The 72,089-nt window shown below is 32.5% G+C and overlaps 4 protein-coding genes across 5 annotated transcripts; 2 read left to right on the forward strand and 2 right to left on the reverse strand.

Moving 5' to 3' along the window:
• Positions 1–8,457: 8,457 nt before the first annotated feature.
• On the forward strand, positions 8,458–9,369 carry LOC11442937 (uncharacterized). The gene has a single exon (XM_024770781.1). The coding sequence runs from the start codon at positions 8,458–8,460 to the stop codon at positions 9,367–9,369; it is 912 nt and encodes a 303-aa protein (XP_024626549.1).
• Positions 9,370–15,481: 6,112 nt separating this feature from the next.
• Positions 15,482–20,384, reverse strand: LOC11445875 (disease resistance protein RUN1). 2 transcript variants are annotated; one of them, XM_003621892.4, is made up of 5 exons: positions 19,706–20,381; positions 18,504–19,605; positions 17,896–18,171; positions 16,994–17,785; positions 15,482–16,222 (listed from the first exon to the last, which is right to left on the reverse strand). In XM_003621892.4, exons 1-5 carry the CDS (start codon positions 20,206–20,208, stop codon positions 15,614–15,616), a joined length of 3,282 nt encoding a protein of 1,093 aa, XP_003621940.1. In that variant the 5' UTR covers positions 20,209–20,381; the 3' UTR covers positions 15,482–15,613. The 2 variants fall into 2 exon arrangements, with proteins under 2 accessions (XP_003621940.1, XP_013447889.1); XM_013592435.3 differs by having other exon boundaries at positions 16,091–16,222; positions 17,467–17,785; positions 19,706–20,384.
• Positions 20,385–27,977: 7,593 nt separating this feature from the next.
• LOC11438322 (heat shock 70 kDa protein 4) lies at positions 27,978–29,797 on the forward strand. Its single transcript, XM_024770782.2, has 2 exons — positions 27,978–28,041; positions 28,128–29,797. Exon 2 carries the CDS (start codon positions 28,289–28,291, stop codon positions 29,795–29,797), a length of 1,509 nt encoding a protein of 502 aa, XP_024626550.1. The 5' UTR covers positions 27,978–28,041; positions 28,128–28,288.
• A 37,934-nt stretch (positions 29,798–67,731) lies between these two features.
• LOC120576951 (uncharacterized) lies at positions 67,732–69,341 on the reverse strand. Its single transcript, XM_039827818.1, has 3 exons — positions 69,273–69,341; positions 68,459–68,590; positions 67,732–67,948 (listed from the first exon to the last, which is right to left on the reverse strand). The coding sequence occupies exons 1-3, from the start codon at positions 69,339–69,341 to the stop codon at positions 67,733–67,735; spliced, it is 417 nt and encodes a 138-aa protein (XP_039683752.1). The 3' UTR covers position 67,732.
• Between the last annotated feature and the right edge of the window lie 2,748 nt (positions 69,342–72,089).

Here is a 72,089-nt window from a genome sequence, read left to right on the forward strand (position 1 = left end):
AAAGAGATCAAGAAAATAGATGTTCTCTAGTTTAAAATGGTAATGATTATGATAACGAAAGATATGAATATCACATGTTGAATGAAGGATATGTAGAAGTTTAATGTTCTTGAGATGAAACTGACAACTTGTTGTCATAAAATGAGTTTTTTCTTTGATAACTTGTTAAATGAGTTTAAAAAGTATTATTTTAAAAGAAAATGGATAACAAAGAGGATTGGGATTTGGGGGGACAACTGCCAAAAACGAATCAAGCAATAAAAACAAAAAGAGATGGAAACCACAGCCCCATGTTGAGAATGAGAGTTGATAAAGAACTTATTCTTAGAGGAGAAGCAAGATTATGATTCAACAAAGGTTCTTCTATGATAACAAGTTCTAACAAACTTCTGAGGAAACCAATAAGCTGACCCTGGACAGACACTTCGAGTTCTATCTCAAAAGACTTGCAAATTCTGTCTTTAACCACAAGATGGACAAGAATTTATCACTGTTAAAGTAACCTTCCTCTAAAAGCCAATTCCATTCCAAAAACCAGCAATTTTCTTTCTCTATGCGGAGCTATAAGCTCACAAATCAAATATTAAAAACTATAGCTTAGTTAAGAGAATGTGTAGTAAGCAATAATAAGTAAAAACCAGCCAAAACTAGCAAAACTATTGAGTAGCCAAGAAATAGATAGATACTTTTCCCTTGTAATTGTGAATTCCTCGGAAATTGAGAAGTGGATGTAAACTCTCCTTCCTTGTCATGGAAGAGTTCGGAAGAAAGGTGGCGATTGAGGAATTTCACATCATTCCCAATTGTCTTCTTGAGAGTAGGAAAATGGAAAGATACAGTAAATGGTTCAACTTCAACAAACAACTCAACCACAAATTTGCCATAAGCACTACATATTCCAAGACAAAGCCTTATCCTAGGAGAATGAACACGAAGATATGTCCATGGTGTGGCAGATGGAGATGCATTCAGCGTCTCCAATCGATGTCTACCTGGAGCTGGAAAGAATAACTTATCCAATTATTATGTTCTAAAATTTGAGGGTTTCGATTAACTTATTCAATTTATGTGATTTCCAATATGTTTCCAATGTTGGATTAGATTCTAAGATGACAAAGACAGTGAAACATTCCCAGCCTGTGGGTTTGTAACACCGCAGGATTGATCTTTCTCTTCAAATGTGTGGGACGGTTGTTCCAGATCGCCACCACTAGTCTGGAAAGATAGTGAGTTTGTTATGAACAACTTTTGGGATGTTCCTAAATAGAAGAGAAATTATACTAAGAGAATAAAAACTACACTAAAAGTGTGTTTGGATAGAGAATTTTAATCGGGGAATTATACTATGAATTGGTAATCGCCTTTGTTTTGGCATATATGAAGAAATTCAAGACATTGATTCAACGATTTTTATTTAGTTATTCCAGCTCATAAAACCATAATATATATAATAGGGGAAAACAACTTTTTTGAATTTGAAAGTAACTAATAGGGTGACGGAACGAAAAAAATCCCATGTAGGCAGGCAAGCGGGAAATGCTGATGTGGAGAAGTGATCTATTTCAGTTTAGTTGATCTACCATCTTATAAATTCTACAAAAATAATATAATCCATTTATCAAAAGTTGCACAGAAAATCAGAAGACAATTTAGTTCTGGTTGATGCTAAACTAATTCAGCAATGATAATTAAAATGAGGCAAGAATAATATATTTTTCTTTACACATTAACAATACACAAAGTGCATTCAGATGTTCAACAGTGGAAAAAATGTGACCTTGTTTAATCTCAAATTTATCATCATCACCCTATATAAGTTCTCAACCCCCAACATAGAAGAAAACAGTATACTAGTGAACAAGGCTGGAGGAACCGTACAATCAACTTGTTAGGACTTAAGCCCATGAGGAGAGCCCAACCCAAAAAACTAGTCCTATAGGTGGGAGAACCTCAAGGCTTAAGTACCACATCAAGCACTTTGATATACTCGATGTGGGACTCCTAACACAACTCAACAGCTATAAGTAATGTAACAATGAATGATGTTATACGTTGGTTTTATAACAAAACTCACTCACTATATTTCACAAAGTTCCTATGTGGGACTTGTTTTTTGTTTTCAAATTGTCACTATGCTATTAGCTACCTGCAAGTATGGAATAATATATCCTTCCATGTAACAACAAACAAATTATATGAACAAAAAAACACAAGTTAGGTGACAAAACCCAAACACGTAGTAAGACTAAGCCACTGAAAATGCTAAAAATGCTTCATGCGATTAAAAGATGAGAAAGAAGATGGTAATCATAAACATCTGAAATAATGCAAAGCACAAATTCTTTCAGCTTCACAAGGCTGCAACATAAATGCTAAAAATGATTCATGCGATTAAGTAACATATCATTTCCTTGTAGAAATAAGAACAAATGCTTCAATCTTTTTCTAATCATGTTCCGATCTAAAATTCATCATGAGAAATACTAAAGGAGATGCGAAAAAATAAACCACGACATCAGAAACTACAGTTACTGCTACATGCATTCATTCTCTAAAAATATAGTTTGATTCAGATACTGACAACTTTAGTGGTTTTGGTCTCGTTTAAAAATCTAGTCATCAAATTATTATGTTCTAAAAGGTATAACTCAATTCCTGTAATTTCTAGTATTTTTACAATGTTGAATTAGATTCTAGGACGACGAAGGCAGTATAAACATTTTCGACCAGTGTTTTGTGACATAATAGTTATGGAGTGTTTTATTTTGATTAACAAAGTAAATTATAACAACGATAATTTAAATAAGCATAAGTTCAGATCATACATAGGTGCTATAAACATGAACATAATAAAACTTTGCAACAGAACAATCAAAGAGGCCCTTTTGTTGGTAACCACTGCTTAACTAGGCTAAGTTTAACCAAATCCAAGAAGCTATGAGTACACCAGAGGGAGTTAAAAATAATGTCATGAAAATTAACAAAGAGCAAACCACAATTATAGTCCCTAAAGTGTAACTTGATTTCACATTGGAATGTTTCCTGAAATGAATATATTGAAACTGCAAAAATATCCACAAATCTCTCTAATATTAGTCATTTTGGTCCTCCGATATATTTTTGGTCCTCAAATATGTTTTTAATTAGTAATAGTCGTCAAATGTGATTTTAGTTAATCAAATTAGTCCATAAAATAAATCTACTAACAAAAAAAGTCATGTTTGCAATTTACATTTAAAACTCTCCAAACCTCGCTACTCCTTTCACGCAAATTGTCCAACTATTTTTGAGCCTATAAATGTTTGAAGGACTTTCGCAAACAATTTTTTTCTTGTTTGGCCTAAAGTGCTTTCTCAAAAGGTCAAAAGTTTCAAAATTAACATTTCAATCCATAAGGTCTGTGTAAAAAGACCAAAAATAACTCTTAACTCCGGGAAATGGAGTAGAGAAGACATGAGGCGGCGTTCAAGAATTTATAAGTAGAGACTCCATGACAAATTTAAAACAAAGTGGTATTCCCTTCTTTCTATACTCTCAAATTTGTCGAATGAAACTCAACTCATAAGTTCTCAACCCACAACTGATGATGGAAAAGTAGTAAACTGGAGTACATAAATTTATCAACTCAACAGCGAAGCAATGAATGTCTGAAAAGAAGTCATACATTGGTTTTATAGCTCACTCAATCTCTACATTTCACAAAGTTTCCAATGTGGGACTTCTTTCTTTTCTTTCAAATTGAAATTGTCACTAGCTATTATCTTGCCTACAAGTATAAAGGTACCCATCATATCATGTAGGACGTTTTGTATGTTTCTATTAATTAATAAATAGATGTACAAGTTAATAACTTATTATACCTCCTCCCTGAAGAAAAAAAACTCAATATATCTCCTAAACAAGGTTAATAACTTATAGAAAAACAAATATGTTATAGGTTTAGGAGGGTACTTTTATCATCTAAATATGATTGTTGTGATTCTTTCAATGAGATAACTTTTTAAATTGACTGATTAAGTGATTATATAAATTAGGGGTGGTTTGATAGGATCCGATTTATGTACAAAAAGGAGAACTAAAGTCTAGAGAAAAACTCAAACGTATACTAAAGAAAGAAAATGATATAACATATATATTTTTTATTTAAGTGAGGGTGGATATTAGATTTAATTTTTTGTTAGAGGCCCGTAGCATTTGGAGGCCCGGCCTGGATGAGCACCTTGCACACCCTCAAAGCCGGATCTGCATATTAATAACACAAATACTCTGAATTGGGATCATATATTTTTGTATCATAATCAATCATTCCGTATAAGATATTCAAACATAAAGACACAAACATAAATCAAGAAAAATGGGATTAATTAGCAGGTAAACAAAAAATGAGAGATGATTGTCTTACCATCATCTTTGTTGGGATCACACATTAGTGAGTAAGTAATTTTTGTTTTTAATCAAAGGCCTTGCAGAAGTTATAAACATAAAATCTAGAGTAATAATGTAGCAGTTTAGGATGCCATGCGCTGCTTTTATAGCCAACTTACTCTTTATATTGTAGAAATTTTCGATGTGGGACTTTAAACTTAGTGAATTCTTTCAACGTAATTTCATGTTCGGACTCCTTATTTTTTTCTAATTGTTAGTTTTAATGAATTTTCAACCGATCAACAACAAACCAGTAATCTTGTCAAAAAATAAACCAACAATACAATAAAAACTTTTCTAAAAAGTTTCAAATTTATATAAGCTTGTAATAATTGTGACAGTAGGATATGATCATGTTGTGAATTCGGTCTCAAATTCCAAACCTCACACCAATGAAATTTAGATTCGTGGAGCAAGTATCAATGGCAACCAACAATCAAAAGTAAATCACAAGCAACAACAACAATCTAGATCTAATCTAGAAAACAAGTGCATAGCAAAACCACAATCTAACCAAAGGATAAACAAGATAATGAGAGTAGAGAAAAGATAACAACACCAAGAAATGTTCACCCAGTTCGGTCCAACAATGACCTACTCTGGAGGAGAGATTGATCTCTCCAATCCACTATCAATGAGTTCTTACAAAGAGATACAAAATGGGTTACAAGAAATTAGTTTAAACAAGCTCACAAAGAAAAACCCTAATTTCTACCCATTTTCCCAATCTCCCCAATGAACAAGACACTCATGATTTTCACTCTCTCAAGGTGTTTACAATTGTTTTCCAACTCAAGAATCTAAACCCCCAAAAAATAACCAACTCTTAGCCTTTGATTTCACTAAGGATTTTCTCTTTTGGTTTCACAAGACTCATCCAAGTTGCTCACAAAAGACTCTCCACTCATGTGTTTCCCAACCCCATGAATCTTCCCCAAAAGGCACCAACCCTTTCCCAATCCCATACATTGGTTTTATAGCTCACTCAATCTCTACATTTCACAAAGTTTCCAAGGGACTTCTTTGTTTCCTTTCAAATTGAAATTGTCACTAGCTATTATCTAGCCTTCATGTATAAAAGGTACCCATCATGTAGAACGTTTTGTATGTTTCTATTAATTAATAATTGATATATACAAGTTAATAACTTAATATACCTCCTCCCTGAAGAAAAAAAAAGTTAATATATCTCCTCAAAAAAAGTTATATAACTTATAGAAAAACGAATATGTTATTGTTTTAGGAGGGTACTTGCATCATCTAAATATTATATATATCTTTTTTGACAAAAAAGTATGATATATATCTTATCATTTGATTATCAGGCATGTAACAAAAGATATAATAGAATAAAATAATGTTACTTCCTGAGATAAACATCAGCCTAATAAATTTATAATTCTTGGTGTTGTGTTACCTTCATAACTAGGAGAAGAACTTGTTGAATCCTGGAGATTTTGCACATTTTGATGCGAATAAATTTTAAGGACAATCTTCATGACGATTCAGGTAAATACTAATGTGTTTAGTTTTGCAGATTCACTTTCTAAGTGGTCTTGCAAAATTTGGTTTGTTGTTCTTTGCAGTTGCAGTCACTGTTTGCGTTCAAACCATTATTATTGATGCATCAGGTATAACAGGGAGTGAGTGATATCAACATTCAGGCGTTCTATAAATATTTTTTTTTTTTATCATAGGCGTTACAAAAGTTATATACGAAAAATCTATGGTAAATTTAAAACATAGGTATTTCCACAAATTTCAAATTTCAAATTTCAAATCTACCATAATAACTTGTATTTTAGGCTTTTTTTTTTTTAAAAAAACTTCGTATTTTAGACAACTTGTACGAGGACAAAAAGTTGTGATGTGGTTTAGTGTGAGACAAGAATTTTATTTTTTGTCATGTCCTTTATCTTCACTTTTTCATATGCTTGAAACCGTTTTACAATTTAAACATTGTACAACTGAAGTTGTCATATCATAACTTTTACTTTTTAGTAGATCAAACACACCAATTTCATATTTTTTATCCAAGGATGTAATTTATATGTTAAAATTTGTTTTCCAATCATGTTTGATTGATGAGCTATTAAATGCCAAAGGCTATTCAATCAATTTGACAAGAAGATTTAATTATCCAATCATGTTTTTTTATTTTTAATTTGAAACAGTAGTTTTCACAATCTCTACATTTCACAAGTAATCCAACGCTGCCACAACTTTAGCTTACATGGTAAAACACATGATTATTGAACAAGTGTTGACGAAAACATCACAATAATATACTGCAATCATAACTTGGACTCGTCACTTGGCATGATATTGTCTCTGTAATAGCTTGTTCAAAAACTTCAACTTAGAACATATTCAATTAAAGCTTCTGGTTTGTGTGGACTGTGACGAATGCAAAGGCTAATTGTTAGCCACAGCAGGCCAAAACGACATTTTTCTAATTTAGCAAAATTTAAACATTTACAATCTTATTTAATGCTTGATTGTGTAATAAATGGACTAGTAGTTACTGCTAAATAAATAAGCGAACCTTAAATACTAGTGACTAAGATTGAACAAGTATAAATTGATCAATTATAAATAATTGAACCTTACAAAGCTTATAAGTGTGAATCTTACTAAGATAGGACAAGTTTATTACAGATAAATATGGAAAGTTGCACATATAAGGACAAGACATAGAAAGGAAACCTACATCTAAAAGCCAACTCCATACCAAAACCAGCAATTTTCTTTCCACACCATTCCCAATTGACTTGTTGAGAGTAGGACAATGGAAAGATGAGGTTCAAAAAAAACAACCCAAGCACAAGGTTGCGATCAGCATTATATATATACTCCTAGACTAAGCCTTATCCCTAGCTATGAAATGACAATAAAATCAGTGATTGTTTTAGCCATAATGAAAATTGAATCAAAATAGGTTCAGAGCAGATATATTATGCCAAAAATTCAAACAGGAAAAAAAATGATTATTCAATTCACATTTCTCTCTCTCTCTAAGACATTGTTTCAAAAAAACACCTGGTGAGCAATTTCCACCCATATCTGCAATGCATATCAACCAAACAAGTGTTGCACATCAAATTACATTTTCAAAACAATGTCATACGCTTCAACCTGCGCTTAAGAAAGAATCAATCATTACATTCGATGAGACTTGCACTTTCTATCACACATTTCCTGAAACAGTCAATGAGTTTACAGGTGGTTAAAGATCTTTCTTATAGAAGTTATAAATCTTTCAACTGAGTTTTTAGGAGTGAATCATCAGAGTCACTCCCTCAATTGAGATAAAAAAAAAATTGAGATGTGTGAGAAGTTATAAAAAGAGAATTCCTGCAAATTTGAAATTTAATCCCAACTTTGCAAAAACCCTATTCCTAATAAGTTCTCAAACCCAAAACCTCATAAAACCGTGGAACAGGTAATGAAAATAACCGAAGGACAGACGCTGATTTTATAGCTAAGCTTACTCACTATATTTCAAAAAGTTCCGATGTGGGACTAGTTTTTTGTTTTCAAATTCTTCTGACTTTGCTATAAGCTGGATATTGGGAATTACCCTTACTTTGTATCGTTCTATTTGGGACACTGTATTATAATAAATAATAATAATAATTGTAGTGGGATTGTGTTGTTTTATATTATGCATTACATATAGTTAAATTGAAATTGAAATCGGTTGAATTGATAAATTTGTTTCTTTGCAGCAGAAAAGTTAAGATGAAGTATCAAAGAATCGTTTCTATTTTCAAGAGGAAGGCCATTGATATTCAAAGAGATGAAGTTATAATTTCTTCATCCGAACCTGAACAAGTTCATGAGAATCCAATAATTGAAGAAAATGAGTCTCGTCCTTTAAAGGTTAATAGAGTTAATCCGGATGACATTGAGAATTCTTTAGAAAGGGATCCAGGTATTCCAATTTGGCAATATCCACCAAATCAAAAGGATGCAATACGAAGAGCGTATCAAAAATGGGGTCCTTATCAATAAAAATTAGAAAACTATCCCATGTCCGGTATCGGGAAAAGAGCTGGAGATACTCGTTGGAGTTCAAATTTCAACTCTATTTGTAGCTTGATAAGTATGTATGAAGTAACTTGTACAATTTTGAAAATCATTGCAAAAGATGCAAAGAAATTTTCCCAACGTGCGGATGCCGATAGTTCTTACGATTACTTAAAGTCTTTCGATTTTATATTTATCTTGCGTTTGATGAAAGAAATTATGGGGACAACATATTTGCTTTGTCAAGCAGTGCAAAAACAATCTCAGGATGTTGTTAATGCTATGCTTTTGGTTCGTTCAACAAAAGCTCTTATTCAAGATTTGAGAGAAAATGGTTGGGATAAGTTGTTTGCCAATGTGGTGTCTTTTTGTGAAAAGCATGATATTGAGATTCCCGACCTCAATGATTGTCATTCAACAACAAGATTTGGGCGTTCTTGCCTTGAAGAGAATCAGGTAACAATAGAGCATTATTTTAGAGTAGAATTTTTTTTTACTACCATTGACAAACAATTACAAGAGTTGAGTAGTAGATTTAGTGAGCAAGCAATGGATTTGTTGACTCTAAGTTGTGCTTTGTCTCCTGAGGATGGATATAAAGCTTTTGACATTGATACTATATGTACTCTTGTTGAAAAATATTATCCCATGGATTTTAGTGATAAAGAGAAAATTAATTTGCCATTTCATCTTCGACATTTCCTTTTTGAGGCTCGCCAATCATCAACTTTGAAAAATTTATCAACTATCCAAGAATTATGCTCATGTTTGGCTGCCATCATTCCTGTCAATGGACAACCCAAAAAATACTTGTTGCTTGATTGGTTGTTGCGTCTTATTATGACACTTCCGGATTCTACAGCCACAACTGAAAGATCTTTTTCGGCAATGAAAATTATCAAGTCTAAGTTGTGAAACAATATGAGACCTGAGTATCTAGCAGATAGTATGTCAGTTTATATTGAAAGGGAAATTAGCGCATGTATTAGTTCTGAATCAATTATTGATGATTTCAAGTCACTCGGAAAGCGTAAAGTGCATCTTTAGGTATGTAATGAACGACTTTATTATATTATGTAGTTTAAATTTTGAATGATCGATTTTTGGTTTATAACGACTTAAATGTGTTGTGTTTAATATGATTTATATATTTTAGTTTATTTTGATGGCGAGATGGCGGCCACCCCAAACTTTTTTGTCTGGCTCCGCCACTGATATCAGTCATTCTTCTAATCTCATTTTTACTTAATAATTCATCGTGAAATGCTTAAATTTGGAGCAAAGATCAAACAAGTTGAAAATTGAAATTGTTAGCTATAGAAGAGGAATATATTGATGGTGAAATAAGTAAATTTTACCTTTCGGTTTGCTAGTTTTTCTAACATGAATGGTTATTTTGTATGTCTACGTACATGATAGTCTTGTCAACAATTCAAGATTCAGTTTGAACTTGTAATATGATCCTTAATAATTTTTCATCTTCACATAGATTATACCAAGCTTTGTGCCTAAAAGGTGGCAAATTGCGTTCACTTTCCAATAGTTCAGCCAAGTTATTCCCAAAGTCGCTTTTAACTTACAGAATGCTCCATAACAAAATAAACATGATAAGTTGAAGTTCCAGTTTTTGAAAGTTTATTCTTAACCTCTATCAAGTGTATTCTTTCAACTGTCGAATTGTAGAGTGCCGAACATGCTAAATTTCAAAATCTCAAGACCAACTCATAAGTTTGAAAGAATACACTTAGGGAGTGGAGTGATAAGGAAATTATAAGTTTGATCTCCAACCTCACAACTAGTTGGAGATATAATTACATTAGGACCATTATACAAATGTGTAAAACAATTAGTGACATCATTGATGGATATAGAGATTTCTATTGTACAAAGTCAGATTATTGTATTGTATCATCGGCTTTCTAATCATATTATAGGAAGATCTATGTATGCGCTTAACTCTAAACCTTATGCTTATAGCTAAGAAAAAATTGAAATATAAGAAAGTAAGCTACAAACTACTAATATGAATTAATTCAGATTAGTACTTTGTTAGTAACCAAGCTTTATTTGTCAATTTGTCAAAAGTAGGTAATCATAAACATTTTAAATGATGCAAGCACAAATTTTTTCAACATCACAAGGCTGCACTGGAATGCTAAAAATGATTCATGCCATTAAGTAAAGTACATTTCCTTGCAGGAATAAGCACCTTGCAGGAATAAGCAAACATTTCACGGTCAAAATGAGTCTAAAGATAGCAGTTTATGAGAATGGCCTGAATCTCAATATAATAGGTATTCGAACCAACAAATGCTTCAATCTTCTTCTAATCATGATCCAATCTAAAATCCGTCATGAGAAATACCGAAGGAGATGAGAAAAAATAAACAACAACATCAGAAACCATACTGCTACATGCATTCATTCTCTAAATGCTTTATATTGTTTAATATGATTTGATTATTGTTTCATTTGGATATTGACACCTTTAATTATCAACGATGAAGGCAGTATTTTTAGTTCTAAAAATGTATAACTGATCAATTCCTTCAAATTCTAGTATTTTTACAATGTTGGATTAACTTCTAGGACAACGAAAGCAGTATAAAGATTTTCAGCCAGTGTTTTGTGACATAATAGTTATGGAGTGTGTTATTTTGATCAGCCAAAGTAAATTATAACAACAATTATTTCAATAAGCATAAGTTTGGATCATATATAGGTGCTATAAACATCAACATAATAAAACTTACCAAAGAACAATCAAAGAGGCCCTTTTGTTGGTATCCACAGGTAATGCATCAAACAGGTACCTCGATTAAAATCTCATAGAAACAGTTCAACAGAACAAACCAGGTATGAGGTAACCGCTGCTTAACTAGGCTGAGTTTAACCAATTCCAAGAAGCTACGAGTACACCAGGTGGAGTTAAAAATAATGTCGTAAAAATTAAGAAAGAGCAAACCACGATTATAGTCCCGAAAGTGTAACTTGATTTCACATTGGAATGGTCCCTGAAATGAATATATCGTAACTACAAAAATATCCACAAATTTCTCTAATATTAGTCATTTTGGTCCTCGAATATATTTTTAGTCAGTATAGTCATCAAATGCGATTTTCGTTGGTCAAATTAGTCTATAAAATAAATCTACTAACAAAAATGTCATGTTTGCAATTTACATTTTAAACTTTCCAAACCTCGCTACTCCTTTCACGCAAATTGGCCAACTATTTCTTAGCCTATAGATGTTTGAAAGACTTTCTCAAACACTTTTTTTTTTCTTTTTCCTACGGAGCTTTCTCAAACACTCAAAAGTTTCAAAAATAACATTTCAATCCATAGGGTCTGTGAAAAAAGGCCAAAAATGACTCTAACTCCGGGACATGGAGAAGAGAAAACATGACGCGGTGTTCAAGAATTTATAAGTAGAGACTCCATGACAAATTTAGAACAATGTGGTATTCCCTTTTTCTATACTCTCAAATTTGTCAATGAATTCTCAAGATATAACTTCTCAATCAAAATGAAGAAGCTCAAACTTAGAAGTAGCATGAGATAAACTGATATAATTAAAAGGCAATTTTCTCTGTTTGGCAAAATGACAAATGTCACATATTGATTTATTATCACATGAAATAGAAGGGTACAAGCTTGTCATATGATACAATCTATTATTTGACAAGTGACCTAATCTAAAATGCCATAAGGCTGACATAGGAATGTAGGTTTCATATGCTACATTATTACAAGAATTTGAGAAAATGCTAGAAGATGAAACTGAATTAACGAAGAAAGGAGCTGGATCTTGTACTTTTAGTCTGTAAAGTCCATTCACCAACTCACCCAAACCAATCATCTGAGGACATTTCATGGCCTGAATCATACAAGTAGAATTAGAGAACTTAACATAACAGGAAAGGGATTCACATAGTTTTGAGACAGATATGACATTGATTTGAAACATTGGTGAATATAGAACATGAGAAATGTATAAAGTGGGAGAAAATGTGACATTACCAGCATATTCAACCATAACAATATGACCATTAGGTAAGCTAACTCTGGTGGGTTTGATCTTATAAAATGAACTAAAATAATGCATAGAAGAACAAATATGGTCATTTGCTCCAGAATCAATGATCCACACATTAGACAAAGATGGTAAAAGAGAAGCCACAAAATATATACCTGAAACAGTGTTAATGGTAGTAGAAGTTTCTGCAGTAGGCTGAAGAGAAGTTGAGGTGTTTGGTGAAGATGCAGAAGGAAGTAAATTTGACTGTTGAAGCAAGGAAACAAGCTGAGATAACTGCTCTTGATTCAAACCAGAAGGAGGCACCACTGCATTTCCACCATGAGCAGCCTTAGAACTCTCACCAAGAGAAGCATTTACAGATGAACTTTGCTTATTAAAACTTGGATTCCCATGCTTTTGATAACAGAACTCAACAGTGTGATTTGTTCTATTACAAAAGGTGCATAATCTGGAAGAATTCTTGTTGGAATAAGAATTCTTGCCACGGCCAAAGGATTTGCGTGATTCAGAAGCATTAATGAGTACATTAGAATCATCCTGAACAGGTAAAGTAGAGTTGTTGCTTTCTTCTTGCACAACCAAATAATATACATAGTTCAAAGGAGGAAGAGGATCCATAAGAAGCACTTGGCTCTTAACAACAGAGAAAGAATCATTTAAACCTTGAAGGAATTGAATAACCTGGTCCTCAACACGTTGATTCCTAGCAGCATGCATAGCTTCACATCTACACTGAGGAATGCAAGAACACATAGGAATAGGTTGGTGGGAGTTCAATTCTTCTCAAAGAGATTTCAATTCAGTGAAATACTCATAACACCTTTAGAACCTTGTTTGAGTGAATGAATTGAGGAACAAATTGCTGGAATTCTAATACGATCTGCCATAGAGAATCGTTCCTTCAAGTCCTCCCATACATCAAAAACGTACTCATGAAAAACCAAAGTTTGAGCAATTGGTTCAGAAACAGAGTTGATAATCCAAGAATGGATAAGGTGGTTGCATCATTCCCATGAGCTTCGATTTAAATCAAGCAGATCCGGAACTGGTAAAGATCCATCAATGAAGGGAAGTTTGTTCTTCGCACCCAAAGCACACCTCATAGAGCGACTCCATGCAAGATAATTGGTGCCGTTGAGCGGTGGAGTGACGAGAACCAAATTTGGACCTTCACTTGGATGAACAAAGTATACTGAATTTTTATTAGCTTGTTGAATCTGAACAACCGGAGCAGCACGAGGAGTCATTGCGATGTATAAAAAGGTGAAAGTTCACGCAAAGAAGAAGAAGATATATGAAGAGCTGAAAGAATCAGAGAAAAGAGTGAAGAAAAGGATGAAAAATGAAGAAGAAATGAAGAAAAATCGAAGCTTGAAACTCAAGCATCAATGGCGGAAAATGTGTAACTGAACCGTAACTAACTCTCTCTCTCTAAGAGAGAGAAAAAGGAAACTGATACCATATTATGAGAAGTGAAATGGAATAGAAATTATGATTCTCATTGATTGAATTAGCTTGTACAACCGTTATTTATAGGTTGTTATAACCTCATGCCTACTAACATGTACCTAGAAGCATAGGATAATAACTCTGTAACTAACTATAAACTATTCTAAGCTAGTTACTAGCCAGACAAGCTATTACACTTTAGGATTTTCATCTTTCTGTTTTTCTTCGTGATGCAATAAGGAGAAATAGTTATCATTTGTAAGTACGTTACTCAGACATCTTCTCCCTTCTAAAATGAATCCAATTATCAAACACAGTGTTGTCAATTGTGGATCACGCAAAATAGCAATTTGTTCAAATTCCGTTAATGAGCAGTGTTATAGCTGCTATTTTACATCTTTTTGTACTAATTAACGTATTGCAGAACAACAATTATTTTTTCAAATTCTGTAATGTTATAGCACCTCTGTTATTTTTTTGGTTACATAGAACCTCTGTTTAACAACATTGATTAAAAAAATTACAAATAACAATTGTAGGCACAACAACAAAAGGCCAAAAGATAGCAAAGTTCTGGTCAATGCTAAAATAATTCAACAATTGTATACATAATAATTGAAATATGGCAAGAACAATGTATTTCTTTGCACATTGACAAAGCACAAAGTAAATGTAGATGTTTAAGACTGAAAGTTGTGATATCATAACGATAGTTTCAGCTTCTGAATTGTAAAACCATAGCCTTCTTTTGCAGCAGCACTTGTTTCCAAGTTGCAACAAACTCTCTTCAATTGCAGCTTCTGGTTTGTGTGGTCTGTAACCAATGCATAGGTCATTTGTTAGCCATAGCAGAGGAATGTTGTAGATTAACTGAGTAAATTTACCTTCAGTTAAGTGACTTCGTTTGGAGCTATTAATGTGACTTCCATTTTTAACGCACATTATTCCATCCAAGGAATGATCATCTATCTTAAATTTTTTTAACTGAATTATATTTCTCATATGCATTTCAATTGTTTTTGTTTTTTTATTTTGTTAATCCTCCTGTTCTTATTGGAAAATGGTCCTGTAATCTAGAGTTCAGCTAAAAGGTAAGTAAAGTATGACCAATAATTGTTTCACCTAGATATGCATGTCAAGTGTTTGATCATTGAAAAACAAACTCTATAAGCTAAAAATTAAACGACTGAATGAACTCACTTGGGTTGGCATGGTAATGTTAGCTTGATATTTTATAGTGTGCTCCTCTCAAGGTGTCTGGTTTGATTCTCCACGGTGTCAACTTCAGTTGGCTAGTTTAGTTTTAAATAGTTGATAAATATTTCAAACAAAGTTCAATTGCAGAATTTATGATAAACTTCACATAATCTACACATTGAAATTTTGATCAAAGCATGTTTGATGAGCTATTAAATGTCAATGCCACATATGTTCAATCAATTTCTCAAGTAGAATTGATTATTCATGCTAAGCGATGGCGCATTTGTTTAAGATTTTTTTAGGATTTTATTTTTTTTATTATAAAGCAAAAAACAATCAAGACTCTTAACAAAACTTTCATAATTACACAAAGCATAAGCATTTTCCTTGCTTCCTCATAGAAAAATATTACAGATACATACAAGGGAATCCCATGTACGAAGGTATGCCAAATAAAAGATGGTGACACCTCAATTTTGGTTCAAGCATAAACATTTTCCTACTCCCTTTGCAAATCTTATAAAGATATTTTGATTTGGCTTTGGTAATGGCTCCATTTTCAGATCAGGTGGTGATGGTTGTTCTTCGACTTCTGGTGATGGCTCGGCCTTCACATCAGTTGATGATTGTGCTTCCACTTCTGGTGTTGGCTCAGCCTCCACTTCAAGTATTGACTCAATTTCCCTTGTAGACGACTGACTATATATTAGATACACAGCTGTCTCCTTAACTGTCAATCCATGTCTAAAAGTAACAAAAATCTCCACATTGTCACCAACTCCTAAATTTGATACTACACCTTGCCAATCTTCATCATTAAACGACATTACTGTGTCTCGCTTGCAAATATGGATTGTGAATTTGGTGTGATTAATGATCAAGACACTAGTGAGACATTCAGTTCCTATGTTTTCAAGTGTTGATGAATAAACAACACATAAAGTTATTCCGTTCAATCCACAAACACCACCGTTAGGCACTTCAAAATATACTGAAGGTCCTACACATCTATAGGTCAACCAAGAAGGATAATTGTCTCCTGGAAGGAAATAATCGACAGAATCATTTGTTCTCAATTCCTGCATCAAGAACATATGCTTAGTTATATATATATATATATATATATATATATATATATATATATGTAAATATGCTATTCAGATGGGCATTTTTTGTATCATTTATAGTGTCATTACAAATTCCCAAATAAGGATGTACTATAATTTAATATAATAACAGCTTGGTGAGCACAAAATTATATACAAGGAAATTGGAATAGTTTGTCTCGAGGACATTATGAATGTTACTGTTATAAATAATGTGGAATAGTTTGTTTCGTTGTTGCACACAATCAATTTTCGCAAGTAAATCACTTCATGACTATTAAAGGGGTGGAAGTCAACTCAGCAACAATTTCTTAAAGCTTGCCATTCTGGATTCCTATTGATATGTCGAGGAAAGGAACAACATATACTTACACTTTAAAATTTAGTAACTATAGAGAATTTATCTAGTTGCTTAGTTCTTTTTCGATAGTAGTTTTATACATCACGATAAGATTCGTTTTAAAAAACGTTGTAATAAGGATCCGATGTGTTATTAATCATTCACATGTAGAAAAAGAAAAAAGGATATAACTATCCAAAAAAACCAATTTCCCTTCTTTGTTACACAGTCTGACCATAGCATTTATGATAGTTTATCTGATATACACATGAATAAATTCAAATCTTCAGGAAACTTTTACTATTTAAGGCAACAAAAAAAAAAGCAAATGGAAACTCATTCCATGTTCTATTTATTCAAAAAGAAATAAAAATTCAGTTAAGGCGAGAGCATAGAGAAGGAACCTGTGATATACTCTTGCCAAGAGTATTTATGACTGTGTGATAACTACCCATTCCAATCAAAAGTGATCTTAATGAAAGAACAGAGATTTGTGATGTGTGTGATGTTTCCAGTTCAGTAAAATTTGCATCATATAGATCATCAAGAAATCTTCTTAATTCCCGGGTTAGTTGAATCATTGACTGGCATTGTACTCGAAAACTTCTAAGTTCGGAAAAGCTATTAAGCTTGGGCACTAGACAGCTCAGATTATTATTATTATTATTATTATTATTCTCTAGATCCAAGGAAACAAGAGACAACGGCATGCCTCCAAAAGGGGGAATACGTGGTAACGAATTTATAGTAGGAGACATCCAAAACCGAATGAGTGAAGGAAAAACTTCATGTGATAATCCTTCATAACCACATATGGATATATATACAATACTTCTTAATCTTAGTATTGAATAGGGAACTTCTTTTATAGATGTACCAGTTGTTATCAGTGATGTCAAGGACTCCATCTGCACTATATCTTCTTCCAATTTGTCAATCGTTGAACAGCCCGTAAGGATGAGAGTTTTCACCGATTTCAATTGATAGATCTCTCTTGGGAGATTTTCAAGAATTATACAGTCCTTTAAATTTATGAGAAGAAGATTCTTGAGATCTCCAATGGACGGGTGTACGTTGGACAGACTTTGACAATCCTTCATAACTAGCTTTTCCAGATTTGGTAATTTTGAAAAGTCAGGACTGCTTTTCAAGTACTTGGAATGACTGAGTTTGAGAACTTTTAACTTCTCCAACAACTGCAAGAAAATAATTGTTTAAAAGAAAAATAAGAGAAGAAAATGAAGAAAATGGGAGATGAAAAGGTGGCAATAGATTATTTGAGTTTTAAACTAAAATGTTATTATACCTTGGTGTCCTGCCAAACTTGTTTAACATTGCTATATTTTAATTCAAAAACAACTAGATTTGCCTGATCAAAATCATTGGGTATAAATGTGAAGGTAGACCTTTGCCAATCAACCCATCTCAGTTGTTTGGAAATTAACCCATAATCTCCGATGAGGTCAACACCATCAAGTTTTAAAAGCCTCAGTTTTTCCATCTCCTGGAAAGCATTAGTGCCAAAGCAAATTCTGCCTGTTCTTTGCCACTTCAAAATCAAACCCTCAACAGTTTTTGTTCCCTACATGAGAAGTAAAATAAAATAAAACTGAGAAAAGTAAGAGAAATATGTTAGTCTTGCTTTCAAGAAAGTTGGGTAACAGCGACACTTCATATTGAGGGCATGTCTTGTATCAAACACAATTCGATGTCAGACAATACCGACACATATGATTATATTTAATTATTTCCTTTTCCTCAATTTATTATAATTGTCGACGTATTATTGTAAAATGTCGTGTTTGTATAGTGCATCAGAGTTAGAAAATAATACATATAAGTATACACGCCCTCATGAAACCACAATCGACTATGTAGTTGATAAGATTATAGAGTATGCTAAAAAATTCTTACAGTTTTTTTTGACAAGACATCCAACACGTCCTCATGACACCACAATCGACTATGCTTTTCAGGCTCTTTTGCTGAACTTTCGCTGACGATTGCTCTTCCCATGTCGCGTAGTAAATCATGCATCTGAAACTTGTTATTCTTATCAACTTTTATGAGGCTACGCTCTATAAGAACAGATACTCCAATATCAGCATGAAGTCCACAACCATTAAGGATCTCTGTGACATCAACTCTGTTCTTTCCAATGAAGAAACAACATATGTCAAGAAATATATCCTTTTCTGTATAATCTTCTAAACCATCATAGCTGATTCTCAATATCTGTAGCACTTCGTTGTTGGGAATTTTCGTTAATTTTGATAATGCACTTCTCCATTCTTGTTCTGTCCTCTTAGATAAGTAAGATCCAAGGACTTCAAGAGCTAGTGGTAATCCTTTGCAATAAGAAACCACATTTCTAGAGAGTTTACCGAAATCTTTTCTAGGACATGATTGTCGAAAAGCATGCCAGCTGAAAAGTTCAAGGGACTCGTTTTTATCCATTTCAATCATTGTGAAGACGCGGGCACTAAGTGAATCGAGATGGCTTCGATCTCTAGTTGTAATAATCAATACACTTCCTGAACCAAACAACTTAGGATTTCCACCCAGAGCTTTTAATTGCTCAGACTTGGTCACATCATCAAGTACGATTAAAACCTTTTGTCCCTGAAGTCTTTTCTCGATCTTATTTATCCCCACTGCAATGCTATGTATCTTATCTTTTGTTTTTAGGAGATCTGAAAGAAGTTGTTCCTGTAAATGAATAATCCCTTTTCTATTATAATCACAAACTTCTCGAATACTTTCAATGAAACTTGTTTTACCCTGGAATTCACGATGGATTCGATTGTAGATAGCTTTGGCCAAGGTAGTTTTCCCGGATCCACCCATTCCCCATAATCCTATCATACAGGCTTTCCTTGATTCATCATAAAGAATCTTGGTAATGCTTTGTACGCGAGGTTCCAATCCAACTGGAAATTCAGTAATAGACAACACTGACATATCTAGTTTTGTCAAAATGTCCTCAACAAGTTTCTGTACCAAATCACCTTCATTCCTTGGGTAATAGGAATAGTTATAAAGAAAAAAAATGAGCTCAAATTATGAAATAATTTAAATAAAATATATGGCTTTATTCTCGAATAAGTATCCGTTACCTGAAATTATTGGCATCCCAGCCAACAAGATTTGTAACTTCAGCAAGTGCTCTCCTCCACTTGGACATGAGAACTTCTTCTCTTTCGGCCCCACTCTGTGAGAATATTTTATCTGCAGAAACTTTCAAGCCTTTTCCAAAATCACCCTTCAATTTACGGACATCTGATGGGTCAACATGATAAAATAGAGGTATAACCACCCGGGGGCTATAACTGTGACGGCGATGGCGCAATTCCATGATATGTGCAAGTTCGTTAAGACACCAGCTAGATTGTGCATAGTTGGGTGAGAAAACAGCAATAAATATATGAGACATTTTTATTGCTGTATATAGTTCTGGTCCCAGCTCTTCTCCCTTTGCAAGCTTTTTATCATCAAGAAAAGTGTTGATTCCTGCGTTACAGAGTGCAGTATAGAGATGAGAAACAATAGTTCTGCGAGTATCCTCCCCTCTGAAATTTATGAACACGTCGTACTTGTATCCATGATCCGAGTAAGACATTGTTTCCAACGATTTCAATGAAGTCAACGATTACAAAAAAGACAAAGCACAATTGTAGAACAGTGGTATTGGGATACAATTCGTATACAACTCATCTACTATATACAATACTTGCTTTGTTGTTAGAATTTCTTTTTGTATATTTATGTAGATGAGATTCTTTTTAAATTGTGTATTATTATTGCATCATAGATGTTAACTCTGTCTATTGTCAACTATAAAACCAGCCAACAATAAATACATTCTGTCACCGTCAATCATAGCTATTAAGAAAAAGACTGTGCTCTTTAACAATTCAGAAAGAAAAAAAAAAAAAAAAAGTTCACGTAAGCAAGAGCCTAAATGGATTAGAAAAAAAAAATTGATAAGTTTTATTCGATAAAAATGGTGATTTTAGTCCCTGACTCTGCACCTCGCTGTCACATAGGTCTCTGACTCAGAATTAAATACAAAAAAGTTTCTGATTTTGCACTTCCGTTATCACTTTAGTCTTTGACGTTAAATAACTCTATTATCTTAAGTGTGTCACAGAGACTAAAATAAAAGTAGAAAATGATCACTCTAGTCTATGAACCAAAAATCAATATCCCAATTTAAATCTCAAATCCCTTAAATTAAAAATCTCATATCCTTAACTTATTATCTTATTTGACAATTTTGATATAACATTTATTTTTGTTTTTGGTCAAAAATATAGCGTTCTTTTATTTAAAATTAAAAAATAGAGATTAATAATATCAACATTATTTTTTTTGTTACACAATTGATTGTTTAATACCGTGGACAAAGTTTTACCGTTAAGCATAAAAAAAGAAAAATACATAAAACTTTCAATAAAATTTATAGAACATACAATATTCAATATATGTGAAGAAAAAATAAGTCTACAATGTTTAGAAAAAAGTCACTTTTTTGTTTACAAGAGAAAAAAGTCACATATTAGTGTATATTTTTTTTTTAGGGATTTAGGGATATTGATTTTTGGTTTAGGGACTAAAGTGACCATTTTCTACTTTCACTTTAGTCTCTGTGACACACTTAACAAAATTATTTAACGTCGCGGACTAAATTGATAACGGAAGTGCAGAGTCAGAAACTTCTTTGTATTTAATCATGAGTCAGGGACCTATGTGACAGTGCGGTGCGAAGTCAGGGACTAATGTGACTATTATCTCTAAAAGTATTCCTCCAGTGAACTTGTCGATTTTCAAACTTTTACCTCCACGGGAATAATGACAATAATATTAAAAGACATAATTAAAAATGACACAAAATTTAACGTGGTATCCAGCAATGTGCTGACTAATCCACATGGGACGTTTTTTTTATCTATCCATCAGCATATGTTACAAGTTAATAGTATAGAAAACACAAATATGTACTGTTATTGTTTTATGAGGTACTTTTATCATCTAAATAAGAGGTATGTACCAAAAATATAATAAAATAAAGAGATAGGATCCATTGGCACCAGGTGTCAACGAATCCATTATTGACACTAAATCTTAGCCATTTAATACATTTAATCCAAGGGTCCTAATTATTGTAAAATTAACTCACATGAACCTTTCTCGATCTGATCCCCTAATCTGCACACTCCTCTTTCTCCTAAGCGCTAACCAGCAAAGCTTGAAAGAACAACAATAAAAGTGTCTTTTTCTTATCAATGATCTCAAATCCTACCACTCCTTATTCATATCCAACAAAGACATTAACAATTAATTTCTCATGAATCTTTTATTCTTTCTCCCGTAGCTACCCCATCAATTGCTTTTGCTCAATCCAATTTATATGTGCTGGAGTCCAATTCATCATAGGCATATATTGGGTCTCCTAATCAGTTACACCGTCATCACTATTAAAACTCAGTATCTCTTAATTTTTTTTCATTAGAAGAAGGTAGTGAGTTAAGGAGGATTTTGGATTGGATCTTTCGGAACTTACATGTTGGAATTTATAAAATCATGTCACCAAAATTGTTATTATTCATAAACCCCTAATTCAATATAGTTTAATTGTTTCCAATCTCTAACATACGCAACTCTATTGATCGATGAACAAGAACCATCAGAGAGAGAGGAAATAAAAGATTCAAGAGAGACATTGTAAAGCACAGCACATGAAGATTCATGAGAGAAGAAGCGACCGAGGGTTCAGATAACAAAAAAAAAGTACTAAGGTGCGAAAATACATATGACTCACGGTGCACTTTTAAGTAAATAATTATTAGCCTTTAGATTAAACCAAATTAATAGATGAGATTTAGTGTCAAGAATCCGTTGACACCTGGTGTCAACAGATCCTAACTCTAAAATAAAATCATATTATATGTTATCATATCCGCAACAAACATATCATATAATTAATGTCATCATGTCTTTATTATATGTGTAAAAAAAAAATGTCTTTTATCATATGATATCCTTTTCTTGTTCTATGTGTCATATCATGACCACCATATTCTAAAATTCTTTTAAGGTTCGTTAGGTGGTTATGATAGAATAATTGTATCATATTATGTCTCGACTCAATGTTTAACGAGAAAATACCGATATTGAATTTAGTTTCTTTTATTTTATGATAATATTTGTAAAAAAAGTTAATGTTTACTTAATAATACCGATATTATTAGACCGAACATCCTCACTCATATTCAAACCACCTCACATTTTTTAACTCTCTCTCCAAATAAGTTGACAACTAATTAGCTGCAAAGATATAAAACACTACTTTCCAAATTCCATTCATCTAATTAGTGTACCTCCAGCGAATACCCTCCAAAATTTCTTTGATCTCGAAATTTCATGTGAAATAACTTCTTACATCATCTTTCGTATCCTTAATGATGTTTTCTTCTATTGTTTTTGTTTCCTTTGTCTTGCAGCACAAAGTTTGACAATACTAGTGTCCACTGCTTTAAATCAATTGAACCATATAATAACAATTACTAGATGGGATCAATCATACCCCCACCAACATACATACATACATACATACATACATACATTACAGTTATATCTTTATCAAGTATCAAATAGTGTAGATTAACAAAACATATTCCAAATCAAAATTGACCAAATTGTTATACTGACGTCCTCATTCATATTCAAACATCAGACCTCCTAGTTGTGTCATTAAGTTTCAACTTATATTTATCAATTGGTCTATATAAACAAAAAAAATTATGGACTTTCAACTTATATTTATTAAGTTTTAGCTTTTATAACCAAGGGAAATTGTCACTTAATGAATCAGCATTATCTCAAATAATTTTCAATGTCATGGGAAATCAATTTGAGAAGCTCTGCCTTCTCAAATCAAAGCACGTCGACAAACACAGAAGCTAGTGTGACTATGCTATTATTGAAAACAGAATCGATAAACACAGAAGCTAGTGCAAATGGCAACGTCGACAAACACAGAAGCTGGTGCAAATGACAACGTGAGTTAACTCACGTTACATAATACATTAGTGCATGTTAACTTATGTTAAGTATTCAACAAATAACACACAAATAATACTAGCGCATGTTAACTTACGCAAATTATCTGAAGTTACGTTATAATTTACACTAATGCATGTTAACATGCGTATGGAACAAAACAAGGACTTATCCATAAAAAACAAAAAAGCAATACAAATAGTCCGAGACATAAAGTCCCAAACCAAAAGCAACACTAAAACTCAAACAAACTTACACAATTCTCTAACACAGTCAACATCCACATTTGAGTAAAACAAAACCAAGTTCTTCCCACCAATGTCCATATATTGAAGCCTCTAAAATCAATATATCAACCACATATGCCAAATGATGATAAGTGTTGTGAATTCGTTGAGAAAACCAGACCAATAAAACTTGATGCGTGGAGCAAATTAATACCAAGTAATCAAATTAAGCGGGTAGCAAATAATCCAAACAAAACAGCAAGAGATAAAAGGAAGAGAGAGAGAAAGAACACAAGATATTTGTTTACCCAGTTCGGTCTAATGATGACCTAGTCTGGGGGAGAGAGCAACTCTCCGATCCACTATAATGATATGAGTTTCTTTACAAAGAGATAATGAGTTTCAAGAATCAGTCTTCAAACCTAATTCTACCCAAGTCCCAGCCTCTTCCCGTGACCAAGAGACTCAATCTTAATAGTGTTTTGTTCAAGGTGAATCAAAACAATCCCAACCCTAGAGTTGTTGCCAAGAGAAATTCTCTATAAACCCTAGTTTGTATGTTGGTTTCTAAACCTTGTTTTTCTACACACTTTTATCATCTGATACAAGGCTGTATTTATAGTGGATGCCATCGTGCCACGAAATTTCCAGTAGCTTCCTCAGAATCTTGCTTCAACAATCGTGGCGCGATGCTTCTCCATCGTGGCACGATTCTCCAAATTTCTGATTTTAAGTTAACTCTCACAATAACAAAAGGGAAAGAAAGAAGATGATATGAATTTCAGACGCAAAACTGAGAATATGAAAAAGCATAATGGCATCTCTACAAGTCTGAAAACATCAGACCACATAATAATAACAACATCCTTAAAATATATATATATATATGTGTAAATTACACTCTTCTCTCCTTAAAGAAACTTGAATTATATTCCATCCGTTTCAAAATATAAGCAAATTTAACTTTTTAGGTTCATTCAATTAATGATGTATGTGGTCCATATTGGAGTACTATCATCCCTTTTATGTTAAAATATACACTCTCCCTTAAAAATAAAATTTATATTCCCTTGTCTATGAGATGTTTGAATTACAACCCCCTTTCTAAAATATGCACTATAATTTAATCTATTTTAACATAAATAAATATTTTTATGATATATATACTGATTTTGAAAAATGATTTAAGAACTAATTTTGAATAATCATTTAAGAAAAACAAATTCATTTCTTTCTTATATAAATGTCGATGATAATTAAGTTTAAATATTTTTTTATTAATTTTATAATTTATTGTATAAAATTTACTTTTAAATTATCATATTTTATCGACTTTAGTAATTTTTCACTTATTTTAATTTTATTTTGTGTAGTTTCATATTTTATAATAGGGTTCAAAAATATATGTTAATAAAATTGTGAATAAAAAATTGTAAAAAATATGCATTCAAATTTTGATGTGTAGATTTTAACATAAGAAGGGAGGGGGAATGTTGTTTCTCTCAGAGGAGGAAAGTGAAATGTTTTCTAATATGTTTCGAATAAGAGGGGATAAAAATATATATTTTAATATAAGAGGATAAGAGAGTCTAGTTCAAGCATCTTTCAGAGTAGGAAATGTAATTTACTCAATATATATTGACTACAACCCCTAATTTGAAAGTTATTTTTTATTTTTAAAAGTAATTAAATGCACGAATTTTTTAGACAAAAATTTAACATTAAGTTTCTTAACATATATTCTCTCCGTTTCACAATACTTGTCGATTTTGAGGAAATTACATATACTAAGAAATCAAATAAATTTTGTTATTGTTAATGAACTTTTTTGTGCTTTTTTCTATAATACCCCTAATCATTATATTATTCTATTATTTTTCTCTCTACAATAAATAAGTAAGGGTATTTTTAACAAACCAATAACTAATGTTGTATTGAAACTTAAAAGTGACAAAAAAAGTGAAACAGTTATTCTCCAAAAACGACATGTATTGTAAAACGGAGGGATCATATTTAGATTTTTCAAAAAAAAAAAAATTATATTAATTTTGTCTTATAGAAGAAAAAAAATTAAGTTGTAAATTATGTGGTGATAAATAATTACATATTTGTTCAAATGATAAATGTTACTTAGTAGGTTAATTTTTTTCTTTTTTGAAATAAAATATTAGTAGGTTAATTATTATTATTATTAGGTCTTGCTAACCGAGGGCAATGGTTAAGGAAGCCAAAAGTAGTATGTTTTCATTGGTTTCAACAACATTTTGACTTTTAAAAAGTTAAATTTATCACTTTTCATCATTTTCCAATGCTATATTTTTATTTTTATCCCCTTATCCAATACCCCAAGGGCCATGGTTAACATTCTTATTATTACTACCTCCGTTCCTTTTTAACTGTCCATTTTTGATATTTTACACAAACCAAGACACTCAATAAATGTTACCTTTTCTTATACAATAATTTTTACTTTTACTATAATAACCTTAGTCATTTAATATCTTATTTCATATATTTCTCTCCCCGTAATAAATAACTAAGGGTAATGTTGGTAAGAGTCGTGGTCATATACCTTATAACAATTGACCTTATTCATATACCTTATTCATTTAACTAAGGGTAATGTCCTTATTAGTTACTATAATAAGGACATTAAATAAAGAACCTTGCTATATGTTACGAGAGCTTGTGCACACGAATTGCACGATATGTGAAATTCTCTCTTAATTGTGCTAGCTTACATTTTTTTTTTAAATAAAAGACAAACTAAGATAAAAACAAACATTTAAAGAAATGAAAACACCTTTCACTTGTGTGCCCCAAGTATACATACACTCACCGTTTGACACACCAATGGAGATGCACCATGCAGGCCAAAGCGATTTGAAAAGTTACCCCTACAAGATAAAGGTGTTTGTGATTTCTCAAATTCTTCTCAAATTCTCATAAACAATCATATAGAGGATACTATACTGGTTATTTAGGTTAAGAAAAAAAATTCAAAAACTTAATTAAAACAAAAAAAAACATTCGTGCATTACCCACGAATTTTGTTCTCGTGCACATTAGCTTTTTTCTATTGATGGATACGAAAAGAGCAATGATATATGGCACGACACATTTGTCGCACCATATGCACAAAGAGTGTTGTGCTATACGGTACGACATCTTTGTCGCACCATTTGCACGACCATGTATATATCACGCCTCAGGCTCTTTGGCAATTTTTTGACACAAGTAAGATAAAATATTGTTTTCTACCACAAGTAAAATAATATATAAACTTAATTATTTCACAATATAAATTGCATTGACTTTGTCATGGATTACCACAATATTCTCCACCAATAGTTTGGAGCGGTGCTTCTGCCACAAAACATCCTTTTGAAATATTGTAGTGTAATTCAACAAAGCCACACCATCAGGGTGTACATGGTATATGCCATATCATACAAAACAAAAACGTTGAACTAATAAGTTAAGAAATAAAGAGAGATATGGCTGGAAATATACTTTAAAAAGAGAGAAAATTGAGATTTGAGGAATTCGTGCAATTGGTGCGAAAAAATCTGTCGTACCATAAAGCATTTTCCTTAAATAAATAAGGTCAATTGTTATTAGTTAATAGTTACTATAATGACCTTATTCATAATGTTGGTAAGGTCAATTGTTATTAGTTATTAAATCGAGAAAAAGGTTTTATTAATATTGTCCTTAGTTATTTATTGCGGGGAGAGAAATATATGAAATGAGATATTAAATGAATAAGGTCATTATAGTAAAAGTATATCTTATTGCATCAAAAGTAATATCAATTGTTGATTGTCTTGGTTTGTGTAAAATGTCAAAATGTGATAATTAAAAAGGAACGGAGGTAGTAATTTTTAACGAGTGTCCTCCTGCCAAGAAGCCAAACCGTTTGAGAATAGAGTACTGAGAAGTCACTGAATTAACACTCTTGCAGATAAACTTGAAAATTTAACCGTGATATTGAAAAGTCATGGGTTATGAAAGGAAGATATAATTAAATTTGTTTTATGGAACCAAGATACATACACGCATACAGTCCAACTTTAATTTTAATGCTGATCATCAAAGGTTGGTTGGTGATGCTGCTAAGAATCAGACTGCCTCTAACCCAACCAACACTATAGTTTATATTTGTAATCTATAGTTATTGAAACTTTTTTTGCTATGCTTTTATGAGAACAAAACAATTTATTTATCAGTAAAACTTTTATTGCTACAGATGCAAAGAGATTGATTGGAAGGAAATATAGTGATTCTATTATTCAGAATGACATACAATTATGGCCATTTAAAGTACTTGCTGGTTCTGATGACAAGCCTGAGATAATTGTTAAGTATAAGGGTGAGGAAAAACACCTTTGTGCCGAGGAAATCTCCTCTATGGTCCTCAAAAAGATGCGTGAGATTGCAGAGAATTTTTTGGAGTCACCTATCGAGAATGTAGTTGTTACCGTGCCTGCATATTTCAATGATTCTCAACGGAAAGCCACAAAAGATGCTGGTGCGATTGCTGGCCTCAATGTAATGCGGATAATCAATGAGCCAACTGCCGCTGCTCTTGCATATGGCCTTCAGAAGAGAGCTAATTGTCTTGAAGAGAGAAATATTTTCATCTTTGATCTTGGTGGTGGAACTTTTGATGTGTCTCTCCTCACAATTAAGAATAATGTCTTTGTTGTGAAGGCCACTGCCGGAGACACTCATCTAGGAGGTGAAGACTTAGATAACAGAATCGTGAAGTACTTTGTTGACGAGTTCAAGAGGAAGCATAATAAGGACATTAGTGGGAACCCAAAGGCTCTTAGAAGGTTAAGAACGGCTTGCGAGAGGGCAAAAAGGACACTTTCATTTGATATTGAGGCCGCGATTGACATAGATGCTCTGTATGAGGGTATTGATTTTAATTCTTCAGTCACTCGGGCCAAATTTGAGCAACTCAATATGGACCTATTTGAAAAGTGTATGGAGACTGTTGAGAGCTGTCTTACTGATGCTAAGATGAACAAGAGTAGTGTAGATGATGTTGTTCTCATCGGTGGTTCTTCGAGGATTCCCAAAGTGCAAGAGCTATTGCAACACTTTTTCAATTGGAAGGACCTTTGTGTGAGCATAAATCCTGACGAGGCTGTTGCTTATGGTGCAGCAGTTAAAGCTGCTTTGCTTTGTGAAGGGACTAAGAGTTCTCTAGACTTGGTTTTGCAAGATGTTACCCCATTGTCCCTAGGTAAGTCAATAAGGGGAGATGTGATGGATATAGTGATTCCTAGAAATACCCCCATTCCTGTCAAGAAGACAAAAAACTATGTTACAATTGAAGACAACCAATCCGTTATATCTGTTAGGGTTTATGAGGGTGAGAGATTGAAAGCTAATGAGAACAACTTGTTAGGTTTGTTTGACTTCGCAATTCCTCCAGCTCCTCGAGGCCATATTCCTATGAAGGTATGTTTTTCTGTAGATGTTGATGGTATATTAAATGTCTCTGCTAAAGAAGATACCTGTGGGAATAAGCAAGATATTACAATAAAGAATGAAAATGGAAGTTTATCAACTGATGAAATTGAGAGAATGATCCAAGAGGCAGAGAATTTCAAGGCTGAAGACATGAAGTTTATGAAGAAAGTTAAAGCAATGAATGCTTTGGACGATTATCTTTACAACATGAGGAAAGTAATGAAAGATGATAGTGTTACTTCAATGCTCAACCCAATAGACAAAATAAAGATCAATTCTGCTATGATGAAGGGGAAAAGGTTGATTGATGGTAACAAGCACAAAGAAACATTTGTATTTGTGGACTTTCTGATGGAGCTTGAGAGCATCTTTGAATCTGTTTTAAACAAGATCCAAATTGGTTGCTCTGATGAGGAAAGTGATTCTGATTCTTAGTGATCCATTTTCTAGATTTCATTTCTATTTATGATTTTGAACTACTTAAAATGTCAGAGCTGTTTGTTTTGCTTCTATGATTACTAATTTTGTTCCTAGATCATTCTCTCAATTTCAGTTCTATTATCCGTATTAAGAACAGAAAACGTTTTATTCTCTCAATTTTGTTCCTATATACAGAAAACGTTTTATTACCAGGAAACATCCCCCAAAACTTAGCAATAAAGAATCATCCAAGAATGACTTGCATCTTTTGCTTAATTCACCGTGTCTTCATGACATGACTACCACTTGTTTTCTTTCTCTTACATATCACTCAGTTACAAAATGTGTTGAATTAGGTGATTTGAATTGTTTGATAGAAATTACTCTCAGTCTTATTATTTACTACAAAGTGATTGCAATCAAATCTCTTGATTACTGGGATAAAAACTAACAATGACATGGAATCTTTATTGTATATGAACATAATACATACTATTATTCTTGAATAACTAACTCTACTAGAATTAGAAGAGAAGAACAAAAAATATTACTAATTCTATTCTTACATTTCCTTTATATGCACACATTTAAGACAACTTTATTACTACAACAACTTTTTTGAATACCCGTAATTTTTATAAAATACTCCTATAAAAAGGGATAGAGGGAGTACCATTTTTGGATACAAGCACAACATGCAATAGACATGATTAAAGCTATGAGTACCAGCAACAAATGAAAATCATTATTGGTTCTTATGCATACACTTGCCCAGCTTCGACATCATCCTCAAAGAAAGTAACATAATTTCTTTAAACGACCCATAGTTGAAGTCTCGATCCCAAAAAGATTTTCCGGACACAGTTCCATCAGTATCCACTGCTTTCGAGCCCACTGCAATTTTCACAACCTTCCCCTTTTTCTTCTCTGGCTATTTCTTTCCTTGAATCACCTCCATATCTGACTGCACCTCTGAGGTCGCCTCCTTTATATTGTCCACTTTCCTCTTAGGCCTCCTCAATGTAACTCTAGAAGGATCGCTAGCAAGGTGCCGCTCCGCAGCCTTCTTTTCTTTCACTGCCTCCAAGTACCGCCTCCTCTCAGCCAGAGACATAGGCGCCATTGACTTTGCAAACATCAACAAAAACAGTAAGACAAACGAGGAAACGAAAATCGGACAAATTGAAACATACTATCCAATGTTTAATATTAATGGGCCTGTAGATGTTTGAAGGCATTTAACTAAAACAAGAGCATATCAGCACACCAGTTGGGAGTTTTAGAAATAACATTCATTTGTTCATCATCACCAACTTCTTGTGTGTGAGGAGAAGCAAGAAATTGAACCACAAAAAATTTAATAATATATGTGTTGGAGGAGCGAGGTTTAATGGATAAAATTTACCACTTATTAAGATGAGGTGTACAAAAAGTTATAAGATGAGAATCTTGGACAAATTTTAAAGAAATGTATCACTTATTGTTTATTCTCAAATTTTTGTCAAAGAATTTCTTCTCATAACATCTCAACCCCCTATTCAAGCAAAAAGCTCTCCTTGTTTCGTTTCAAAAGGGGGAAGACACGGGTTATTCACATTTCATTTGATGGTCAGAGGCGGTAATTCTAAAGATTATACACCATACCGGTGAATAAAGCAAAGCAAGATATATGTAGCATATAATGTCATACGTTGCTTTTATAGCTCACTCCCTCTCTACATTTCACAAAATTTTCTGATGTGGGACTTGTTTGCTTTCAAATTGTCACTATCCTATAAGCTTATAGAGTATCCTCCATCCTCCATGTGGGACATTTTGTATCTATCTATCTATTAAGTAGCTGATAGACGTGAACTATAACGAGTTGCCCAATTAATAAAAGTAAACATAGTAGAAGACTAAAAAAATCCATGATGTAAAACAAAATTGAAATTAAAACAAAGCAATGTTACATACTCTCGAATTTACCATGATATGTTCAAACCTCTGGAGTTCCAAAATGAATTGAGAACCACCCTAAAGATCACATCATTAGGTTAATAACACAATTCAGCTTCTAGGCCACTTTTATCCTAACAACATCACTTTTAGTGCGGTTCTCACCATTATGACCTTCATTTTTCATTTACTGTAGCAGCACTTGGAATTGCTTGCTTGATAAAACAAAGGCGTTTGGTATTTTCTTAAAAGAAACCCTAAAACCTAAAAGCAAGCTTGCTGATGATAACCCGGGTAGTTTCTACATATTGGGCCCTCCAACCTTAAATGAACTGCAAGCAAGTTTGCTCATCGAAAAGTGATGCCATTTTCTGCTGAACATGTTAAAGTGATGCCATTTACAGCACACATCTTTAGTGGTTTTGGTCTCATTTGAAAATCAAGTCATGCAGTTATTATGTCCTAAAATTTGAAGATCGAACTCAATTTCTGTGATTTCCAGTATTTTTCAAATGTATGGTCTTGGTACAATTCAACTATTTCTAACTCTTTTGAACATGTCATCTCTTATTTTATAATTGTCGGCCGCGTAAGGTATTCCCTTATCACGGCTAGGAATTCATATTATATAGCTCACTCAATCTGTCATTGTGACCCGGCGCACAAACTAGTTCTTCATAGTTCGGCAAGCCTCAAGACAAACAATAGATAAGAAATATCGAAACTAACTTTCGGAACAAAATAACGTTTACTAAAATTTCGACAGAATAACCTATGTATTTTCAACATTTTCAAAATCATAATTTGTTTATAAGCTTTTCTCATCAACCAGAATTTCAAAGTGACACAATTAGATATGTTTACAACTCAAAATACAACGTTTCAAGACTTTCAAATAGGTGCAGATACACCAAGACCCAAATATATACCTAAACAAAATAGCCTTCTATCAAGGAGGCCTACCAAAAAGAATGACACTGTTGAACTTTGAGTCTGTTAGCAGCTTGCTACTCAGCTGCTTCTGAATTTGGATAAAAAATAGAATATGAAAGGGTAAGTCACAAAGACTTGATTGGAGAGAACAATCACCACCAACTAGAAGGGAAACATCAAGGGCTCGATTAGTTATTTTTCACAAATCAATTTTTAATTTACAAATCTAGTAAAATGAGTTACGATCAATGAATCGAGAGCTAGATCCATCTCATTGATAACTCTTTCCTACTAAGATCGACATTTCTTTTCGTAGTAGCTCCATTTAACGGATAACTTTTTTTTTCCGACTTAAAAAAAAACATCAAATCGATCGGGGAGTCTCATCATGTTGACAACCCTCTCCTCCTAAAAGCAGTCTTTCCATCTGGGTGGCTCTAACTTGTAACTCTCCCTAACCAAAAGCACGTAACTAGTTGTACCTATATCGTCATCATTACATCCGTGATTTTCAAAACAAAATTCTGAAAACACATCTCTAAAACACTCTTTTACAACATATCAAAACTTATGTCAAAATATGTAAAATCAAAACTCAATTGAAAATCTACTTTTTTTTTTAAAGGAAAAATTATACTACTTCTTAAATCATCAATAAATCCAAATCCAAATTGAGTACATATTAATATCAAAATTTTCTAGAAAACACAAATCTCAAATCGATGCTTTAGAACATATTAAAACTAGTGTCGAATTACATTCAATCAAATTTGAAATTCAAATCCACTATGTTATAGTAAATTCCATTTGATTATATATTAATATCGATCACTTAAAAAATTATTGACGATGACCAGAAAAATGTTTAAAGTCTGTGTTTCCTCATTTTGAGAAATACTTTAACATAGAAAATAAACAAAATATCAATTTAACAATAATTAAATTAAGTGTTAATGATTGCCATCAACTAACAACAATAAGGGAAAATGAACGTGAAAAGGTGATAGAAATGAGGAGTTGGGGTTCAGTGGCTTTCTTTTTATCTTTATTTTAAGTGTTTTTTGAAATGTTGTCCCACTATTTTTAAAACCATTATTTTGGTTCCTTGTTTTACATTTCTTTAGGTTTTTTTAAGTCCCCTCAATTGTGGTGATTTGTGTTTTAATGACATACACTTCTCTGGTTATAATAGCAAAAATTATTTTTAAAATCACTATTTTGGTCCCTTGTTTTACATTTCTTTAGATTTTTTTTATGTGCCATTCAATTTTGGTCTCCTGTCTTCATAAATGAAGAGAAACCAAATCATGTTTTCAAACTCACTAAAGCACTCTATGGTCCTAAACAAGCTCCTAGAGCTTGGTATGATAGACTTAACACTTTTTTAATTGAAAATGTTTTTTCAAGAGGAAAAATTGACATCTCACTTTTTAGAAAAAGACATAACTCTAACTTACTTATTGTTCAAGTCTATGTGGATGACATTCTTTTTTGTGCTACCAAAGTAAGAATGTGTGAATAATTTTCCAACCTTATGCAAAGTGAATTTGAGATGAGCATGATGGGTGAACTTGGTTTCTTCCTTGGTTTACAAATCAAACAATATCCAAATGGAATTTTCATAAGTCAAGAAAAGTATGTCAAAAACATTCTTAAGAAATATAAAATGAATGAGCCAAAAATCATGGTCACCCCATGCATCCATCTTCATGTTTAGACAAAGATGAAAGTGGAAAATCTATTTCTGAAAAAGAATATAGATGCATGATAGGTTCCTTATTATATTTAACTGCTAGCAACCTGACATAGTGTTTGCAGTAGGTTTATGCGCTAGATTTCAAACTTGTGCCAAAAAATTTGATTTAACTGCAGTTAAAAAGATTTTTAGATATCTAGTAGGTACTATTGATCTTGGCCTTTAGTATAGAAAATATTTTAGTTTTGATCTTGCAGCAGCATATTGTTATGTTGATTATGCTGGAGACAAGGTTGAGAGGAAGCGTACAAGTGGCACCTGTCAATTCTTGGGACAAGCATTGAATGGATGGTCTTGCAAAAAGCAAACAGGCCCGTTCCTAGAGTTTTACGGGCCTTAGGCATAATATGAAAAAAGGGCCCTTACATAATGCATCATAATTTTTTTATCTCATTGTTGTGTTTTTTTGCTTTTCATTTTATTTTTTTTTATTTCGCTTTTCACTACAAAATAAATGTTTTTTTTTTAGACAACATCTGAAAATAAATTAAATATTTTATACACACCAAAACAAAATAAAAATACCGTAGAAGTAGAGAAAAATAACACATGTGAAGTAGACTGAAATTTTAGCACCCTATTTTCAACTAAAATAGAATTTGCTTTGTTATGAAAATTATCCTCATTTCTTGGATAATAAATATCGTCGATATTTTTAATATTAATGAAGCACATTATTAGGAACAAAGGGCCCAAAAAAATATCACCAATTTCTTCGATAATAAATTTTTGAGCATATTATCAAGAACAACCAAATTTTTTTATAGGAGGGTGTATATAGAAATATTTGTGTTACATGGGATATATATAGAAAATTTCACTAAAAGGGCCAAAAATACTAACAGATGTCAGCCCATTCCTTTATCATGTCAAAGTTTGGGCCTTTACAGAGAATTTTTCTATACATATCCCCCGAAATCCAAATATTTCTATATACACCCCCTTACCTTAAAGATTTTTTGGGCCCCCTACCGGCATGGGCCCTAGGCCGTCGCACTCGCGGCCTATGCCCTAGGGCCGGCCCTGAAAGCAAAACGCCACTGCACTCTCCACAACTGAAGCTGAGTATGTCTCTGCATCAAGTTGTTCTCAAGTTTTGTGGATCAAAAATCAAATGGAAGATTATTCACTAAGGTACACATGTATTCCTATTTTTTGTGATAACACTAGTGCTATAAATCTTTCTAAAAATCAAATACAACATTCTAGGTCTAAGCATATTGAAATTAAGCCCACCAAACATATTCCTAAAAATCCAATACACCACCAAACATATTCCTATTTTTAATTTATTTTTTAAAAAAATAAATTAAATTGTCAAGATATACATTTTTGACAAAAAAAACTTTTGAATTATGTTACTCGAGCAAACGAGTTGAACCTAACGAGCCGAACCGAGTTGTTCGTGAACATTAAACGAGCCAAACTCGAGCTAAGAAAAAGGTTTGTATCGAATTCGAGTTGAGTTTCGAGCTGAGCCGATTCTTATCGAGTCGAGTCGAGCTCAGACAAGGTCGACTCGACTCGTTTCCAGCCCTACTTATCATTTAAAAAGTGGAACAAACTAGATGATTATATTTATACTTACTTTTTCATCATTCCAATTATACCCTTAAACAACTTTATCTATAATAAAATTGTTATTGGTGTCATTAAAAAAATAATTTAGAATATATTTTTTTTGTTTTTGTTATATTGAATTATTGTCGGCGTCGTTGAAATACATAATAATGGTTAGTTTGATTTTTTATAACTTGAAAGCAACAACCATTTACATTTTTTTAACATTTAATCACAATCAAAATTACCTAAAAAAACCGTTCATAATTTTCAAACATTAGCGCAAAAAAAAAATTGAAAAGACGGGCAGTCGTTAGTATTTATAAAATAGAATAAAAGGAACGAAGTCCACATGGAAGAATATCATTCCATAGTTATAGGCTGTAAACGAGTCCCACATCGGAAATCTTGTGAAATGTAGAGAGTGAATGTGTTATAAAAGAAACGTATGACGACCTTACTTTACGACACTCCTTGGCTGATGCCTAGGAACAATTTCAGTTTGTTTGAGTTGCAGTGTTGATTTTGGATTGGGGCTTTATGCCTTAGACTAATTGTCTTGCCTTTTGTTTTTAATGGATTAAATGTGGTTTTCTTTTGGAATATGTTTTGTTAATCTAGTGTATTTGGTAGTTGACAAATATATAATCGTTTTGTTATGTTATTGAGTTAATAGTGTTTTATCCTCCAGTAATATATGTTATTTTTGGTTTTTTTTTTCTGTAAATTTTTTTGTTTAGTTTCCATCCTTGTAATTTGTAGATTTTTGATTTTGGACCTTCATGAATTTTGACTGTACAAAATAGATGATATGGCAGGGTCGTAAACCGAAATTTGCTCAAATTAGCAAGAGGGTAAATCAAAATTTTCAAATTATAAGGGGGTAAGCCGAAATTTGAATATTTTACGGGGGCGAAATTTGTCATGAAGATCCAAAACCAAAAAATCTTCAAATTATAAGGACGGAAACTAAACAAAAAATTTTACAGAGGGGAAAACCGGAATAAAGAATAAAGAATTTATCTCTATAAAAAATAAAGAATTTGATATTAAATTAAAATATAAAAATATTCGTAACTAATTTATTGGAATTAGAATATTTTAAAATCAAATTTATGCAAGTTTATCTCCATCATATTTCACCGGTTTTTCCTAGATTACCCTCTCTTGTTTATGGGGTATTTATCCCCTCATGATATCAAACAATCAAAATGTAACATACATTGACAACATTAAATGTCAAATAAATGAGTCAATTTTTTCTTAAAAAAAATCAATTTTAATCATAAGGTAACTTTTAATACTTTCAATTTTTATTTAATTATAGACAAGATTACATTAGAGGTCATTTATCTAATTTATTTAACACTTTGATACTTTATCTTTATTTTTCTTCCGTTTAGGTCTTTTATCTCTCATAAAAGCACATATACATCATTTTTCTATTAAAAAAATACATAATTTTATTTTTTAAAATATATTTTTATTAAAAATGAAAAAAAAAATCCAGAAATATGATGAAGATGTTCATCATCTTCATCTTCTTCCTTTGAATCGTCATCATCTTCATTGAATCAAAAAAAAATCTACACAAATATATCTCCAAATATCATGAATTAATGTTATGTTCACATCAAATCTTCTTTTAGACACAAAAATCAAAAATCAAAACCCTATAGAGAAAGAGATTTAGTTTCATCACAAAAAAAAAAAAAAAATTGTTATATAAATTGTCGCACCGTATATTATTATTATTATTTTCTAACTCAATATTCAAACCTGACATAAAAATAACCCCAAAATTGAGAGCAGCTTTGCACAACAATTTTATTGTTTCCAGAACAATCTTAACTTTCGTAAAGCCTAACCTTCCGCCAGCGACTAAGCTTCCATCATCCGCCTTGCAACATTTGTGAAATTAAGGTTTTGATTTTTGTACTTAAAAGAAGATTTGAGGTGAATATAACATTAATTCACGATATTTGGAGATATATTTTAGTAGTATTTTTTATTTATTTAAAGAAGATGATGAACATCTTCATCATATTTCTGGATTTTTTTCATTTTTAATAAAAAATTATTTTAAAAAATAAAATTATGTATTTTTTAATAAAAAAAATGAGAAAAAAGATGTATATGTGCTTTTAAGAGAGATAGAGGACCTAAACGGGAAAAAATAAAGATAAAAAACTAAAGTGTTACAAATAAATAAGATAAAGGACCCCTAATGTAATCTTGCCTTAATTATAATTAGGTGTTCAATCTTAATTAATTTACACTACATGATTGGCTTAGAACAATTAAAATTTCACATCAACTTTATTTCATCTGAATGTCCTTAAATTTATCGGTTACATTCATAAACTTTCTTCTTCCCATTTCTATTGTTCAATTTTGTCGTTCCAAACTGCCGCAACTTTCAATTTTCATGAGAATTGTTGTCGTTCGTTTGATTCCAAATATCGTGAGAATTTCCATTATTTCCATGACCGCGTCAGGTATGGTGACTTGATTATTCTTTTTTATTTGATTTTTCTTGGTTGTGAGGTAGTTAATTCTAACAATCGAGTAAGGCATCTGTTGTACGTTATGGACTGCTAGCTAACAGGTGTTGCCACTGTGATGTTTTGGGAGTTTTCTAGCATTTTTTTCGGTTGCTCCTGAAATGGTTAAGTCATGAGGCTTTTGTTCTGACTTAAAGGCTTTAGCTGATAGTGAAGCAGGTCTATGCGTGTTGGCAGATTTTATTAAGTTGGCTGCTTAAATAAAAAAAATCAAGTCACGATACCTAACACGATTCTAGAAACAACGACAATTCTCACTATAATTGGAAACTGCGGCAGTTTGGAACGACAAAATTGAACAATTAAAATGGAAAGAAGAATGAAAGAAACAAAAATTGATCAATATGGAAGAATAAAGAAGAAGAAATTTGAATGAAGGAGATGTTTTTGTTCTCACGTTCGGGGTGTTCTGGGTTCTAGAATGGAAGAAATTTTATGAATGTATGTGATGACTTTAAGGACATTCTGTATTAAAAATTATCTTATGATTAAGACTAACTCTTTTATTTTTAGAAAGAAAAAAAAATCGACTCATTTATTTGACATTTAATGTTATCTATGTATATTACATTTTAATTGAGTTGATATCATGAGAGAGTAATTACCTTAAATAAGAGAGGGTAACGTAGACCTGACCTATTTCACCTCTCTATTTGGAAAATGCTTGATAACCAACCACTCTTTTGTAATTTAAGGACTTTCCAAGCTTCCTATTTTATAACAAATGTTGCACATATTTACCCGTTAACTTAATAATGATAAAAGTTAAAATTTGAACCTATAAAAAAAAATTACAATCTACCAAGATATGTACCACATATTTGTCCATTATCTTAATTGTAACAAGAGTTTAATATGCTTCATCCTCGATTCGTTTGCATATTAGCAGGTGTTTGAATATTAGTCAACAAGATAAATAAGAATGCTTGTATGTATACATGACACGATTTCTCTCAACTACAAACTTCTGAGTAGAAAGAACAAAACAAGAGAAAATTTGCAATCATAAAAGATGTTAGGGGGCTATATCAAGTGGTTCAATGATCTAAAAGGCCAATATGTAAATGACAGATACGCTTTCGAAAATTATAAAACTCAACTTACCATAACATAATCATAATAGGGGTTGAATTAAACACAAATTCTTAATAGACATTGAATTAAAGCTTAATATATGCTTTGGTCCCTTAATTTATTTTTTAATTTTATTTTGGTCTCTTAACTTTAAACCGTCTCAATTTGGTCCAGTGGCGGTTCTACCGTATGGCGACCCCGGGCGGTCGCCCGGGCTCGATCGATAATTTTTGCACATTAAACTCAACCAAAAAGTCCATTAACACATTTACAAAAGGAAAAATTTGGGCAATCTGAAAATTGTCACACGTAAATAGGTCTTGGAATTTTATTTAGCACACTATTGACGGGTTTATCTCTCTTATTTTAACGGGTTAATTGTTCAAATTTACTCTGTAAAATACTTTATGTTTGAAAAATGACCCAATAAAATATAAAACATATATTCTAGCATTGTAACTTGAATTTCTTCTTATTTAATTTTGACCACCCTATAATATATGTGTAGTCTAAAAATGTGACCTACAGGTTGAATTTTTTCATTATTTTTTCCATACATGTTTAGCACGTTAAAATATAGCTTTACACAAAATTAAATTTCTTCGACTAGGGATAAATTAATTATGAATTTTTATTCCCTCATAATTATGAATTTCTTAAACAATTTATAATTAATTTATATCTCATTTAAAAATTACAAAATTTCATCGTGAAGGTTCTTATCATGTTCTAGTCATGCCTACAAAATTAGGGAACTAAATTTTCTTGTGAGTATACGCTTACGCGGAACAAAATTTCAATTTGGCACGTTTCAGTTGAAAAATCAAAATAAATTTAAACGACTTCGAAATGCTATGAAACTTTACAGATCCTTTTTATCTATTTTTATAGATGTCTCTGCAAATAATCAGCTCAAAATTCGATTTATAGATCGAGATTTCTGTTGTTTTGTTTTTTGAGCTTTTGACACTTTAAAAATTCATAATTAATTTGTCGTTTGTCGAAAATTTATAATTTTTTTGTTAAAGCCATATTTTAACGTTCTTAACTCGCCTCTAGGAAATCATGAAAAAATTCAATCTCTCGGTTGCTTTTTTGGACTTCGCGTATATTACAGGTTATAAATAATAAAAATCTCGAATTACATTGTCAGAATACATGTTATTTAATTACATGGTCAATTTTCAGACTTCACGTATATTGCGTGGTCAATTTCAATTAATAAACCTATTTTAAATTGCACTTTTGTTGACAAAATGATAAACCTCTTTTATTTCAATTTTTTTTTAGGAAGAAAAATAAAAAATAAAAAAATTTCGATTTTTTTTAGGAAAAAAAATAAAAAATAAAAAAATTTCGATTTATGACTGTTTATATATTATGTCACATGTGAATTTACGATTAATTTTTTGCCCGGCCTCCATAAATTTTCTGGCTCCGCCATTGATTTGGTCCCATAACTTTGCCTCTGTTTACCTAAGTGGTCCCTTCTGTTAAAAAAACTAACAGAAGGGACCACTTAGATAAACGGAGGTAAAGTTATGGAACCAAATTGAGATGGTTTAAAGTTAAGGATTCAAAATGAAATTCAAAAATAATTTAAGAGGCATAAGCATGTATTAAGCCTTGAATTAAACACAAATTCTTAATTGTATATGACTGTTTGACTATCTTGAAAACAGAAATGCTAGCAATACTGTCCGAATCACCCATCTTCCCACATATTTTCTATAATGGGTTGAATTTATGTGGAACCTATATAATTTGGTCGGATCCATTTGAATTCCTTTCAATAAAAGGACGCATTACAATACATTTTCTGAGTTCTTTCCGCATAACTCAATCTGAATCTAGAATACATAGTCGACAAAAAAAACTTTCCTCAAAAAAATAAAACATAAAAAACTATCATTCATGTTTAATTCAGTTGCACAAAACAGAACAAATTGAGAATTTGAGATAATAATACATTTGTAAAAAATTACAGATTATACATGCAGGTATAGAAACATAAAACTGGAAGACACTTGATGCTAATTAAAATTGGGCAAGAGCAATGTATTTCTTTACACATTGAAAAACGCAAAGTGCATTTCGATGTTCAACAATGGAAAAATTTTGACACCATAAGGATTGTTTCAGCTTCTGAATTGTATAACCATAGATTGCTTGCACACTATTTTTGTACTCCTAATGGTTAGTACTAATATAACTTGGCCTTCTGAAAGTGCATTTAGATATTTCCTCTGTACTATTGTCATTTTTCCGAAAAACTAAAGTTGAACATTTTCAATTACAGCTTCTGGTTTGTGTGGCCTGTCGGCTGTAATAAATGATACAATATTCTTTTAATCATGATCTAATCTGAAATCCATCGTAAGAAACACGGCAGGAGATGGAAAAAAACTGGTACAATTGAAATCCAATCTGCTACATGCATTCATTTGAGCTATTGAGTCTCTAAAGCTTTCTAGTTTAATATGATTTGTTGATTGTATTAGAATATGTCTATATTCTCTAAAGCTATTGAGCGATTCCACATATCAGAATTGGTAGCCTTAAGGTCAGCCGATGCTTTGATGGCCTGTTCATCCGACGGCGGGACGATGTGGTCAAGCATGTTGTGAACGCGTGCTTGTACCTTGAAGAGAGCAGACCATGCGAGGTAGAGGTTAGTGTCATTTTCCAACGTTATAGGGATGATGGTTTTGACGTTATTGATGGAGAAAGCGGAGTGAAATTTTGGAGCCGCCGTTGGACGAGGGACAGATTGAGTGACTGATGAATGTTCATCAGAATTTTGAGGAGGGGGGGTTGCTGCTGCCATGGTAAAGTAGAAGGGAAATGGCGACGGTGAGAAGAGAAGGGTTAGGTTTGGATCGGAAGAGGTGATACCATGGAATTTCGAAATATGTCTCTCATGTAGCAGAATATGGTGGAGAATATGTCTTTAATAATTTTCGAAATATGTGTTAACTTAATGGAATTTCCTTTCGTCTCTCATGTCCTTATACCTCTCATCAAAATGGTAAAGTTGAGTGATGACAGTCAGTCATACACTATTTTTAGGGTCACTTTTACATAAGTTTCAGTCTATTTTATTAGTTTAGTATTTAATTTAGAGTCAATTTGAATAAGTATTGTTTTTTGGTTTATTGAGTAAAGCAAGGAAACTATTGAAATTAATGGGTTATTATCATGATTATTGGTTATATGATCAAACAAGAGCAAAACAAGTAGTGCAAAAAGCAAATGCTTTGAGATTCATTAATTGATGGGCCAATAGAAAATCAAGATGGCTTGACTAAAAAGAAAGAAAAACGGAAAAGGCAGCTTGAGGAGAAAGTAAGGAAACTAGGTCACATGAGTGTATATAAGAAGAAGAAACACACACAAATATGCATTCACGTTTCGGCACATTGGAATCACGTTTTGGAAAAAGAAAAAGAGCCGCACAGAAGGAATCAAGCCAGGAAGCACATGATAATTGGAGGACAACAACAGCACCGTGAGATATAAATTGTGGAGCAAAGCCGGCAACGACGGAACTCTACGGTTTATTTTCTTTATTATGTTGTTTATTCCTTTGATCATGTCTAGCTAATTTCCTTGTTGATTAAGTCATGATGAACCTATTGTAATATATGAATCAGTAAATTATTAATGTTATTCAGTCTTTATTCAGAATTACTTGTGTTCATTGTTTTTCAGATAATTGTTTTGTATGATTATTAACCCTAGCTTCGTGCAATTACATGAATTGATATTAGGAATTGAATGACTATTAACCCTAGCTTTTAATCCTGAAATAGTAATCATGTTTGATTCAACATAGGAACCTAGAGATAGGAAATTGAGGATCATGACTCATGAATTAACGTTCTTTTATCGCTTCCGCGGTTATTCAATCGGTTTAAGAGATTAAAAGGTTATAGCTTAGGAAAGGGTTTTGAGTCAAGAGATTGATCAAATCTACTTAGTTAATTTGTCGTAAAGATTGAATAGTAATTAGGAATAAAGGAGGTAAACTTCTCATATGATTCATCGGTTTAATCATCCTTTTCAAATCATCTTTCAACAACTTTTATTACTTTTTATCCACACAAACCTACTGCCTCAGGCACTTATAAAATTTACACATCCTAGATATTAACTTTATTGCTAAGTTGAGATTAACACAGTCCTCGTGGATACGAACTTATTTTATTACTTCGATAGTTTTAGTACACTTGCTAAAAGTTTATCATTGAGCGAAAAATACGATCCATTAATAACATTATTCGAACTTTATTAATTCATGCATTCCTACCTCCATCATTTTGGCAATATGCTCTAGAAATGGCCACATATATCTCTAACATTTTACCAAGCAAATCAATCAACTTTCAGTCACCCGTTTCCATGTTATACAACAAAAACCCATCATATACTGATTTACGCATTTTTGGATATTTCCCTTCAACTTAACAAAATAAATTGCATTCTTTATTTGATATACACGAATAGTTGAAGGGAACTCTCCGAAAAAATAATGGATTATGGGAGTGTGTGACTTGAACTATTGATTGGGCCGTGCAGTATGACTTGATCTTATCTGCCACATTTGAATTCACAATTAAATGTGTCTTTTTTCCAACCACCGTGCCAGTCCCCTACGGATGATAGGCCGGTTCGCTTGAAGAGAATCTTTTCTATGATCAGACTGTATCATATCCTGCATGAATAGGCTTCGTAATATCCAGTAATATAAGCTAAGTAATGTGATATAATCCGAATTATGTTTCTGTATTTCACTTAACTTAATAGTATGGAAATGCAGTCATTTCCTATGCATTGACTCAATTTATGAACTATGTGGATTTTTAGACATGAAGAAAACTCTGATGGTTCATTTGAGAGGCATAAAGCCCGACTTGTAGGTGATGGTGCAAGTCAACATGTTGGCATTGATTGTGGAGAAACTTTTAGCCCAGTTGTCAAACCGGCTACAATTCGCACTGTTCTCAGTATTGCTCTTTCCAAATCTTGGCATATTCATCAGTTGGATGTCAAGAACGCATTCCTCCATGGTGAACTCAAAGAAACTGTCTACATGTATCAACCATTAGGTTTCCGAGATTCTACACATCCTAATCATGTATGTCGTCTTCGCAAATCACTATATGGGCTCAAACAAGCTCATTGAGCTTGGTACAAACAATTTGCCGACTATGCTTCATCAATTGGTTTTTGAAAAAGCAAGTGTGATCACTCCCTATTCATCTACAAGCAAGACTCTAATCTTGCCCACCTCTTACTTTATGTAGATGACATCATCCTTACCACATCTTCAGACACTCTGCGACAATCCATCATCTCTCTCCTCAGCTCCGAGTTTGCTATGAAAGATTTAGGACAACTCAACTACTTCTTGGGTATTGCAGTTACTCGCCACAAGCATGGCTTACTTCTTTCACAAAAGAAATATGCCGAAGCCATTCTCTCACGAGCCGGCATGTCGTCATGTAAAACTTGTCTGACTCACGTTGATACAAAATCTAAGATGAGCGCCACACATAGTGTCCCACATGAGGATCCATCTCTATATCGTAGTCTTGCAGCTGCCCTTCAATATATCACCTTCACACGAGCTGACATCTCATATGTTGTTCAACAAATCTGTCTTTTTATGCATAATCCGATGGACACCCACATGCATGCTCTCCGACGGATATTGCGATATATTCAAGGCACAAAACACTACGGTCTACATCTTTATCCCTCATCTACTACCTCATTAATATCATATACATATGCAGATTAGGCGGATGCCCAGATACTAGAAGCTCCACTTCCGGTTATTGTGTGTTTCTTGGAGACAGTCTCATTTCCTGGTCGTCTAAACGACAACCCACGCTATCTCGCTCTAGAGCTGAAGCAGAATACCGTGGCGTTGCCAATGTTGTCTCAAAATCCTGCTGGTTAAGAAATATTTTGCTCGAGCTACACTTCCCTATTCATAAGGCTACCTTGGTCTATTGTGATAATGTCAGTGCTATCTACCTTGGTCTATTGTGTTAACTGCCGAGGAAAACTTTGGAAAAATTGTGAAAAACGCAGGAAAGACAGCTACTGCCATTTTCCACAATTTTTTTTTGTTTTACTTCATTATGGTATTGATGTTTATGCATTAGTTACTTGTTAATTCATAGTTTTGTCTTGTTTAATTTTAGTAATGGATGACAACGTGGAAGATGATCCGGGAGAGACAAAACCAAATATTGTCGAAAAATATGGAGATGTCAAACCCTAAGGTTGAAGCCAAACCAAACATCGATGGAGCTTCGGTCCATGTTGAAGCTTCTAAATATGTTGACTCCGGTGTCCTCCCACTTCATGCCCATGAAGTTGACACGGCTAGGTTTTTTTCGGACGACGTTAAATGAAAAGATAGAGAAGACTTGCTTAAGTGGGCACGTCGTCAAACAAATAAAGCGGGATTTACAATTGTTATACAAAGATCAAGCTCAACCAATCCAATGTTGCGACTAGTGTGTGAAAGGAGTGGAACTCACAAAGTGCCAGAAAAAACCGAAGCGTGCGTCAATGGGCTAAAGAAAATGTGGGTGCTTGTTCATGGTTAGTGGATATCTTAGTAGGCAAACAAAAGAATGGGGATTGAACATTTTCAATGGAGTTCACAACCATGCGATGGAGCCGGCTTTAGAAGGACACATTCTTGCTGGTACATTAAAGGAGGATGACAAGAAGATTGTAGGTGACTTGACCAAGAGCAAGATGTTACCAAAAAATATTTTGATAAATTTGAAGAACAAAAGACCACATTGGATGACAAATATCAAGCAAGTGTACATTGAACGTCAACAAATATGGAAGGCAAATAGAGGTGACAAGACGGCGTTGCAATATCTAATCTCGAAGTTGGAGGAGCACAACTATACTTATTTCTCAAGAACACAAAGTGAAAGTACTACAATTAAAGATATTTTTTGGGCTCATCCAACATCTGTTAAGTTGTTTAACAATTTTCTAACGGTTTTGGTTATGGATTTCACCTACAAAACCAACATGTACAAAGATGTAACTTTGTTTGGGTTTTAAAAATGTTGCGTAAACTTCTTACGTCAAAGATGAAGATGCCTAAGGTGATTGTGACTGACAATGATATGTCTTTGATGAAAGCGGTTGAAAATGTTTTCCCCAAAATTTATGCAATGAATTGTTACTTTCATGTGCAAGCAAATGTTAAACAAAGGTGCATCTTAGATTGTAAATATCCTTTGGGAAAAAAGGATGGGAAAGAGGTGAAACATGACGATGTTGTCAAGAAGATAATGAGGGCATGGAAAGCTATGGTTGAATCGCCCACTCAAGAGTTATATGCAAATGCATTAGTGGAGTTCCAAGATTTTTGTAGTGATTTTCCACTTTTCCTAAAGTATGTCATGACCACCTTGAATGAAATGAAGGAGAAAATAGTGAGGGCATGGACAGACCATGTGTTGCATCTTAGTTGCAGAACCACCAACATGGTAGAATCAGCTCATGCTTTAGTAATGAAATATTTGGACAATAGTGTGGGTGATTTGGATACTTGTTGGGAGAAAATACATGACATGTTGGTGCTTCAATTCAATGCAATACAAACAACATTTGGTCAGAGCATTACCGTATTGGAACATAGATTCAAAGATGTCACTTTGTACTCCGGATTAGGTGGTCATGTGTCTAAATATGCTTTAGACAACATTGCTTTGGAAGAGTCACGTTGTAGGAGAACATTGTGCATGAACAAAGAAATTTGTGGTTATGTTCAACGGACATCTTACGGACTTCCATGTGCTTGGGAAATTGCAACTAAAATCCGTGAAGAAAAGCTAAAGAAATGTTGTAGCTTCTTATTTTACCTTGGACTGTGAGAAAAATGTAGCTTCTTATTTTACCTTAGACTGTGAAAAAGTGAGAGTCACTCCCTCCAAAGAAAACAACCAGGCATTCAAGAAGTTTATTGAAAAGAATCAACGATAAATTTGAAACAAACATATTTCTTAGTTTATTTACTTTTGATAGCTGGCTGCAGGTTTCCATGTGGGACATTATTAATAGATAGAAATTGGGTTTACTTCCTTTTATTTAATACCTCGTAGCAATTTTCGAAAAGTTAAATTAAATATACATTAACCACATTATCAACTTTTTTTAATCTTTGTGAATTTGGTCAAGGTGACTCATAATAAGGGACAAAATAAAATAAATAATAATAATAATAATAATGATATATTATATAATGTTTCTATCGAATGAGCTGAACTTACGGAGACCGTTAGTTATAATTAGTTGCTAATTGGTTATATTAGTTCTCGTAGAATGACTATATAAAGTATATTCTACTATTCTCTTCATTGGACTCTACCATACTTCTAATTCTCAACAATGTCAATAGCTCATGCTGGTTATTATGAGATGTAGTGTTTGATGAAATGTTAGGACTCAAGGTGTTATGTTGCTTATAATTTCTTAGCAAAATATTAATTCTTTTCGTAGTCCCAACTTGAAGGGATGATAGCGAACAGTTAGGAAAGCATATAATTATAAGCCTTTCAAGTTAGATTTAGAAAAGAACATCCTAAGAACTTTAAAAGAGTTTCAATGTCATGTTTCCATATTTCAATGGAAATACTAATTTTTCAACTTCAAACAACATGGATGAAGATCATATTATGAGCTAGAACAATGGTAGACAAAACCTAATATATCTTTTACATAAGTACCACAATATTTCTATATCTAGGTTCTTTCTTCTGGAACTTGAAATAGATTTTCTCAAAAAAATGGAAGAAAAACATAACTGTAATTGATGTTTTTTTCACAGTGGAAGAGCAATACATTTCTTAACACATTGCCAAAACACAAAGTGCAGTTAGATGTTCAAAACTCGATAAATTGTGACACCATAAGGATGGTTTCAACTTTTTAATTGTGAAACCATTGCTAACTTTTGAGTTGCAGGCCATTCAAAAACTCTCTCTAATAGTTGTAAGGCCAATTGTTAGATATAGAAGAAGAATATTGAAGGTGAAAAAAGTAGATTTACCTTTCAGTTGCTAGTTTTCCTAACAGGAATGATTCTTTTGTATGTCTACATGATAGTCTTGTCTAAGGCACCAAAATTTCTATACAGAGCCCCCTGTCAACAATTCAAGATTCAGTTTTTCTAACATATTGCTTGTAATATGATCCTTAATACTTCCTGGTCTAATTTTACATCTTCACATAGATTATACCAAGCTTTGTGCCTAAAAGGGGCAAATTGCGTTCACTTTCCAATAGTTCAGCCAAGTTATTCCCAAAGTCCCCCGTTTTGTAAATACGTTTCTCAGGCATCTTATCCATTCTAAGAAAATCTAATTATCAAAAACAGATTGTCAATCATGGATCACGCAAAATAGCAGTTTGTTCAAATTCCATTTCGCGAAAAAATGGTGACTTCATAATAAGGATAGTTTCACTAGTTTCTTCTAATAAAGAATCGCAAACATTCTTATAATGAAATCATAACTGGGGCTCATCACTTGCTATATGATATGTAATTACTAACTAATGAACATTCTTATAATGCAAAAGCCAATTGTTAGCTATAGCAGACGAACATTTAAGATAAAACGAGTAAATTTACGTTCCAGACATCAGTGGCCTATTTCTCTTATGAGAATTAATAAAATACGTTTTTGAACCAGCAAATACTTTGATTTATTTACCAAAAAATGAAAGCCTAAAATCGAATGTTCATTGTGAGGCAATAAACAAAAAACAGAAAAGTGGCATGTTGGATAAAAGAGAAATTTGAATTTACTAGAAATTAAAAATAAAATTTCAACTATCAAATTGAGGGCATCAGAAGTTATCCTCCGCAATACCCCTTGTAATTTGAGAATATAAACAACTCTCAAATTACAAGGGAGAGTTTCGGAAGATAAGTTCTTAACCCTTGTACAGAATGTTTGTAAAGTCTGCCAATTAACAATTTAGAAGGTCATAGCGCATAGGCTGCTTTTATAGCTAACTTACTAAGTAAACATGACAATGTTTTCGATGTGGGACTTGTTTGCTTTCAAAGTGTCACTATGCAATGCTGTTAGTTTTTATTTACAAGGTTAAATTGAAGAATGTGTGCAAAATTCCACATAATTTTTCCAATATATAAAAAGTTGATAATTAATCGATGCGTATAAATTACTATATTACAAAAATCACAACCCTTAGATTTTGTTATTTATTTCACAAGTATTGGCTCTTGATTTTATCTTCTTGACTAGTCAAACTAGAGGACATTAGTCCAATAGGAACAACCACCACAGTAGGCAAAAAAGATGAGAGAAATTTTTGTGTGAACTCTTACCCAAAGCTTTATTTGTCCAAAGGTGGTAATCATAAACATCGTATGAAACTCATTAATATTACAATTTTAATATAAGACAGGGTAAGATGGTACTCATATTTTGTTGGCTTAAACATATAGTTAAGAGTACCTTGTCCTTTTCCCTATTTGAAAGAAAAGGCTGTGAATATTTTAAAATAAGACAATCTAGTTCAACATGTTAAGATGCAGTGTGGTTCAGATATGACTCTACACCTGCCATCTTTTAGTGGTATTGGTCTCATTTGAAAATCAAGTCATCTAATTATTAAGTTCTAAAAATGTAAAGGCCTAACTTAATTCATGAGATTTCTAGTATTTTTTTCAACATTGGATTAGATTCTAGGATGACAAAGGCAGTGAACCTAAGAGCACCTACATCTATGCCACTGTACATGGTGGAATAAATGGGTCCCACGTAATACTTTATATTATTTCACACTTTCCAATTATTTAAACCACTCAATTACATTTTTTAAATATCCACACCACTCTTACGAAACTTACAATGGATCCCACTAATCTTATATTTTCTAATAATTTTATGTCATATTTCAAAAACATGTCTTCAAAATAGAATAGACAAAAGCTAGTTATTAATAAAATAATAATAAAAACTCAAAAGCAAATGGTATGGATACAGTTCCATTCTTTACCACGGTTCCAACCAATGCTACTACCACCTTATTAAATAGTGGTATCCATACTGACACAAGATGCCACACGTAAGCAATGCCACCATTGATGTTTGTGCTCTAATAACATTTTCTGACAAAGGCAGTGAACCTAATGACAGGTAGATTTATTGCTCGGGGCGGATGCACATGAGTACTATGTGGAGCTAAAGCTCCACATGCTTTTTCCATTATTTTTTTTTTTATATAATTGATAAAACATAAAAGAAGTGACTCAGTAAATAACTCTCTTTTTCCCTTCTTCTCGAGTCCTACGCGCCTCTTGCCCTTTTGCTTTTGGCATCTTTGTAAGAGCACACTACTGTGTTTTAGACTTTTTGATCCGCGAGTTTTTGTGTTTATTACCCAATCTCGACAAGAATAATATTTGCTAATTACAAAAAAAAAAACATTTAGTTTGCAATATTCTCTCAAAAAAAAAAAAAGAAGAGAAATTTGAAATTACTAGAAATAAAAATTTTAACTCTCAAATTGAGGGGCAAAAGAAGTTATCCGCCATTAACACCTGTAAGAATATAAAGCTTCAATTCTCAATCTAAAAGGTATTAATGGGGATAAGTTCTCAATCTAATGGTTGGTTAGTTATCAATCTAGTCATTTCTACAATGAGTTTCTACGATTATCTCCCCCATGAATACTCTTATGCTTGCTATTTTGCTTACATATATGATCTTTCGCACTTTGGTTCCATGATTCATAACACTTCAATGTAGCATACTTTTTGACATGTTTAACAGTTCAGATATGCAGAATGAATTGCTGTATAGCCAAATCAGATTGTCACTAATGAATTGTGTCAACCAAACAAGTGTTGCACAACAAATTATTTTTTCAAAACAACATCATATTCTTCAACCTGCGTATAAAAAAGAATGAATCATTACGATTCACGAGACTTGCTCTTTCTATCACACATTTCCTAAAAATGTTTATGAGCTTATAGGTGGTTGAAGTTTTTTCTCAACTCAGCAACCCTTCTTGTTTGTTGAGGAGAACAAGCACGAAACTGAACCACAAAAATGAGACCAAAAACTTCTCTAGGATAAATCTTACAACTGAGTTTTTAGGAAAGTGACTCATAAGAGTCACTCCCTCAACGGAGATAAAAAAAATAATAATAAAAAATGAGAGGTGTGAGAAGTTATAAAAAAGGAAATTCCTGCAGATTTGAAACATAGGTGTTACCTAATCTTTGTTGAATCTTAAATTTGCAGGAATATTCCTTTTTTATAAGTTTTCAACCCCAATAGCTCGTAAAATTGGGTTGTAGTGAATGACAGACCTTGATATTATAGGTAAGCGTAGTCACTATATTTCATAAAGTTCCAATGTGGGACTTATTTTTTGTTTTGAAATTCTCGTGACTTTTGCTATTAGCTATAGATATTGAGACATATATGTGTCCTTCCATATGGGACTCTGTATCTATTACATAGATATTGGGAGTTCCTTTTATTTTATAATTATAATAATTATTTTTAAATTTTAATTAATTAATATCAGTCATTCCTCTAATCACATTTTTACTTAATAATTCATCGTGAGCCTCTAATTAATGTGAAATGCTTGAATTTGGAGCAGAGATCAAACAAGTTGAAATTTGAAATGCTCTCTAAGGTAAAGTGACTTCGTTTGAAAATTAAAATTCTAAACATGCCTGTATTATATGGATGGGAAAAGTGAATTAGTTATGAGAAATGATGTGCTAGCTTTGAAAATTATAATTGCCTATTTTATAAAATTTCATATTTTTTTATGGTTTTTTCCTCTCATTTTTAAGTCTATAAAATAGTCTTGCTTAAGGCTCCAAAATTTCTATACACAGTCTCATCTACAATTTGATGGTGTAAATTGGAAATCGCTAATATTACAGAGGGTAAGTATATATTAACCCTTAATTTAACACCAGACTCAACAAGGCTTGCCAAAATAATACATCTTAATAAACATGTAGACAGATGTGGAAAGGAATCATAAAGAACATGTAATAACGAGCTAAAAATGGTAATGGCAACAACAACTTAACTTGATCATGCTTAAATAACTTTTCCAATCAAGAAATCTATCCAAATAAAACCATCCAACAAATTTGATTTCACCACTAAGAGACAAAATGATAGTGCAATGCTTTTACAAAATAGAATGGTTCACTTCATCGTAGCTAACAAAATCACTATGGTGTTATGTCAAACAGTTTCTAGGCCTAACACTCTTTACTTATTTCAAGCTCAACATTAAGAGAGTGAGTTGTAGGTAGGAGTCACTCACTCCCTCCCTAAATTGAGACAACAAAATGAGTTGCACCAGAAGTTATCATTCCAGAATTCATGGCAAATTTGATAAAACTTGACAAAGGTATTCTATCTAATCTCAAATTTGTAACAAATTCTGAAATTATAAGTTCCCAACCCCCAGAATGTCAAAAGAAAAAACTGGGTACCAGTGAATGTATGAAACCGGAGGACATAACCTGAATTTATAGCTAAGCTCACTGACTACATTTCATAAAGTTCCGATGTGGGACTTATTTTTTTGTTTTCAAATCGTGAGTGTGACACTGACGATGATATTAATACATGTTAGGCTTAGTTCCTTTTTATTTTATTTTTATAATAATTATTATAATTGTTAAGTTTTAATTAAACGTCAAGTGATTTTGTTTGAAGCTATTAATGTGACTTACATTTTTAAACCAAAGAGTGTTAGAAACACTCTTTTTTTAAAATTCTTTTAACACTCATTCTTTAATTCGATGAAATCAACATATTACACTTTAAAAATGGATTTGACCTAAAGTGGTGGAACTCATATAAATTTCACCGAAGAAATGAGTTAGTATTGGAGAGTGTTGAAAATCGAGTATTCTTAGCAAATCATCTTTTTTTACCACAATATTCCATCTAAGGAATGAACATCTATCTTAACTTTTTTTAAATTGAAGTATATATTTTATTAGCTTAAATATGATTTTCGTCCCTGTATTTTGGGTCAGCTTCGTCCCTGTAAAAAAAATCCTTTGGAAAACATCCCTGTAAAATATTTTGTTTGAAAAAGGTCCCTGACCCCACTTTTTTGCTAACATGGTATGATTTTTGCCACGTGGCACTGACATGACAATCCATGTCATTAAAAATTTAAAAATTATTTTTAAATTCTGAAATTTATTTTTTAAAATTAAAACAACTTTAAAAAAATCATAAAAAAATTCCAATATTTTTTTAAATATGAAAAAAAAAATTGGAAATTACTTTTTTTTTTTTACATATGAAAATAAATGTTTGAAAATTAAAATATGAAGAAAACTAAAATTTAAAATTAAAAAAAGAAACTCATAAAAATGTTATATATTACATTTTCTTAATGTAATATATAATCTCATAGCGCATCAAATTTGAAAGAGAGGTGACTTAAATTTGATGCTACCATTACATTCGATAAATTCCCAACCCCCAATTCATAAAAGATAAATAAAATGGCATACTAGAGAACAAAGCTTGAGGAGATGCATCTGTCAATTGACTCAACAGCAAAGCCATATATTGCTGAATGCAAATCATGCGCTGGTTTTATAGCTCATTCACTCTGTACATTTCAAAAAGTTTCCGATGTGGGACTTCTTTCTTGCTTTCAAATTGTCACTATCCCATTTGCTAATATAATAGAACAAAATAATATTATTTGGTTGGTTATTACGTGAGCATCAAACAATGATATGATTGTATTTATCATCGATATCCGACACTATATAATATCATGGCTATCAAACAGATTTTAAATTTTTTAAGGTCCATTAAGATCGCGATAATAATAACATAATTGTATCATATCATGTCTCAATTCAATGTTTGATGAGACAATACAGATATTGAGTTTCTTTTATTTTATAATAATAATTGTTAAATTTTAAATGTTCAATTCACCATATTGTTAGACTGATACTCATCAATTGATCTACAACCAAAAAAATATAATATTAATATCAGAAATTCCTTTAAAAACAATTTACATTTTTTTTTCAAGAACTTAAAAACAATTTAAATAATTATTGGCTTAATTGCACTTTTGACACCCTATCTTTTCAAAAGTTGCAATTTTGGCCCCCTAACTAATTAAAATACAAAACAGCTCCCTATGTATTGGATCTTTGGCAGTTTTGGCCCCCCAAGGCCACTTTTGACTTGGCACAGGTGCCACGTCAGCGAAGACCAAGTCAAAAGTGGCATTGGGGGGCCAAAACTGCCAAAGATCCAATACATAGGGGGCTGTTTTGTATTTTATTTAGTTAGAAGGCCAAAATCGCAACTTTTAAAAAGATAGGAGGCCAAAAGTGCAATTAAGCCCATAATTATTAGAGGAAGCCTTATTACATATAATTTGCTTAATATATTTTTTTATAGAGCCAGTAAAAGTACTATTTGAAAAGAAAAAGGATAACAAAGATAATTGGGGGGACAACAGCTCCAAGTAGTTTACACAAATAAACAAACCCTCATGTTGAGAATGACAATTGAAAATTAACTTATTCTTAGAGCAGCAACAAGATTATCTTTCAACAATAGAAAGTTGAACAAAGTTTCTTCTTTGATAACAAGTTTTAACAGTCTTCAGTGTGAACCAATAAGCTGAACAAGCTTGGCTGGACAGGCACTTCGAGTTGTAGATTGCCGAGCTCATATCTGCCAAGTTGTTCCTGTTAGGGTAACCATATTCATTACCATATTGGAAACATCGGCTTCTATGTTATCAGTTACCAAGCTTCCAATGCTGCTAAATTTAGCATCGCTATAGCCGGTATTTGGCTTCCTTTGTACTAAACAGCGTATCACAGACCACTGGCAATTTCTTCAAATTCTCCTATGTATGCTATAGCACCGGTATCAACATTGAAAGAAAAACATACAAATTAAAAGTGTAGGTACAGCAAGAGAAAGCCAGAAGACAACAATGTTTTGGTTGATTTGATCCAAAAAAAAAAAAAATAATAAAGTTTTGGTTGATGTTAAACATAATTCAACAATAATATACATGATGATTAAAATTGGGCAAGAGCAGTGTATTTCTTTGTACATTGACAAAACACAGTGCATTTAATGTTTAACAGTGGAAAAATTGTGACATCATAAGGATAGTTTCAGCTTTTGAGTTGTAAAACAATATTACACTTCGTCGGTATATCTGAACTTCCATTGGTTAGCAGCAACATAAGTATTTGAGTTGCAGGCTATTCACAAATTACCTTATACTTGGACTCGTCACTTATTGTCTCTGTAATAGCTTGTTCAAAAACTTCAACTTAGAACATATTCAATTAAAGCTTCTGGTTTGTGTGGACTGTGACGAATGCAAAGGCCAATTGTTAGCCACAGCAGGCCAAAAAGACATTTTTCTAATTTAGCAAAATTTAAACATTTACAAATAAGCAAACCTTACAAACTAGTGACTAAGATTGAACAAGTATAAATTGATCAATTATAAAGGCCAATTCCATACCCAAATCCAGCAATTCGCTTTCTCTATGCAGAGCTATAGCTCACAAATCAAACATTAAAAACTATATCTTAATTAAGAGAATGTGTAGTAGCTATAGGCAATAATAATTAATAAGTAAAAACCAGCCAAAACTAGCAAAGTTATAGAGTAGCCAAGAAATAGATACCTTTCTCTTGTAATTGTGAATTCCTCGGAACTCGAGAAGTGGCAGAAAGGTGGAGATTGAGGAATTTCACACCATTCCCAATTGTCTGGTTGAGAGTAGGACAATGGAAAGGTGCAGTAAATGGTTCAAAAAACAATTCAAGCAGAAATTTGCGATTAGCACGATATATTCCAAGAGAATGCCGATTTAAATTTTTATTATTGATTTGACAATACCAATATTGTTAGACCGAACATCGTCACTCATATTCAAATTCCAAACCCCGCAAATGTGTGATTAAATTGGCAAAACACACTATGTCTAAAAACCTTGACGTTGAGAATGACAGTTGACAAAGAACTTATTCTTAGAGCAGCAACAAGATTATCATTCAACAATAGCAGCCTGAACAAAGCATTTTCTATGACAACAAAGTTCTAGTTGGATTTAATGTTTAACGGTGGAAAAACTGTGACATCATAAGGATAGTTTCAACTTTTGAATTGTAAAACAATATCCTACTTCGTCGGTACATATGAACTGCCATTGGTTAGCAGCAACACAAGTATTTGAGTTGCAGGCTATTCACAAATTCCCTTCTGGTTTGTGACAAATTCAAAGGCCAATTGTTAGCCACAGCAGGCCAAAAAGATTGATTGTGTAGTTACTGCTAAATAAATAAGTGAACCTTAAAAACTAGTGACTAAGATTAAACAAGTATAAATTGATCATTATAAATAAGTGAACCTTACAAAGCTTTATTATGCCAAAAATTCAAACAGGAAAAACATGATTATTCAATTCACATCTCTCTCTCTCTAAGACATTGTTTCAAACAAACACCTTGTTAGCAATTTCCACCCATATTATTTGCAACGCATATGAACCAAGGGAGTGTTGAACACCAAATTACATTTTCAAAACAACATCATATTCTTCAACCTGCGCATAAGAAAGAATCAAACATTACATTTCCTCAAACAGTTTATGAGCTTATATGTGGTTGAAGGTCTTTCTTATAGATGGGATAAATCTTACCAACTGAGTTGTTAAAAGAGTGAGTCATAAGAGTCATAAGAATCATAAGGTCTTTCTTGAATTGGAAGCACTTGAATACATATCGGTACAAAAATAGACAAAAAAGATAAATATAAATAATAATAACTGTGAATGGAAAACGGGTCGCCTATCGCTGTGAAAGTGCAAATTATCACTAATAATTCATAAGCATTATCAACAACATAAGTAGAATTAGGGACAAATTTCTCAACCTTCACCATAGAGACAAGGTAATCAACAAGTGTTGCATATCATACAACAAGAAATTTCAAAACAGTATCATACTCTCAATCATGTGCATAAGAAAGAAGCAATGAATACATTCCATGAAACCTTGATCCTTCTTTCACGCTTTTTGTCAAACAGTTTCCATAGATGGTTGAAGGCATTTCCTTATAAGATATTCACTTCTCTTCTATTCTCCAATTGCTCCTTATAAGATAAACAACTTTCAATGCCTTTGTTCATCTTACAACGGTCTTTGAAGTAATTTTTCTTTTTTTATCACAGGCATTAAAGAAGTTATAAACAAACAATACGTGATTAATGGTAAATTTGAAATTTCAAATCAACCAAGTTTGGCTTGCATATAAGTTCTGATGCACCTATCATCTCATTAGAGAGTAATACACTACAACGATATATGCGTTGCTTTTATAGGCAACTTACACTCTCTATTGTTGAAAGTTTTCGATGTGGGACTTTTTGTTTACTGTGAGTTTGTGACTATGCTATTGCGAGATTTATTAAATAACATATATAATACAAACCGCAAAAAGTGAACGGGGACATTTGTAAGGACTCAACTTCTTTCCTCCATAATGGAGGTACCTAGTTATTTAATATGGTGCTAAATATATGAAGCACTACCATTATCGATGTACTTACTTTTAAATATTAAATTCGTATAATTAAGAAAATTGTTGTGAATTTGGTGAGACAAGTATCAATGATAATAACTAAAATTCGCCCAAGCAACAATAATAATAACAGATATAGAAATTCTTTTGTCTTCACAAATTAGGCTGCACCTTGAATGCTAAAAATGATTCATGCGATTCAGTAACATATCATTTCTTTGCAAGAATAAGAACAAATGCTTCAATCTTTTTCTAATTATGTTCGTATCTAAAATTCATCATGAGAAATATTGAAGGAGATGCGAAAAAATAAACCACTATCAGAAGCCACAGTTACTGCTGCATGCATTCATTCACTAAAATCTTTATAAAGTTTAATATGATTTTCTGATTGTTTAATTCATATATTCACACCCTTAGTGGTTGTGGTCTCATTTAAAAATCTAGTCATCAAATTATTATGTTCTAAAAGGTATAACTCAATTCCTGTAATTTCTATTATCATTACAAAAGTCATTTTTCTTTTTATCAAAGGCGTTATAGAAGTTATATACGAAAAATATATGGTAAATTTAAAACATATAAGGTATTTCCACAAATTTCAAATTTCAAATCTACCATAATAACTTGGTATCTTACACAACTTGTACGAGGACAAAAAACTGTGATGTGGTTTAGTGAGGGACAAGAATTTAATTTTTGTCATGTCCTTTGTCTTTGTTTTTTCATATGCTTGAAACAGTTTTACAAATTAAACATTGTACAATTGAAGTTATATGTCATGTATATCCTTTACTTTTTAGTAGATCAAACATACCCTATTTCACATTTTATTTTTTGACAAGCATATTTTTATCCAAAACATGTTTATATGTTAAAATTTGTATCCAATCATGTTTGATGAGCTATTAAATGCCAACGCTAAAGGCTATTCAATCAATTTGACAAGTAGATTTAATTATCCAATCATATTTATTTTTTAATCTGCTATTGTGCATTTCACAATCTCTACATTTCACAAGTAATCCAACGCTGCTTCTGCTTAAAGCTTACATGGGAAAACACGTAATTATTGAACAACTCCAAAACATCACAATCAACATTGTTGTGACACTTTTTATAACCCATGATTATTGAACTCCATGAATTAATAATATCTATCTCTATAAGATATTGTTTCAAACACCTGTTGAGCAATTTCGACATGCATTTGCAATACATTTAAGAATAAAACAATTCAATACATAAGGTCTATAAAGACCAAAAATAACTCTCACTCCAAAGATATCATATATCAGATATCATAGCGCATCAAATTTGAAAGAGAGGTGACTTTTTTCTGTTTTCGATATGTGACTTCTTTCTTTGCTTTCAAATTGTCACTACCCCATTTGCTAATATAATAGAACAAATAATGTTTTACCAAAAAAATATAATAGAACAAAATAATGTTATTTGATTGATTATCATGTGAGCATCAACATATGATATGATTTGATTTATGTTTTTATCTTGTTCAATATCCTTTCATGACTATCAACCAGGTTTTAAAAAAAATTATGGTCCATTCGATCGTCATAATAAGATAATTATATCATATTATGTCTCAATTTAATATTTGATGAGATAATACCAATATTAAATTTCTTTCATTTTATAATAATAATTGTTAATTTAAATGTTCAGTTGACCGTATTGTTAGACCGACATCCTCATTCATATTCTAACCCGATACTCCTAGTTGTGTCATTAAATTTCCAGTGATACTTATGAATTGGTCTACAACCAAAAAAAAAAATTAATTTAATATCAAAAATGTCTTTAAAAACAATTTACATCTTTTTTTTTTTTTGAAGAGACACAATTTACATAATTATTAGAGGAAGCCCTTGGCTCAGGGACAAAAGGAAAGGTAGAGAAAATAGAAAAACACTCTAATATTCTCAAAGAAAAGTTATATTATTTGAATGATTCAATGCTTGAATATGCTTGAGTATGCCAAAACACTAGGTGGTGAGCCTTATTTATACTACTCTAGGAAGGCTCTCCATTACAAACTAGAAAAATCTAGAAACAAAGAAAAGTCTAGAGATATGGATATTTTAGTATATAAAACTAGAAGATCTAGAAAAGTCAAGACTTCCCTAGTGCTTATTTAGTAGTGTCTAGTAGTTTCCTTATTATTCCCTAGTATTCTAGAGACTTCTATATTATTCTTTAGTGTTCTAGATACTTCCACATTATTCTCTAGTATTCTAGAGTCTTCCATATTATTCTTCATCATTCTCCCCGGGTTGGAGAAGACTCGTCCTCGAGTCGAAAGTCTTCTTCATCACCAAAGTATGGTGAAATATCAGCAACATTGAAGGTAGCATAGACTCCATAGTAATCCAAGACAATGGAAAGATGAAGTAAATGGTTCAAGAAACAACTCAAGCACAAAGTTGCGATTAGTGAAGTGATTGTTTCAGCCATCATGAAAATCGAATCTAAATAGGTTCAGAGCAGATATATTATTATGCCATAAATTCAAACAGGAAAAACATGATTATGCAATTCATATCTCTCTCTTTAAGACATTGTTTCAAACAAACACCTGATGAGGAATTTCAATGAAACCAAACAACGACATAAGAAAGAACACCAAATGAGCAATTTCCACCATATTTGCAATGCATATCAACCAAACAAGTGTTGCACATCATACTCTTCAACCTGCGCATAAGAAAGAATCAATTATTACATTCCTTGCAACCTTGCTCTTTCTATCGCACATTTTCTGAAACAGTTTCTCAAACCAGCAACCCTTCTTGTGTGTTGAGGAAAAGAAGCAGGAAACTGAACCACAAAAATAGAGACCAAACAATTCTCTGATAAAACTTACAACTGAGTTATTGAGAGAGTAACTTGTAGGAGTCACTCCCTCAATAGAGACAACAAAATGAGATGTGAGAACTTGTAAAAAGAGAAGTATCCCACAAATTCCCTAATCTTTGTTTAATCTCAAATTTGTAGTACACCTCCCTTTTCATAAGTTCTCTACCCCAAAATTCGATAAAACTGTGTACTACTGTATGAACAAAACTGAAGGACATGTCCTGATTTTATAGCTAAGCTTACTCACTATATTTCATAAAGTTCCGATGTGGGGCTTATTTTTTGTTTTGAAATTCATCTAACTTTGATATATACTCGATATTGGGACATACCCTGACTTTGTCCACAACAATATCCTTCCATATGGGACACTGTATCTATTACAAAGATGTTGAGCTTTTTATGCTAACTAGCGTCTCCTGAGGCACCGATTAAGGAAGTCAAAAGAGAAAGTGACACTTTTTATGTTTTTGAGGCATTGACTACATAACTTCAAATGTAATACTCCCCCTCGGACATTGGTTAGCGTTTCCCTTGTAGTTATAACTCTTAAATTTTAATCAAACTAATATCAGTCATTCCATTAATTCCTCTAAACACATTTTCACTTAATAATTCATCTTGAGCCTCTAAATCACGTGAAATGCTTGAATTTGGAGCAGAGATCAAACAAGTTGAAATTGAAATGCTCTCTAAGGTAATGTGACTTCCATATATTGTATCCTCCCCCTAATCCCATTTATAAGCAAAAAAACTATTCTTTAAGGTTCATTGAATATCTAATGTATTTGGTCCAATAGCAGTTTGTTCAAATTCCGTTACGCATCAGTGTTATAGCCACTATTTGACAACGATTTGTTCAAATTCAGTTATGTTATAGCACCTCTGTCTAACAACATTGATAAAAAATTACAAATAACAAGTGTAGCACAGCAACAGAATGCCAAAAGATTTGCTAGCTCTGGTCAATGCTAAAATAATTCAACAATGGTATACATGATAATTAAAGGCTAAATTACCTTTTTGGTCCTCTAACTATTTAATTGGTATCGGATTGATCCTCTAACTAAAAATTGATTTATTTCGGTCCCTTAAGTTTCTCACTGTTACTACATTTAGTCATTTCCATTAAATTTAATTAAAAAACGTTAGGGTTTGTTAGATCATCATCTTCCTCATTCAACTTCATAAAAACATCCAACATAAAACCCATAAGAAGAAAAAACCAAGAAAAACCAATAAAAAAATTTCTCTCCCTCTCTCCTCTCGCATGGCCTCTCTCTCAAATTCTATTTTATTACCTTCCCTAATTCACTCACCACCAATTCTATTCCATCCAATTTCGGTTCACCCCCAAATTCGAATTTTACAGATTTTTAAGATCCAGAGATACAAAGAATTCAAATTCGAATTTCGGTTTCAGCAAATGGTACAAAGAAATTCAGAAAACTTCAACTCTATTTCTCAATCGCTTTGGGTTGAGATATCAATTTCTCCCAAACTTCTTCTTCTTCTTCTGACCCTCTAACTTTCACAAACCCTAATATGTTGTTTTTGGTACTCCTTTTTCTAGTTGTTGTGGCTGCTGGGTTGTTGTTGTTATTGTTTGTTGTTGTTTCTGGGTTGTTGTTTTTGGATTGTTGTTGTAGGTTGTTATTTCTGGGTTGTTGTTGATGATGGGTTTTGTTATTGTTTGTTCTTGCTCCTGGATTTTGGGTTTTGTTTTGTTGATGGTGTTCTTCCTATTTTTCAGAAATTGATGAACCCTAACGGTTTTTAATTAAATTTAACGAAAAGGACCAAAATATGTAACGGTGAGAAACTTAAGGGACCAAAATAAATTAATTTTTAGTTAAAGGACCAATCTGATACCAATTAAATAGTTAGAGGACCAAAAAGATAATTTAGCCAAAATTAAATTTGGGCAAGAGCAATGTATTTTTTTTCACATTGACAAAACACAAAGTGCATTTAGATGTTTAACACTGAAAAAATTGTGACTTCATAATAAGGATAATTTCAGTAGTTTCTTCTAATAAAGAATTCCAATGATTAGCAGCAACACTAGTTTTTGAGTTGCAAGCCATTCACAAACTCTCTCTCTTATAATGCACTCATCACTTGCTAGATGATATATGTACTAAATAATGAACATGTTTTTATATTAACAATGACATAATAATACTTCCTCCGGTCCTTTTTATTAGAAACAAAAGTGAGAATTTTTTTTGTCCTTTTTATAAGAAGATTGATCAAGTTTCAAGTATGTTTGAAGCTAAATTTCATTTGTGCCCTTATTAATTATGAGAGATAATATTAAAAGTAAGTAAGTTGATGGAATAAAGAGTAATTAATTTAATCATATATATTTTTTTTAAATGTAGAAGTGTATTAAATGAATATGAATATTATTTTTTTTAAATGTAGAAGTGTATTAAATGAATATGAATATTTTTAATGTATTTTCTTGGTGTTGATGTTTTATGTCTTTTGTTTCTTGTATAAAAGATCGAAAGGAGTATATTACAATGAATAATTGCAAAATTTCCATGACAAATAATAATGTTAAAATGATATGTTAGCCTTGAAGATCTTAGTGGCCTATCTCCCCTTTTCCCTTGTGAGAATTACATGAATATAATAAGTTTTTGAACCAACAAATACTTTGATCTTTGTACAAAAAAATGGAAAGCGTTAATAGAATCCTACAGTAGGAACATAACCACAAGTGGAATTTCCACGTTGCGAGGCAGTAAAAATAAAAACAGTATCATGTTGTATAAAATAGAAATTACCAAAAAAATAATTCAACTCTCAAATTGAGGGGCAACAGAATTTATCCGCCATTATCCATTCCAATTTGAGAATATAAACTTCAACTCTCAAACTGGAATATGAATTATGGGAATAAGTTATTAACCCCAATATAAAATGTTTGTAATGTCTACCAATGAACAATAAAGAATGTCATACGCTGCTTTTATAGCTAACTTACTATGTATGCATTACAATGTTTCCGATGTGGGACTTGTTTGCTTTCAAACTGTCACTGTGCAATGCTGTTATTTTTTTCTTTCTTCCAAAGTTAAACTGAATAATATGTCCTAAATTCCACATAATTTGCTATGAAAACACTCCTCTGATGAAAATCAATCCTTGTGATGAAAAAATGACGAAAACTTGATGATTCAGAACCAGGAACTAGATCATGTACATGCCATGCCAGTGCAACAGAATTGCGTCGTAAATCAATGGACACTCTTCAAAGAAATAAGTATGGAGCTAATTTGAAAACCATCAGCATTTTCCAGGTCAATTACAACTTCAGTTGTCTGTTCAAACAAACCTATGACATCAACAACATATTTCTAATGTTTCATACAATAATTAAAACAAAACAGAGCAAAGATTCATTCATACACTAAAAATAATAATAAATAATGCAAAAAATGAAAAAGAACACAATTAACTAATCATTTTAACATTCGGCTTTACTCTCGGCTTAAAAGTTTAACTAAAACAAAGAAAATATTAGCAAACCCTTGAGGAGAAGCAGGAAATTTAACTCAAAAATTTAAGAAAATGTGCATCGGGTCTGCAAAATAGAGACCAAAAGTGACTCTCAACATCTTTCCACTGGTGGGAAGAGAATGAGAGTCACAAACTACATAGATAACAAAATGAAGCATGCGAGAAGTTATCTTACGGGAATCAATGGCAAATTTGAAACATATATAGGTATTACCTAATTTGTTCGATATCAAATTTACTCACCGCTCCAGCTAGATAAATCCTCAAACTCATACTCAGAAAGCCTTGATGAACAAAGCAGAGAACACGCGTTGGTTTTATAACAAAACTTACTCTCACTATATTTTACAAAGTTCCGATGTGGGGCTTGTTTGTTATTAGCGACTTACCATGTGACCGAAAAAGTCAATTGAAGAACTTCACCATAAAATTTTCCTTTATATTTATTTATATTTATATCAATAAATATACCATGCTTTCCTTCCCTCAAAAAAAAAACACCATGCGTTCCCTTGAAAAAAAAATATGCCATGCCTAACATTGTTTTTGACATTTTTTTTATGAAGATTAAAAAAATTTAAGGGTGTGTTTGTTTCAAGTTATAATTGTTGATTCCCGGGAATAAAATGATTGGAATGTATATGCCTATGTTTGTTACAAGTTTACTTTATTTTATTCCCAGGTATAAAATGTTCCTGGGAATAGAAAAAATTTCCCAAGGAAAAGGGTGGGAATAAAGTTCCCATGGAGATGGGAATAAATTCATAAATAGTTTACCTATTATAATCCCTATTTTTATGGTTCCTAGGAATATTATAAAGCTAACCAAACATATTTTTCCTAAATTTCTTGGAATAAAATTCCCATCTTTATATTCCAAGGAATGTTATTCCCGGTTTAATACCAATACAAATTTAATATAGATACCGAGTTATCTAACCGAATCATCCAGTTTAATCCGGTTTCATCATGCGGTTCGACCAGTGACCCAATGGTTCGACCAATGACCCAGTGACCCAATACCCTAACCAAGTCGAGTTTTAAAAATATGGTTCACATTGTTCATTTTAATTAGTCCACATCAGCGAAAGGTAATTTACCCAAAAATGTGTAAAGGATAATCTAAAAAAAACCTTAATGTGAAGTAGATCAAGAGTAACCAACCAAATTATAATCACCCAACAAATGCTTCAAGTATTAGCCTATTTCCTTTGATATGATGAGAATTACGTGAATATGAAAGGAGATAAGAAAAAATATACCAATCACGTAAACATTTTTTAACCATCAAATGCGTCGATCTTCTTCTAATCACTCCAATCTAAAATCCATCATGAAAATTATTGAAGGAGATGAGAAAAAATATACCACTGTAATACATCAGATACCACAGCTACTAGCTATATGCATTCATTTTAGGTATAATTTTCTGCTTATAAGACATATATGGTTACCAATTGGCATAAGAAATTGCGATACCATTTTCAGTTAACATGTTTAGGTTCTTATATTCCTTAAAAAAAATGTTTAGGTTCTTATATGTGATTCAGATATGACTCTAAAACCTAACATCTTTTAGTCGCTTTCGTCTTATTTGAAAATCAAGTCATCCAATTCTTATGTTCTAAACTTTGAAGGTCTAACTAGATTTCTAATATTTTTTCAACATTGGCATAGATTCTAGGATGACAAAGGTAACCAATTGGAATTAAAATAAATGTAAAAAGATTAGATAAATCCTCAAACTCATACTCAGATAAAAACTGTTGACTAAACACATCATATAAGCATAAATGTACGGTCAACTGTCTTAAGGGTCTAAATGGTTTTTCTATCATGAACAAATTTGTACATGTTAAAAAATTTAAAATGGTAAGTTTATCTTATAACTTGTGTCTTTTATATTAAATATACAACTTTTTAATAAATAATTGATGCTTTTTAATAAAAAAAAGTTACTACTTTGTTACCTTAACATTACATGCACATGTTAGACAAACTCAGATCTAAAACCAAAGAATTTTTATTACAAGAATAAAATCTAAATATTTCATTTACAAAGAAAAATAAAAAATTACATATATTACAATGCGTTAAACACTATTAACACTTTTAATTTTTAGGATTAAGTTTGTGGTCCCTATAAATATCTGTAGTTTCGTTTTTAACCCCTATAAAAATAAATCACATTTTTTATTCTCTAATTTTCCGCTACAGCTTTGTCTCTGCTGTTAAGTGACCTCTAACGGAGCTGACATGGCACTGACATGTCATTATTTAAATTAAAAAAAAAATCAGAATTTCTGTTTAATGGTTTTTTGCAAAAAAAAAAAATGATGGGAAATTATGAAACTACTAAAGTACCCCAATTTTCAGAAGGCATCAATTAAGCAATAAAGAAAAGAAATGAGTGAATCATCAACTTAGTCCCTGAATTATCACGGGTCGGCCAAATTCGTCCCTCAATTATGCGAAATATCAATTTAATCCCTGAATTTGTTAATTGTCAATCAATTTAGTCCTTCTGGTCAAACGGGCCGTTAACGGGGCTGACGTGGCCGTTAACCTCTTACATGTCATACGCCACGTATGCAAGGACTAATTTGGCCGATAATTCCAAACATTTTGAAGGACTAAATTGATTGATTTGCAGAAATTTTTTTGATTTCTTCCCAAACAACTCTTTTCTTCCCCAACGACTTTGTCTTCCCCAATTATATAAAATTGAAACCCTAATTACACAATCTATAATCTACATTCTAATATCACCTAAATTTCCTCCAATAATAAGTGGTCCAGTTCTTCCCCAATTCAAAAAACTTAAAACCCTAATTTTTTTTGTATTGAAGCCAAAATCCACAAAATTTCTTGAAGCAAAACGCTTGAAATTGAATCTGAAATGATGAGGGGTGGGAATATGGGAAAGTCGAGCTTCATCTTCAAGCTGCAAGTTTAATGGTTATGAAAAGAGGTTGAAGATGATTCATAAATGTAACCTTCAAATACATCCCCACATCATAATAAAAACCATCAAATAAGTCCTTGAATATTTTAATCATATATCAAATTGATCCTTGAAATTACAGAACACACAAATTGAAACTGAAATATTACATAGGCAAAAGTCATAGGTAATAAGTCATAAGTCTGAGAAATTACATAAGCAGGAGTTGGATGAGCTGGTGCAGGACCCCTCATTGGTGTATTCTTAGGCCTATCAGCTGAAGGAATCGGTCCTCTAAGGCCATACCTCCTTGGTGCAACACTCTGAAATTTCAAATTCAATCAAATTAGTCCATAAAATCATAACAGAATCAATCCTATCAGTCCTTCAATTAATATACAAATTGTTGCCCTTGCACACTCCCATACCACCCCTCTCAATTCCTTATCCTTTCATTGTTTTGTGAAGTTCCTCCATAGATGCATTGCACAATATCTATGTGGCACCCCTGGCATCACTTCTTGCATGGCTGGAATCAAACCCTGCCTATTTTAACAATTACAGAATCAATATTCCCTGAATTATATCACTATCCATCAAAGTAGTCCCTGAATTATACTACTTACTATCAAAACAGTCCCTGAATTATATTTCTAACTACCAACATAGTCCCTGAATTATATTAATAAATATCAAAATAGTCCCTGCATTATTTTACTTACTATAACATCAGTTCTAAAACTATAACATTTTCAGCTATTACTATACATCAGTATGCATGCAAAAAAGGGACATAACATGAATGAGAAAAAGACTAAGATGGTTATTCATACCTTTTGCATGTCTGAGATGAAGTTCCATCCATTATGCTCATAATTTCCAAGATCTTTATGTAGTAATTCCAAAAACCATTTACAGTTATCTTTATTCTCCACATCCACAATGGCATAAGCAATGACATAAATCTGGTTATTTCCATCTTATCCCACAGCAAACAAAAGTTGCCCTCCATAATACTCCTTAAGAAAGCATCCATCTAACCCAATCAATGGAGATGATGATGATTTTGGAGGGATGACAATGGAGAACGTTTTAGCGGGAAGGAGAAGAGTCAAGGATGTTTTTGATGTTTCTGAGTAAAATGTGAAGAAGGAGGAATATGTAATGCAGGGGCAAAATGGGAAAAGCATGAAAAAATTAAATTGAAAAATGAAAAGTGAACTTTTTCCAAATCAATCAAATTCGTCCCTGAACACGTGGCTTCCTTCTTGCCACGCGTACAAGACAGCACAGCATGCAAGGCGACATGTCAGCATGGCTAACGGAGCCCGTTAACGGAGGGACCTTTTTGATTGACGTCTGATAAATTCAGGGATTAAATTGATATTTCGCATAATTGAGGGACAAATTTGGCTGACCCGTGAAAATTCAGGGACTAAATTGATGGTTCACTCGAAAAGAAATAGATTCACTAGAGATGTGGCTCATTTAAACCAGAAAATAACAATACCAGAAATCAACTAAGAGTATCGCAACATCCCCAAATCACTTCACCAATCAATACTCTCGCCGTCAATCACTCCCTCCGATCGCAACTTCGCCGCCAATCACTCAATCCGATTACAACTTTGCTGTCGTATCTCTCACTTCGCCACCGTATAACAACATCGAGCTTCTCACTTCTCCACAATATCTCTTAGTCTCACAAATTCTCATCTTCGACACTCTTTCGATTCTCATAACAAAGTTCAATCAGGTGTTTCGAGAATGCATGTAAAGTGTTTGATGAAATGCATGTGAGGAATTTGTTGGTTTCATAACTCTAATTTCTACCTGTATTTCAATGGCTCCGCCTATTTGTTCTTGGTCGTTTCTCTCGTCACCTGAGACGGCGCCGCCGGGACCAAAGTCATTCGCCCAAGCAGTGTCCGCTGCTGGGGAGGACAGTTTGCCTTTGCTTCCTCCTAAGATTATCGTCGGAGACACCGTTCGCATCAAAATCACTCAACACGAGTATGAAGCCGAACTCTCAGAGTGCCTTCGCAATCGTATTCAGAGCCACTACGCTCGTATTCTCGTTGATGTGGATATGTTTGGTAAAAAAATTTATTCTGTTGTGGTTGAGAGGGAAGGTTATGTTTTCTCGGTAACCGTTGAGTATGAACGCATTCCATCATTTTTCTCTCATTGTAAGATGTTAGGACACTTTATTCAACATTGCAACCGTATCAATAATGCACAATCCTATGCTGCTCCAAGAAACCACCAGAAAAAACCTTTTCAACAGGCTGAACCGTCCAAAAAAAACCGACTCACTCAACAACCAATTTACTCCAAATTAGAGTCCCTTCAATCCAACATTCACAAGCACGATGTCTGGTGCTCCCACACATGTTACTGACCCTGTTGAGGTTTTGGTTTAAAACACAAAATGGGTTGATTTGAATAACTCTGATCATGAGGGGCCATCTAAGGAAGGATGTGTTGTGGATGTGGCTGACATTGCAGCAACCCAGAAGAGTGGTAACTCTTCAACACAGCCTCTTCACAACTCTTTTGACCTGCTACTTGAAGATGGTGAACTTCCTTCAGGGGAGGTAAGGTTAGCTAACAAGGATCCTAATCACATTTCCAATGTTACTTTGTTGTAGAGTACGGAAATTGTTGATAGGGTGTCTAAGGAGATAGTTAGTTTGGAACAAGTTGCACAATCTAAGGTTTCTGTCAATGTGGAAAATGATTCCTATGAGCCTGCAGCTGTCTTGACTGAGAATGTCAATTATGGTACACCCATCAACATGGTTGTTACCACTTATGATGAAGTGTTAGGGGCCTGACAAAGGGAAGACTTCCAAACCTGTTAACAATACTAATAATTTTGAAGCTTGCAGAAAAAGTGAAAAAAATTTAAGCAAGTTCCGGGATGATGATTTGGACACGGATCAGGCTTCTGACAGCACTCTTGAGCCTGACATAAATGCTGAGATCGAAGGGGATATTGAGGATGGGAGTTTATTTACTCCTTTTATATCAAAAAGGCAGAAGAAGTCTAATAAGAAGAAACATGCCAATAAGCTAAATGATACAATGGTTCAAAGTATAAGGAGTGAGCACATACAAACTCGTTCCAAGAAGGGTGTGATCAAAAGCAATCCAAAATATTTGTAGAAGTACATCCAAAGCTTATAAAAGTTTTTGTTATAGGCTAGAATTCTAATATGCTTCTGTTTGTTTTGCCTTAGTTTGGCTTTGGTGTAATACTCTTGCGTAAATGGGTTCAGGTCCCAAAATCCTGACTTTTTAGTATTTTTGTGCCTTATCAAAAAAACCTACGAGGCCTTCTTCCATTCCATATTTTTTCTTCAACTTCTCCCCCACCTCCTTCTTACCATGGAAACAAACCCCAAACTCCATTTATTATTTTCTTCTTCTTCTCTAAAATTAATTACTCTTAGTTCCATTAGTTACTCTTGGTTATTTCACACCATCACCGTTTCAAATTTCAATTTCATCTTCTAATTCAATTTAGAATTTTGATTTCAGATTCAGACTTTGTTCGATTTCAACGTGGCTTTATGTTTTTCATGTTTTTCCTTGTGAAGCAAAATCTCCAAATCTAGATTTGTAGAGTTTCTATTTAAAGTTTTAATTTTATTTTAGTTTTTATAATTTAACTTTATCTCTTATATTAATAAAACAGTTCTGTTTCTATTGAAAGATGAAATAATAATGACATATCACTGTCACATCCTCTCCGTTAAAAGTCCCTTAACAACAGAGACTAAATACCATAACAAAAATTAAATATTTATAAAGATGAAAGATTTAATTAACTCTTCTTTTTATTATGGGCATTATAGAAGTTATAAGTAAATTTTCCATGGTAGATTTGAAATGTAGGTATTCCCTTAATTTCAAATTCACCATATAAAAGCTTACTTATAAGTTCTCATTCACATGTCAACTAGAGAAGTGTAATGCACTATATGGTTGTCATGTGTTGGTTTTATAGGCAACTTACTCTTAATAATTTAAAAAGTTTTCGATGTGGGACTTTTTATGTATTGGCAGCAAATATAAAATAAACTCTTCAGATGAAGTAATGCCTTATGTTTGAACTTGAACATATTCGCTATGTGGGTTCAAAATTCAAAGTAATAATAATGCACATCAGTACTAATAATACAGTCAGATTACTGTATTGTATGATATTATTCTTCTAATCGTATTATAGGAAGATCCAAGTATGCAAATAGCAGACACATTTTCTGATAGCTAAGAAAAAAATTGAAAGATGACAAACAAATCAGGCTTTATTTGTCAAAAGGTGGTAATCATAAACATCATATGAAACACTAATATTGCAATTTTCATAGAAGACAGGGTAAAATGGTACTCATATTATGTTGGCTTAAACATATAGGTGGGAGTTCATTGTCAATCGTCATTTCCATATTTGAAAAA

This window comes from Medicago truncatula, chromosome 7 (assembly GCF_003473485.1).
Source record: "Medicago truncatula cultivar Jemalong A17 chromosome 7, MtrunA17r5.0-ANR, whole genome shotgun sequence".
NCBI lineage: Eukaryota > Viridiplantae > Streptophyta > Magnoliopsida > Fabales > Fabaceae > Medicago > Medicago truncatula.

What these genes read in the sequence shown, in the direction of transcription:
- LOC11445875 (XM_003621892.4), bottom strand. Translation starts at nt 20,208, where the DNA reads ATGTCTTACTCGGATCATGGATACAAGTACGACGTGTTCATAAATTTC. An exon ending in ATGTCTTGTCAAAAAAAACT is followed by an intron (nt 18,172 to 18,503) that starts GTAAGAATTTTT and finishes CTTCTCATGTAG; the next exon opens with GGAACAAAAACTGTTGAGGG. An exon ending in TTGGCAAGAGTATATCACAG is followed by an intron (nt 16,223 to 16,993) that starts GTTCCTTCTCTA and finishes TTCTTGATGCAG; the next exon opens with GAATTGAGAACAAATGATTC.
- LOC11438322 (XM_024770782.2), top strand. Translation starts at nt 28,289, where the DNA reads ATGGTCCTCAAAAAGATGCGTGAGATTGCAGAGAATTTTTTGGAGTCA.
- LOC11442937 (XM_024770781.1), top strand. Translation starts at nt 8,458, where the DNA reads ATGTCCGGTATCGGGAAAAGAGCTGGAGATACTCGTTGGAGTTCAAAT.
- LOC120576951 (XM_039827818.1), bottom strand. Translation starts at nt 69,341, where the DNA reads ATGAGAATTTGTGAGACTAAGAGATATTGTGGAGAAGTGAGAAGCTCG. An exon ending in TGTTGTTATACGGTGGCGAA is followed by an intron (nt 68,591 to 69,272) that starts GTGAGAGATACG and finishes GGAAATAACCAG; the next exon opens with ATTTATGTCATTGCTTATGC. An exon ending in TCATCTCAGACATGCAAAAG is followed by an intron (nt 67,949 to 68,458) that starts GTATGAATAACC and finishes TTGAAATTTCAG; the next exon opens with AGTGTTGCACCAAGGAGGTA.